Here is a 72089-nt window from a genome sequence, read left to right as displayed (position 1 = left end):
TTTGCCAATGGTAATTGCAACACCAAGCATTTGATTTATTTAGCCATGTGCTGTTCCTGTCCCTGTTATTATGTCGGGAAAACCGACAGGTTATTTAAAAGCAGAATTTACGATCACATTTACTGTATAGGGAAGAGGGACGAGAACAATGCCTTATTTAGGCACATTTCTAAAAGTAAAACATGTGACAAGTTTAAATTTGCAATTTTGGAAGTAGTTAGGAGAACCGAGGGTGGGGACATTAAGAGAACGGTGGGAGAGAAAGAAATAAAATGGCAGTTGAAATTAAATGCAGCGTGTCTTCCAGGTCTTAATGACACGATTCCCACAAAACCCTTGGTTAGGAACACATAACATCTTCATTTATTAATTATTACCTTTACTTAAAGAATTGTATTTAAAATCTAATAGAAGTATATAACTTGCAAAAATCTGGATACTGAATTTTATTGTCTTTACATCAATATTATATCATGGTATGTATTAGCAGTGTTTTAGTAATAGTTGAATTTTGTACCTACCAAATCCTGTCCTGTTAGGACAAATGTCAAGACTGATTTCTAACAAGTGACAATGTTTGACACTGCATCTTTGTGTTACTTTTAAATATGTACCACACAGTACAATGTAGTTGCCTTTGGCAAAGAGTTGGTTTTTAAGTGTATAAATTTACACATAATTTCATTTAGTGTTGTATTTTAGGTTTTATATGTATTATCAGTAAGAAAGTAAGTACTGTAGTTTTAAGAAATGGTGAGGGCGTAGCTCTTAAACAATTAACTTTTGGCGGTTTTTTAGGTATTTATAGAGAGCCTTAGGGCTTAGTAAGTGTTCTGATGAAGTGTATTTTATACATGAAAGCGCTCAACAACTGTTTTTTGGCTTGTTAAATAAAGAGCTTGTGCTTTTATTTAAATCAAGTGTGGATCGTGGAATTTACTGTGGTACTAGTGTACTTACATTTTCAGACAGGATAATGAACATCAAATAGTGTTATACTTGCCAGGAGCAAAAACGCAAGATTAAGTAGGACCTTAGAATGCCTTAATATGAGGATGTGTGGAACTGCTTTTATTCATGTTGCTTCAAATTATTTCATCTTCAATGACTTGATGACTGTTATTAGGGAACTTACAGCTCTGTTGCATAACACAAATTGTAAAGATGTTTGGGCATATTTTTCAAATATCAGTTATAGAAAGGAAGGTCAAGTCAATGTATGAAAATAAATTGAGGTGTAAATATCTTTATGAGAAAAAATGTCCCATTTTAAAAGATGGAATGTGTAGCATATCCAAGCCTAATATGAGGCTCACATGTATTTAGACAGGATAGAGTCCAATTGTCATGGCAAGGGAAGATAAACTTTGCAGCAGATATATTGCAGCATTTGACTAACATAAGATGGGATTTTGCCAGGTTAAAAATGTAACAGTCCACAGATAGCAAAATTAGATTTATCTGTGCTGGTCATTAATGCTAGGAGTATTAGTAATAACATTTTTATTGGAAAATTTGCTAAACTCACATAAGTTTGATGTTATTGTTTGCAAAACAATGTTAAAGAACAATGACTGGGAATCAGTTCTGTTATAGTATATACAAAAATCAAATGGAGGTGTTATGATAATGATTAAAGATTGTTATGAGACCTGTGATTGTTACGTTTGATGATAACACCAATACATGTTTAGCATTGTTCATCATTTCTAGAAATATTCCAGTCATGAATGTTTAGTAATCAAATAAACAATATTGAGTATCTAAACATTTTATTCCCCAAAAGGAGCTACTTTGATGGGATCTTTCTTTTGGGGGGGCTAGTACTGTTAAGACACTCATTCAAGCAATTCACCATATTTCCATATACCAAAAGCAAAAGTCATACTAATCAGAAACATAAAATCCATTTTGCAGTGTCAACAATATCATTATAAATAAAGGCTGTTGTTGGTAGGGGTCTCCTGTAGTTTACTAGACCTCTGCCTTTGGAATGTAAGTAAGGTATGCCTTTTTTTCTGCTCATATTCTCTGATGTTGCCCATGATTGTATCAGTAGCTATTCTAGATCCAGTCTGGGGGATGTAATAAACATGTTGCTGATTGAATCTGACAATACGGTTCTATAGTGGAAGTGAGCACAACACATTGTGTTTTTTCCTGTTATGTTGATCTCTACAGTCAAAATGCTGACCTGTATTTTATAGCACTTGTAATCAACTTGGTATCAGCAATGCATAAAGCATATTATTCCATTAAGTTTGCCAAATTCAGTGTTTGAACAAGGAAGGCAATATTTCCTCCTTACTAGACAAACAGGAATATACATCAAATCTGCATTACAAACTCTACCACCCTATACGATATCATTTTCAGTAATATAAATAGTAACTTCTGCTCTATGTACTAAAAAAGCATATCATAAAGAACAAAAAGTTTGCACTACAAATCTACTGTTGGCTTCATTATCAGTCTTATTCTGAAAAGTTGTTACTGTTACTGTTCCGCTCATTTTACTACAATGGGTCTGATTTTATCTTGTTAGTTGTTTATCAGAAATTTTAGGAAAATTTTCACAGCATACTGTCACCTGTAATAAAACAAAGAACAGTATCAGCTCATTCTGGGCATCCATTTGCATTGCTCAGTTTTGTCAGCTTTATCTCTGATTCTCCCAGGCCATTGACCACTACAACTCTTGCTCCCAAGGTCTTAATAATCTCCTAGAAACCTTCCTACTTAACTTCCATGCTCCAGTTTTCCAATCATTCTTTATCACAGTGGTATGTCAGTTTCAAACTCTGCCTTATAATCTAGTTGCATAGAAGGCTGCTCCTCTCCTATTCCCTTTCTTATGTTCATGACTACATATTTGTATTTTCAACATCCAATTGTTGAGCCAAATATCTTTATTAACAGTCTTGCGGCTGAAGCTAGGAAGCTGAAAGTCATTAGGGAACATTAATGGCATTTTACCTTCAATATCTTATATAAGGATATCCCTGAGGTAGGAGAGGGTGAAACTCTTATACTGATCGGCATCTGAGGTAAAACTGCGGCTTAGTTTTTTCTCCTCTCCATTAGTAATTTATTTCTGTCTTTCCTTGTTTGTCATATTCATTTGTTCAACAGTACTTGTTGCTTGTCTATAATGCAGGACAAGAAAACTTCTGCCACATCTCTAACATGTTACAAATTTCAAGTCAAGTTAAAGTCAAGTCAACATAAACTTTATTGTCATTCAAATGTACACCACAGTGTAGCTGAACGAATTTTTGTTGCTTCATTCCCAGTGCAAGGACATACATACAGAAAAATATTTTAGTAAAAAAGTAATTTGACATCACAAAAATGTAACATATAAATAGAAATAGATAAGAACAACATATAGATATTGCACAGTGTATATTGCACTCTCTTGAATTTCTTGTATAAGGGTACAGGTGAAGAACAGACAGTTAGAACTGCTCATTCAAATATGGACATTGACTGTCTATATTGTACTCATATGAACTGTGTAAAATTAGTAAAATTAGTAGAATGTGATGCACCTGTAATGTGTACTATTCCTGCTCAGACAGATATATACATGCCTAGGTGACTGAAGGGATGAAGGAGCTGACTATCTTCGACAGAGTTCAACAGTCTAATGGATAAGAGGAAAAAACTGTTGTTCAGCCTGGAAGTCTTGCAGTGCATGCTTGTTTATCTTCTACCTGAGGAGAATTGGGAGAACATGCCATTTGCAGGCTAGGTAATGGTTTTCTCCACTACCCTTACTACTCGCCTGACAGCCCTACGGTCAGAGACATGGCAGTTCCCATATCAGAGTATGATATTGTCAGTCAAGATGCTCTCGATGGTGCCCCTGTAGTATGCTGGGAAGATGGACTATAACGAGTTTGCTTTTCTCAGTTTTCTTAAGAAGTGTAACCATTGCTGTGCTTTCTTGACAGTGCCATAGGAGTGCTCTGTCCAGTACAAGTCTTCTGAGATGTGTATTCCCAGAAATTTTGTACTCTTAACCCTCTTCACTGACACTCTTTTTATCTCTAAAGGTTTATGTGCTTACTGAGACCTTCTGAAGTCCACAATCAGTTCTTTGGTTTTGCTGACACTCAGCGCTAAGTTGCTGCTATTGTACCAGCCTATCAGATGCTCTACCTTGCTTCTGTAGGCTGTTTCCTCTCCATTCTTGACCAGCCCTATAACTGTGGTGTTATCTGTGAATTTGATGATTTTATTGGACTCCTGTCTGGCAATGCAGTCAAGTGTCAGTGAGGAGAATAATAAAGGACTCAAGACACATCCCTGCAGTACCCCCATGTTTAGAGTTATGCTTTCAAAACTATTGTTGCCCACACAAACATTTTGAGGCCTTTCCATGAGGAAACTTAGGATCCAATTGCATAACTAGTTTCTTTACCTGATTGTGATGGATGACAGTGTTGAAGGTAGAACTGAAGTCTATGTATAGCATTCTGGCATAGCAGTTCTTACCTTCCAAATAGGTCAAGGTTTCATGAAATGATAGACAGATAGCATCTGCTGTGCAGCGGTTCAGCCTATATGCAAACTGCAGTGTGTCCAAAGTTTCTGATATGGTTGAGGTTATGTGGTTTTTAATCAACCTTTCAAAATACTTTATCACAGTCAAAGTCAGAGCAACTGGTCAGTACTCATTTAGACTTGGCTGTGGTTTCTTGGGTCAACTTCTTAAAGCACCTTGGTACACTGGCTAGTTTCAGCGAAGTGTTGAAAATGCCTATGAACACCGATGCCAATTCTGACACACAGTCTTTCAGTACCCTGCCCATAATGTTATCAGGGCCAGCTGCTTTTCCAGAGCTGACATGTCTCAAGGTTCTTAGGATATCTGTTATGTTTAAATGCAGCACTACTTCATCCTTACTGACGGGGAGTTTGTTTGCCACCATTTTGTTATCCATGTCAAACCTGCTGAAGAAGTTATTCACCTCATTCAAGAATTCAGTGCTGTCATCACAAGAGGCTGATGCATGTATGTAGTTGGTTATGGTTTGTATGCCCTTCCATAGATGTCTGGCATCATTTTGATCATTAAAGTGACCCTGGATCTTTCTGCCATAGGTTCTCTTTGCTTCTTTTATAGCTTGGGTCAGTTTGCCTTTGGCTACTTTTAGGGCTCCCTTGTCCTTGGATCTGAATGCTGCATTTTGTGCTTTTATGAGCTCTTACCCCTCACTGGTTAACCATGGTTTTTGATTTGCCCATATGGTGATACACTTGGTGGTAGTTATGTCATCTACACATTTTGAGATATAAGCTATAACTGACTCTATATATGCTTCCAGATCTGTTTGGTTGTCTAACAAGGCTGCTTCCTTAAACACTGACCAGTCTGTGTACTCAAAGCAGTCCTGCAGTTCTGAGACTGCTCCCTGAAGTCATACCCTTATTTTTTTCCTTGTTGGTTTGCCAGATTTTAGCAGTGGCTTATATGCAGGAACCAGCATGATGGCAAGATGATCGAGCTTCCAAAATGTGGATAAGGTGCTGCCTTATACGCCTGCTTTATGCTTGTGTATACATTATCTAGTGTATTCACTCCCCTCATGACAAAATTCACATGTTGATGGTAGTGAGGTAGTACCAACTTTAGGTTAGTCTGGTTAACATCACCTGTAATTAGCTGTGCAAACTCTGGGTTCCTGTTTTGGAGATCACTTATGGACTGATAAAGAGTAGACAAAAAATTAAAATAATAAAATTAAACAATTATTAGGGTATGTGAGTATATTTAAACTCACAGGAGGTTCCAGAGTTACTTGTCTGAAGAAGTGTATGTATCCCTGTACACGAAAACGTTTACAAGTAAAGGATCTTGGATTTTACTTTGTGGCTCTGTGGCTGTGTTCTGTTGGACTCACTTATTGTTTTCATAGTGTTTAGAACTTTTTGGAGTTTTGTTTGTGTTTTGATGGCTGAAAGCGGTGATCCTCAGCAGTCGCAGTCCATGTTCTCTCCAGATCCTGATACAAGCGGAGCTTCTACCCGAGACGCTGATCCAATCGGGAACCTAACAGCTCTTATCTTGCAGTTAACGCAGCGGGTTGACGATCTGGCCAGGAAAGTTAATGGTCAACCTATTGAAACTCCACAAGTTGTTAGACCAAAACCAGGCGTGAGTTTTCATCCAATACCAAGTTTTGCAGCAGCAGTAAATACGAATAATTCTGGGCTTCCAAACACCCAAGTAAATGGAACTATTCCTTTGGTGCAACAAATGCGGCAAGGTAGCCCAACGTTTAATACAAACCCAGTACCGGTAATAAACGATAATGGACAAGTGCATTTTTCAAATTTAGTAATACCAGCATTGCACGAGTTCATGAATACACCAAATAATTTCCTAGACGTTTTACATGGTAATGAGAACATCCACGACGGTCAACAGGAAATTACCGGTAACATTGTGTTTAATTTGAAACAGTTTGACATCTGCCTGTTAAAATATAAAAAATTGCAGTTGGAAATCTTATATTTTAAAGAGTGCATTAATTTGAAAATCGTCCCTAAAGGTCTCAGACAGTGGAAATATCCAACAGGTGTTATTAAACACTCGAATTTCCACAAACATCTTATTCAATTTTTTGACCAACAAGGGCTTAATTTACTGGGTTTATTGATTACGGAATACACCGAACAAATGCAAGCACTTAAGCAGCAATTAGACATTCTTGAAAACAACATCAAAAAGGACTGTAACTTTAATAGATACGAATTTGACTATGGTCGAATATATTCTAGCATTGATTCACTTCTCACTAAAATTAGTGAGACAAAGAAGCGAAAGCTTAATAGGGATAAAGCAGCGTACGCTGATAATAAAGCGTACCCAGATCCACCTGGTAACAATGCTTCCCTTGATTCACACTCTGTGAGGTTGAATGACATAGATCGGACTGACAATAATGTAGCACCGGGACTAGTAAATGGTTCCGATTCATTCAATGCACCGTCTTCCTCTGTAGCACTTCAGTCTAATCAAATTCGAAGGAGTGAGAGGGTCCAAAATCAACAAAACCGACGTGAACATGATTCGGTTAACCAAAATACTGATGGGCAAAATGTTAACCAGCAGGATTTTCAGCGAGTGGGACCCAACACCAAACGGAAGAACGGCAATTGGTCCTAGAAGACACAGAGCAAGAAGTTTTACAATTGGCGCAGAAGGTAGCATTAACATCTGAAAATGACTACCCAGAGATCATTTACAGTGATAGTAATGACTTTTGTATATATAATTACACCTCTTTTGTTGTCCCTCATAATTTTGTTGAGTTGTTAGCTAAGGGTTTCAATTTTGTACTACCACAGAAACCCGATGTAGCTAAAACATTGTGTGATTTTAAGCTATATGTTCGTAGATTGAATTTACGAATGCTTCTTGGTGATAATAATAGCATATTAAGTACAGAACGTGTGGCAAGCATATATAATCCCCCACTTGACAACAATTTGATGTTGTTTGAAAGAATAAGTGAAGTTCATTTGAGAGCATTAAATAATGAATTTTATAGGCATAGACATTTTGACTTGGAAAATCAAAATCTTATTGCGTCCGTAAAAGCTAATAACATAAGAACAATGAAACCTGATAAGGGGGGTGGGGCTGTCCTTATGTATGAAGACAAGTATGAGGCTATTATAAAAGAAATGCTGTCAACTAATAATTATAGACACGTTTCAAGGAATGAGTTAAATCAATCCTATAAGAAGATTAAAGATCTCTTGAGTGACTTATTTATAGAGGGCAGCATCAGTACAGAGTTATATCAGTATTTTACCATGCCAGCACCAATGATCCCTGTTATTTTCGGGATTCCTAAGTTACACAAGGACATTAAAACCCCTCCTTTTAGACCCATAATAGATGGGCGTCAATCCATCACTTATGCATGTGCTAAGTGGGTGGATAATAAACTTAAGGAAGTCCTTAAAAATGAATCCCAAATTTGTAAAGACTCCTGGTTTGTCCTTGACAGTCTTAACCATATTCCTTTTGATTCTAAGTTTAGTTTCTTAACGGCCGATGTCAAGGACCTTTATACAACCATCCCACAGGAGACAGGTATTAACTGGGTTAGGGACTACCTACTTAGTAAACATCTTCCAGGCGAAGAGATAGATTTGACTGTTGGGTTATTAGAACTAGTTTTGAATAACAATTTTTTTCTTTTTAAAAAAGAGTTGTACTTGCAAGTGACAGGAGTAGCAATGGGTTCCCCATGTGGTGGAACCTTTGCAAACTCCGTCATGGCTTATTGGGAGCACACATACTTATTTTTACATCAATTATACAGGGATATGGTCATTTGGTACACAAGGTACCAAGACGATATTCTGATGATAGTGAAGGGAAGTAAAGAAGAGGCTACACAATTGATTGAATTGATGAATTCCTTTGTTCCTTTTTTGAAATGTACTTTTAATTACAATGAGGTATCAATCAATTTTTTGGATATTTTGATAAAAAAGGATATGGAAAAAGGGAAGTTTATTACATGTATATATAGGAAACCTCATTATAGTAACTCCTTTTTGCACTTCTCTAGCTCCCACCCCTTGTTTCAAAAGAGAGGGGTTGTTAAAGGCCAAATTGTGCGTGCCTCTAGAATGTGTTCAGAAGATAACAGCTTTAGAGATGAATGTAGCCTTCTGGCGGGTATGTTTAAAAATAGAGGATACCCTAGTAGACTGGTTAATCGGGTTATTAATGAAGTAGAATTGAAAAGGAAAAATGGTCTATTGGGTCCCATTTTTAAGGCAAATAATGAAACGCCAGTGGTAGATATTATTAATGGATTAACTGTAGGTGATGATTCCACCTACATAGACAGGAGACAAGTTAATATTAATAGTAATGATAATAACATTAATATTAATTATAACATCAGTTTTCTTACTCAATATAATGAACTGGCAGTGGATACCCATCGTATATTGAATAATAACTGGGAATTTTTAACACAGAGCCTACATTTAAATAACAACTTAGGAAGGAAACCAGTGGTAGTATATAAAAAGGCGCCTTCATTAAAAACATTACTTGAATTCCCTCTTAGAACATATAGGGCCAATAAAGGCATGTTTAAATGTGGGCGTTGTGCCTATTGCAAGTACATCAAAACAGGAAATACTTTCTCCATTAGAGGAGTGAGATATTACATTAATCAAAGATGCGATTGTTTCACTCAGGGCGTAGTGTACCTTGCCACCTGTACACTATGCCCTGCCTTCTATTTTGGAAAAACTGAACGTCATTTGAAACAACGCATCTATGAACATATGTATGCAATCTCGAAAGGAATTATAACGAATGCACTAGCAAAACATATTATGGAAAACAACAATCATGGTTTCTTGTTCAATGTGGTTCAAAAAATAGATATTAACCCTAGGGGTGGGCCATGGCACCTTAAATTGGAAGAAAGTGAGTTGCTATGGCAACTCAAAACAAATGCCTATGCCCACCCAGGGATTAATGGGACGTGTTCTATCAAATGCCTTTTAAAGCAAAAAGCTCTTAATAGGTAAATTTATATTTTACCAATTTATTTATCTATTTATATTATCTAATATTCAAGTATGTATAAACTTGATACATGGGTGTATTTTTTCTTTCAACCTGCTGAATTTATTCTTTCTTATACTATTTATTTATTATTAACTAGTATGTGTCTATTGTTTGGTATAGTTATCAATGAATTTAATTTTAAAATGGAGTTTTTCACTAGAAGTATTTTTCCTAAGTGAATATTTTATATATTTTTGTAAAAACAAATTTTCTTGAGTAATATGTTTATATTTTTGTCAATACTTAATTTGTATGTAAATATTATTATTAGTTTAAATATATTTAATGTTGAAATAGCTGCGTTTTAAAAGGGCTGAATGAATGTGAATGTGAATGTATATGTTAATTGTTTGATTGATAGATTGTTTAGTAAATTAATTAAAATTAAACAATTATTAGGGTATGTGAGTATATTTAAACTCACAGGAGGTTCCAGAGTTACTTGTCTGAAGAAGTGTATGTATCCCTGTACACGAAAACGTTTACAAGTAAAGGATCTTGGATTTTACTTTGTGGCTCTGTGGCTGTGTTCTGTTGGACTCACTTATTGTTTTCATAGTGTTTAGAACTTTTCGGAGTTTTGTTTGTGTTTATATGCAGGAACCAGCATGATGGCAAGATGATCGAGCTTCCAAAATGTGGATAAGGTGCTGCCTTATACGCCTGCTTTATGCTTGTGTATACATTATCTAGTGTATTCACTCCCCTCATGACAAAATTCACATGTTGATGGTAGTGAGGTAGTACCAACTTTAGGTTAGTCTGGTTAACATCACCTGTAATTAGCTGTGCAAACTCTGGGTTCCTGTTTTGGAGATCACTTATGGACTGATAAAGAGTAGACAGTGCTTCACTGATGTTCGCACTGGGTCGGATGTAGACTGCCGTAATGCATACTCCATTAAACTCTCTAGGCAAATAGTATGGCCTGCATTTTACAGACAGAAATTTAATATTCTTTGAGCAGAAAGAGTTAATCACGTCACAAGTGCTACACCAGCTGATGTTCACATATATACATACTCCCCCTCAATGAGATTTCCCACAGAGTGATTGAATTCTATCAGCTCTAAATAAAGTGATTCCCTCTACATTTACCATGCTGTCATTGATATTGAGATTTAGCCACATTTCAGTAAACACAAATAAACAACTGTTTCACACCTTGTTTTGTGAAGAGAGTTCCAGCCTTAAGTAATCCATCTTACTTTCTAGTGAGTATACATTAGCAAGAGGTATGGAAGGCAGTGCAGGCCAATGAGGTTAAGCTTTTAATCTGGTTGTATTTCTAGCTCTGGTTCCTTGTTTCCTTGATCTTGCACATCTTTTCTTTTTTAAGTGTTTGCCAGGAATGGTACATATATGATTAGCCAGATGTTTACATATCTGGCCATATTCTAGCAAAATGCCCAGCTTTAGGAGTTCCTGTATTATGTTCGGCCTTACAGGCCTCACCGCTAGTAGCTCATCATACAGACAGCACAGTGAGATTGTAGATCCAATTTCTAGCAGATGCATTGCACATTAGTCTAGTATACCTTCATTTCCTGCCTCTGTAACTGATTTTCCGGAAGTTCCTTATGAAAAAAAAAAAAGACAGATAATGCACTTTTCTGATGGGGTGAGAAGCAGCTGCTGTCAGACACCATTTTTTTCATCTTTATCACTTTGCAATAGTGTGAGCTGTAGATTTGTTTGGCAGGAAATGCTTCTAACTATTTAAAATTATTACATCTACTAACACTAAGTCTCATGAGTACTTTTCATGTGGCACAGAGGAAAAGGTCCGTGTCTATATTATAACATCGAAATCTACAGAGATTGAATGTTATAATATAGAACCCTAAAAATCGAAATACGCAAACATCGAACAGTCAGAATAGCGATTTTTTCCCAGGGAAAAAAATTGCTATTCCGAGAAACATACACACAACACAAACACACACAAAAAACAGCAATCCACACACATACACTTAAAATCCTACACCTAAACCTAAACTAAATTTTACATACACTACTAGCTATCCACTTACCTTAACCCGACCCTAACCCTACGGTCTGTCACTATTGCACACTCACCTCACCCACGCCGTAATCCTAACTCACCTAACCGGCCCCCTAACCCTAATCTACACACAACCGCACACATACCTGACCCGCTCCCTAACCCTAACTCACCTAACCCGCCCCCTAACCCTAACCTACACACAATCGCACACTTACCTGAACCTGACCCATAATGCTCCAACATATCGAACGCTGAAAAGAGCAAAGCCACAGCAACAGCCCACCGAATTGTTTCCCTGTGAAAGTATTCGGTGTCCTGCATCTTCACTGTTTTCAGTGTTCGATAAAACTGGTTCGATATTATAAAATTCGAACTTTATACAATTCGATGTTATAATATAGACCCAAAAGGTCCCATATAGTCATACCTCCCAACTGTACTGAATTACTTGTTTTTACTGAGTTTTGGGGTCCAAATAATGGGGTGCTATGATTCCCGAGTGGCACCCCTTCATTTCCGATTTTTGAAAAATTTTTTTCTTTCACGCTTTTGAGCTGACGTCATCATGTGCACAATTATGTCAGCTCCATCAGCTTGTCAGACTTGAGCTCAAGAGCTCATGTGCAGGCATTTCCGACTGTTTGAAAGCTGCAGAGCTCTGCACGGACTTGTGAATGGAATTTATCTCTGAGTTTCAGTTTCTGCTTATTGAGTGACTTATTTTGAGCTTATTGAGTGCTTTGACTGGGACTTGAGCTTATATTATGCTTATTTTCCAACTGCAGCATGGCTGTTTCAGTTTGTTTATTTTCTGAGTGTTTGCTTATTTCACAGAGTTTCTGCTTGACGACTGGGGCTTGAGCTATGCTTATTTTCCAACTGCTGCTGTGCTGCACGGCTGAGTTTCAGTTTGTTTATTTTCTGAGTGCTTGCTTACTTTATGGAGTTTCTGCTTGACGACTGGGACTTGAGCTTAAGGTATGCTTATTTTCCAACTGCTGCATGGAGTTCCATGAATGGGACAGAGTTATTTATTTGTGTTGAACGATGGGGAGAGTTATTTCTTCGTGGTTTGAACAACTTATTTTCTGCTTATTAAGCCACTTTCCATGAACGGAGAGAGAGAAAGAGAGAGAGAAAGTGTGTGTGAAAATGCCCCCAAGTAAATATACTATTTTTTAACTGCTGCTGTGCTGCACAGTGAGTTTTAGTTTGTTTATTTTCTGAGTGCTTGCTTATTTCATGGAGTTTCTGCTTGCTGACTGGGACTTGAGCACAGAGTTCCATGAATGGGAGATGGGGAGAGAGATATTTCTTTTTAGTTTGAACAACTTATTTTCTGCTTAATAAGCCATTTTCTGTGAACAGAGAGGTGTGTGTGTGTGTGTGTGTGTGTGTGTGTGTGTGTGTGTGTGTGTGTGTGTGTGTGCGCGCAAATGCCCCCAAGTAAATACACCTGGTGGCTAGAGGTACTCAGGCTCAAACCTGTACCTTGGGTACAGGTAAAAAGAGCCTAAATTCCCTAGCCACCACCACTAGTGAATTTATACCTCATATTTTTGTTCTGTTCCTCATTAAATCTGTGTTTTTTCAGGATTATTGTGGAAAATCACTGAAGGATTGAATTCACTAAATAATGACAGGCATTTCAATTTCAGACTTAATATTCTTCAGAAAATAAATGGTAACACAAAACTTTTCTTCAAGCAATTTTGTAAATTTATAAGATCAGTATTTGAAATTTGTCCCTATTTTGGAGCTGCATTCCCCCATTATTGCTTTTCTCCAGGTTTTTTGTGCTAAGACATTGACAGCTATGGTGAGAAGTGAGAACTGAATTCTGTATTCCCCCATTACTGGCTTTGTCCAGGTTTTTTGTGCTAAGACGTTGAGAGCTATGGTGAGAAGTGATGAGATCTGAATTCACTAAATGATAGGCATTTAAGTTTCAGTCTTCCTGTCTTTCAATAAACTGCTGGTTTGGCTTAGTGGTATGTTGCTCTGACTGTAGTGCACAGGTTCCTGTGTCCAAGTCTTTGCAGTGAAATGCATGGTGGTAACACAACATTTTATTCAAACAACTTTCCAAAATTGTTCAAGCAATGTTTAAAATGTGTTTTTGGCCTTTTGTCTCCACCCCCTCCCCAAAAAAAAACAACCTGAAATTGAAAATAAATAAGTGCGAGAAGCTGTGCAAGATGCCTATGGCTTACACTACTGCCATTCTATATATTTATATATATATATATATATATATATATATATATATATATATATATATATATATATTGTGTGTGTGGAAGTAGACTTTTATGATGGAAAAGTTATGAAGTGGGCAGTTTTGTCATTATTGGTTCATGCATTTTTTTCATTGCCTACTGCTTCATGCATTTTGTTTCATTGCCTATTGGAAAAATGTTTAAACAATAAATTTAAAATGCACTCTAACTTAAGTCTAACAAGTGTGCTGTATTATACAAGGAATATAATTTAATAAAGTCAGGAAGGTGTATCAAAGAACGCATGTATGTTTCTTGTTTTGTGTGCAAGGGTCCTACGATTTGAAAACAGTCCAAAGGTAATCTTTATCCACCGCTGACCAGATGCATTTTCTTTGGACGTGGTGTGGGTTTCAATGCTGTTTCAATGAATGTGAGTTTCAAGGGCAGAGAAGTTTTAATGCCAAGTCTATTTTCATTGTGAGATAGTTCTGCTTTGTTTAGCAGATATCTATTAGTGTTTGTGCATTGTTGTGCTATAAAATGTAAAAATAAAATCCAAATAATCATTGTAGAAGTAAAGCAGTATGCACACATTAGTGTTTATAGTAAATGGGGTGAAATAGCCAGGTAACTGGACATTGGAATGGCTGCAGGGGGCTCTGGTGCCATATTTTGGTTGTCTGTTCTTCAGTTTGCATTTGAAAGGTGGCATCCCACAATTCCATTGTTGTGGGCAGGGTTATATAATTATGTATTCAAATTTTACGTTAAACAGCATACATATTTGTACCTATTTTCCATGGGCCTTGTCCAGATTTTTTATGTTTCCAGGTTGAGAGGTATGTATATAGTTAATCTGTATCTCTAGCCAGGGTTCGCCTGCAATAAGAATCCTACACAATATTGGCTTTCCCTTTCCCCTTGTCATTAGCTCGTAAACACAGACAGCATTCTTCTGTGGTGTCTTGACACATTTTCTATAGGCTTGAATTAAATATTTTTGCTAACAGTATTTTCTGTAGCTTCTGTGGTCCCTATGCTCTAGCATGTTTTGATTATAAATAAGTAGCTATTTGGCTGTACTCTTCGGTACATCTGGAACTCACAGTCTATTAACTGCATTGTAGTACAGGCACATTTTGTTTACTTCTTCCTTTTGCAGTCACTTTAATGCAGCCATTTCCTTTCTCTCAGCTTGCAAATCAGCAAGCTTGAGCAGTATTATCTGTATGAATTTTATCAGATAATAAATTACCTGTCCGGCAAACTAAATATGGATTAATGCTGAGGTAGATGAGTTTGGTATTAATGCCAACATGGGAGCTAGTGTCCCAGGCCTTAGCAAGCTCTAGGTAGTAAACACTGATTGTATGTACCTTATCTGCAGCCTGAGGAACCCTTTCAAGGAAGTGATCTAGTAGGATCTGCCTTTTACAAAGCTAGACCGTGTGTTTCCAGGGATATAAGGTCACCTATATCAGTGTTAATCATTTAGTTAGAATATGTTCCATAGTTCTAATATCAGTGAGACTATTAGTTCTGTAATTACCAGAGTCAGTAAATGGGCCTCCTTTAAGCAAAGGCCCCACAACAGCAATTATCCATAGCTTGGAGTGTAGCAAGACAGGAAACAAAGTCTGAAGACTTGATAGAGGGATTTTGCTAGAAGGGACTTAGCACTTCTCAGCAAATGTACAGGAATATTGCCAAGATCTGTGGAAGTTGTATTTTTCATCTTGGAAAATGTTCAAAACACATGGTCCAAAGTGGTTTCAGGAAGGGGAGTATAAGGAGGAGTGAGGGAAGAAACGAGAGAGGTGGGTGACGTTGGAAGAGAATTCAGCTGCAAGAATAGTAATGTCCTGAGTATCAGAGAAGGACATGTCAATAAAGAGAATTTCAGTGCAGAATTGATAGTTGCTTCTGTGCTTCCTATTGCAACAGAATATTACACTATGTTTGTCTTTTGAATTAGTTGCAACCCAAAGCTTATAGCTGGCCTTACATTTCCTAATAATTTCCAAATGGTAAGTTTTAAGGACTTACCAGTTTAAACCCCTTTTATAATGATGAGGTGAGCGTCTTTTAGAGATAACCAGGAGATTTTTATTTTTATTATACAGCTTGTTGATGTGACAGTTCCACTATGTGTATTAACATTTAAACCTGCCATTATACTTACATCCGACCATTAGAGATGCTATAATACATTACTGCCATGATGTGGATTAACATTTAAACCTCCTTTTATACTTACATCAGACTACTAGAGATGCCAGGGTACACTACTGTCACAATGTGGATTTATGTTTAAACCTGCCATTATACTTACATCAGACTACTAGAGATGCCACAGCACATTACAACCATGATGTGGAATAACGTTTAAACCAGCAATTATACTTACAGCAGACTGCTAGAGATGCCACAGTACATTACTGCCATGATGTAGATTAATGTTTAAACCTGCCACTATATTTACACCAGAGTACTACAGATGCCATATTACATTAACATTTAAATGTGCCATTATACTTACATCAGAGAGTTAGAGATACAATAGTACATTACTGCCATGATGCGGATTAACATGTAAACCTGTGATTATACTTACATCAGACTACGAGAGATACCAAAGTGCATTACTGCCATGATGTGGATTAATGTTTAAACCTGCCATTAGACTTACACCAGACTACTAGAGATACAATAGTACATTACTGCCTGATGTGGATTAACGTTAATACCTGCCATTATACTTATATTAGACTACTAGAGATGCCATAGTACATTACTGCCATGATGTGGATTAACATTTAAATGTGCCAATATACTTACATCAGACAGCTAGAGATGCCATCGTACATTACTGCCATGATGTGGATTAACATTTAAACCTACCATTATACTTATATTAGACTACTAGAGATGCCATAGGAAATTACTTCCATGATGTGGATTAACAATTAAATGTGCCATTATACTTACATCAGACTACCAGAGATGCCATAGCACATTACTGCCATGATGTGGATTAACGTTTAAACCTGCCATTATACTTATATTAGACTACTAGTGATGCTATAGTACATTACAAACATGATGTGGATTAACGTTTAAACCTGCCATTATACTTATATTAGACTACTAGTGATGCCGTAGTGTATTATTGCCATGATGTGGATTAATGTTTAAACCTGCCATATACTTACATAAGACTACTAGAGATGCCACAATACATTACTAGCATGGTGTGGATTAACGTTTAAACCTGGCATTATACTTACATTAGACTACTAGAGATGCCACAGCATAATACTGCCACGATGAGGACTAGCGTTTAAACCTGCCATTATACTTATATCAGACTACTAGAGATGCCATAGTACATTACTGCTATGATGAAGATTAATGTCTAAACCTGCCAATATATTTACATCAGACTACTAGAGATGCCATAGTACATTACTACCATGAAGTGGATTAACATTAAAACCTGCCATTATATTTACATGAGACTACTAGAGATGCCATAGTACATTACAGCCATGATGTTGATTAATGTTTAAACCTGACATTTAACTTACATCAGACTACTAGAGATGCCATAGTACATTACTGCCATGATGTGGATTAATGTTTAAACCTGCCATTATACTTACATCAGAGTACTAGAGGTGCCACAGTACATTACTGCCATTATGTGGATTAATGTTGAAATCTGCCATTATACTTACACCAGACTACTAGTGATGCCATAGTACATTACTGCCATGATTTGGATTAACATTTAAATGTGCCGTTATACCTATAATCAGACTACTATAGATACCATAGCACATTACTGTCATGATGTGGATTAATGTTTAAACCTGCCATTATACTTACAGCAGACTATTAGAGGAGGGCTAGTACATTACTGTCATTATGTGGATTAATGTTGAAACCTGACACTATACTTTCATCAGACTACAAGAGATCCCATAACACATTACTGCCATGATGTGGATTAACGTTTAAATCTGCCATGATACTTACATCAGACTACTAAAGATGCCACAGCATATTACTGCCACGATAAGGATTAACGTTTAAACCTGACATTATACTTATATCAGACTACTAAGATGCCACAGTACATTACTGCTATGATGTGGATTAATATTTAAACCTGCCATTATACTTACAGCAGACTATTAGAGGAAGGCTAGTACATTACTATCATTATGTGGATTAATGTTCAAACCTGCCATTATACTTTCATTAGACTACTAGAGATGCCATAGTACATTACTGCCATGATGTGGATTAATGTTTAAACCTGCCATTATACTTACATCAGAGTACTAGAGGTGCCACAGTACATTACTGCCATTATGTGGATTAATGTTGAAATCTGCCATTATACTTACACCAGACTGCTAGTGATGCCATAGTACATTCCTGCCATGATGTGGATTAACATTTAAACCTGCCATTATACTTATATTAGACAACTAGAGATGCCATAGTGCATTACTGCCATGATGCATATTAACCTTTAAATGTGCCATTATACTTACATCAGACTACTAGAAATGCCATAGTAAATTACAACCATAATGTGGATTAACCTTTAAACCTGCAATTATACTTATATTACACTACTAGTGATGCCATAGCACATTATTGACATGATGTGGATTAATATTTAAACCTCCTTTTATACTTACACCAGACTGCTAGTGATGTCACAGTACATTACTGCCATGATGTGGATTAACATTTAAATCTGTAATTGTACTTATATCAGACTACTAGAGATGCAACAGCATATTACTGCCACAATAAGGATTAACTTTTAAACCTGACATTATACTTATATCAGACTACTAGAGATGCCATAGTACATTACTGCCATGATGTGGATTAACGTTTAAACCTGCCAATATACTTACATAAGACTGCTCGAAATAGCATAATACATTACTACCATGATGTGGATTAATGTTCACACCTGTCACTAAACTTTCATCAGAGTATGAGAGATCCCATAGCACATTACTGACATGATGTGGATTAATGTTTAAACCTGCCATTATAGTTACATCAGAGTACTAGAGATGGCAAAGTACATTACTGCCATGATGGGGATTAACTTTCAAACCTGCCATTGTACTTACATCAGACTACTAGACATGGCATAGCACATTACTGACATGATGTTGATTAATGTTTAAACCTGACATTATACTTACACCAGACTGCTAGAGATGCCATAGTACATTACTGCTATGATGTGGATTAAAGTTTAAAACTGCCATTATACTTATGTTAGACTACTAGAGATGCCATAGTGCATTACAGCCATGATGCGTTTTAACATTTAAACGTGCTGTTATACCTACATCAGACTACTATAGATACCATAGCACATTACTGTCATGATGTGGATTAACATTTAAACTTGACATTATACTTACATCAGACTACTAGAGACACCATAGGACATTACTGCCATGATATGGATTAACATTTAAACCTGCCAGTATACTTATATTAGACTACTAGGGATGCCATAGTATATTACTGCCATGATGTGGACATTACACTTACATCAGACTACTAGAGATGGCATATTACATTACTGCCATTATGTGGATTAAAGTTCAAACCTGCCATTATAGTTTTATTAGACTACTAGAGATGGCATAGTACATTACTGCCATGATGTGGATTAAGGTTTAAACCTGCCTTTATACTTATATCAGACTACTAGAGATGGCATAGTTCATTACTGCCATTATGTGGATTAATGTTCAAATCTGCTATAATACTTTCATCAGACTACTAGAAATGGCATAGTACATTACTGCCATGATGTGGATTAACTTTCAAACCTGCCATTATACTTGCATCATACTACTAAAGATGTGAGAGTACATTACAACCGTGATGTGGATTAACGTTTAAACCTGCCATTATACTTATATTAGAGTACTAGTGATGCCATAGTACATTACTGCCATGATGTGGATTAATGTTTAAACCTGCCATTATACTTTACTAGAGATGCCTGAGTACATTACTGCCATGATGTGGATTAACATTTAAATGTGCAATTATACTTACATCAGACTGCTAGAGATACCATAGTACATTACTGCCATGAGGTGGATCGACATTTAAATGTGCCATTATACCTCCATCAGACTACTAGAGATGCCATAGTACATTAGTACCATGATGTGGATTAAGGTTTAAACCTGCCATTATACTTATATTAGACTAATGGAGATGCCATAGTACATTACTGCCATGATGTGGATTAGTGGTCAAACCTGCGATTATACTTACACCAGACCACTAGAGATGCCACAGTACATTACTGCCATGATGTGGATTAACATTTAAATGTACCATTATACTCACATCAGACAGCTAGAGATGCCATAGTACATTACTGCCATAATGTAGATTAACGTTTAAACCTGCGAATATACTTAGACCAGACTACTAGAGATGCTATTGTGCATTACTGCCATGATGTGGATTAACATTTAAACCTGCCATTATACTTACATGAGACTACTAGAGAAGCCATAGTACATTACTGCCATGATGTGGATTAATGTTTATACCTGCCATTATACTTACATCAGACTACTAGAGATGTTACAGTACATTACTGCCACGATGTGGATTAACGTTTAAGCCTGGCATTATACATACACCAGACTGCTAGAGATGCCACAGTACATTACTGCCATGATGAATATTAAAATTTAAACCTGCCATTATATTTACACGAGATCACTTGAGATGCTATTGTACATTACTGCCATGATGCGTATTAACATTTAATCCTGCCATTATACTTACACCAGACTGCTGGAGATGCCATAGTACAGTCCTGCCATTATGTGGATTAACATTTAAACCTGCAAGTGTACTTATATTACACTACTAGAGATGCCATAGTGAATTGCAGCCATGATGATTATTAACATCAAAACGTGCCGTTATATTTACATCAGCCTACTAGAGATGTCATCGCACATTACTGCCATGATATGGATTAATGTTAAAACCTGCCATTATACTTACATCAGACTACTAGAGATGCCATACTACTTTACAACCATCATGTGGATTAAGGTTTAAACCTGTCTTTATACTTACATCAGACTACTAGAGATGGCATAGTGCATTACTGCCGTGATATGGATTAATGTTTAAACCTGCCATAATACTTACATCAGACTACTAGAGATGGCATGGTACATTACTGCCATTATGTGGATTAACGTTCAAACCTACCATTATACTTACATCAGACTACTAGAGATGGCATAGTACATTACTGTCATATAGTGGATTAACTTTCCAACATGCCATTATACTTACATCAGACTACTAGAGTTACCATAGCACATTACTGCCATGATGTGGATTAACGTTTAAACCTGCCATTATACTTACATCAGACTACTAGAGATGGCATAGTACATTACTGCCATGATGTTAATTAACATTTAAACCTGCCATTATACTTACATCAGACTACTAGAGATGTCATTGTACATTACTGCCATGATGTGGATTAACGTTTAAACTTGCCATTGCACTTATATTAGACTACTAGAGATACCATACTATGTTACTGCCATGATGTTGATTAAGGTTTAAACCTACGTTTATACTTACATCAGACTACTAGAGATGGCATAGTTCATTACTGCTATGATGTGGATTAATGTTTAAACCTGCCATAATACTTATATCAGACTACTAGAGATGGCATAGCACATTACTGCCATTATGTGGATTAACATTCAAACCTGCCATTATACTTTCATCAGACTACTAGAGATGGCATAGAACATTAGTACCCCAATGTGGATTAATGTTTAAACCTGCCATAATACTTACATCAGACTACTAGAGATGACATAGTACATTACTGCCATGATCAGGATTAATGTTTAGACCTGCAGTTATACTTACACCAGACTACTAGAGATGCCATAGTACATTACTGCCATGTTGTGGATTAATGGTTAAACCTGCCATTATACTTAAATCACACTACTAGAAAGGCCACAGTACATTACTGCCATGATGTGGATTAATGTTTAAACCTGCCAGTATACTTACATCAGAGTACTAGAGATACTATAGTACATTACTGCCATGATGTGGATTAATGTCCAAACCTGGCATTATACTTACAGCACACTACTAGAGATGCCATAGCACATTCCTCCCATGATGTGGATTAGTGTTAAAACCTGTGATTATACTTACACCAGACCACTAGAGATGCCATAGTACATTACTGCCATGATGTGGATTACCATTTAATTGTGGCATTTTACTTACATCAGACTACTAGAGATGCCATAGTACATTACTACCATGATGTGGAATAACGTTTAAACCTGACAATGTACATATATTAGACTATTAGAGATGCCATAGCACGTTACTGCCATGATGTGGATTCATGTTTAAACCTGCCATTATACTTACATCAGACTACAAGAGATGTCATACTACATTACTGCCATGATGTAGATTAACATTTAAACCTACGATTACACTTACATCACACTTCTACAGATAACATAGTACATTACTACCGTGAAGTGGATTAACATTTAAACCTGTCATTATGCTTACATCAGACTACTAGAGATGCCATAGTACATTACTGCCATGATGTGGATTAACGTTTAAACCTTCGATTATACTTACACCAGACTACTAGAGATGCTATTGTTAATTACTACCATGATCTGGACTAATCTTTAAACCTGCCATTATACTTACACCAGACTAATAGAGATGTTATAGTACATTACTGCCATGATGTGGATTAACGTTACAGCCTGGTATTATACTTATAAAAAACTACTAGAGATGTCATAGTACATTACTGCCATGATGTGGATTAACGTTCAAACCTGTGATTATGCTTTCATCAGAGTACTAGAGATGCCATAGCAGATTACTGCCATGATGTGGATTAACGTTTAAACCTACCATTATACTTATACCAGACCACTAGAGATGCCATAGTACATTACTGCCAGGATGTAGATTAATGTATAAACCTGCCATTATACTTACATCAGACTACTAGAGATGCCACAGTACATTACAGCCATGATGTGGATAAACGTTTAAACCTGCCATTATACTTACATCAGACTACTAGAGATGCCATACTACTTTACAACCATCATGTTGATTAAGGTTTAAACCTGCCTTTATACTTACATCAGACTACTAGAGATGGCATAGTTCATTACTGCCATTATGTGGATTAACGTTCAAATCTGCCATAATACTTTCATCAGACTACTAGAGATGGCATAGTGCATTACTGCCGTGATATGGATTAATGTTTAAACCTGCCATAATACTTACATCAGACTACTAGAGATGGCATGGTACATTACTGCCATTATGTGGATTAACGTTCAAACCTACCATTATACTTACAGCAGACTGCTAGAGATGCCATAGTACATTACTGCCATGATGTGGATTAACATTTAAACCTGCCATTATACTTGCATCAGTCTACTACAGATACCATAGTACATTACAGCCATGATGTGGATTAATGTTTAAACCTGCCTTTATATGTACATCAGACTACTAGAGATGGCATAGCACATTACTGCCATGATGTTAATTAACATTTAAACCTGCCATTATACTTACATCAGACTACTAGAGATGGCATAGTACATTACTGTCATATAGTGGATTAACTTTCCAACATGCCATTATACTTACATCAGACTACTAGAGTTACCATAGCACATTACTGCCATGATGTGGATTAACGTTTAAACCTGCCATTATACTTACATCAGACTACTAGAAATGGCATAGTACATTACTGCCATGATGTTAATTAACATTTAAACCTGCCATTATACTTACATCAGACTACTAGAGATGTCATTGTACATTACTGCCATGATGTGGATTAACGTTTAAACTTGCCATTGCACTTATATTAGACTACTAGAGATACCATGCTACGTTACTGCCATGATGTTGATTAAGGTTTAAACCTACGTTTATACTTACATCAGACTACTAGAGATGGCATAGTTAATTACTGCTATGATGTGGACTAATGTTTAAACCTGCCATAATACTTATATCAGACTACTAGAGATGGCATAGCACATTACTGCCATTATGTGGATTAACATTCAAACCTGCCATTATACTTTCATCAGACTACTAGAGATGGCATAGAACATTAGTACCCCAATGTGGATTACCATTTAATTTTGGCATTTTACTTACATCAGACTACTAGAGATGCCATAGTACATTACTACCATGATGTGGAATAACGTTTAAACCTGACAATGTACATATATTAGACTATTAGAGATGCCATAGTACGTTACTGCCATGATGTGGATCCATGTTTAAACCTGCCATTATACTTACATAAGACTACAAGAGATGTCATACTACATTACTGCGATGATGTAGATTAACATTTAAACCTATGATTACACTTACATCCCACTTCTACAGATAACATAGTACATTACTACCGTGAAGTGGATTAACATTTAAACCTGTCATTATGCTTACATCAGACTACTAGAGATGCCATAGTACATTACTGCCATGATGTGGATTAACATTTAAACCTGCGATTATACTTACACCAGACTACTAGAGATGCTATTGTTAATTACTACCATGATCTGGACTAATCTTTAAACCTGCCATTATACTTACACCAGACTAATAGAGATGTTATAGTACATTACTGCCATGATGTGGATTAACGTTACAGCCTGGTATTATACTTATAAAAAACTACTAGAGATGTCATAGTACATCACTGCCATGATGTGGATTAACGTTCAAACCTGTGATTATGCTTACATCAGAGTACTAGAGATGCCATAGCAGATTACTGCCATGATGTGGATTAACATTTAAACCTACGATTACACTTACATCACACTTCTACAGATAACATAGTACATTACTACCGTGAAGTGGATTAACATTTAAACCTGTCATTATGCTTACATCAGAGTACTAGAGATGCCATAGCAGATTACTGCCATGATGTGGATTAACATTTAAACCTACCATTATACTTATACCAGACCACTAGAGATGCCATAGTACATTACTGCCAGGATGTGGATTAATGTATAAACCTGCCATTATACTTACAACAGACTACTAGAGATGCCACAGTACATTACAGCCATGATGTGGATAAACGTTTAAACCTGCCATTATACTTACATCAGAGTACTAGAGATGCCATAGCAGATTACTGCCATGATGTGGATTAACATTTAAACCTACCATTATACTTATACTAGACCACTAGAGATGCCATAGTACATTACTGCCAGGATGTGGATTAATGTATAAACCTGCCATTATACTTACAACAGACTACTAGAGATGCCACAGTACATTACAGCCATGATGTGGATAAACGTTTAAACCTGCCATTATACTTACATCAGAGTACTAGAGATGCCATAGCAGATTACTGCCATGATGTGGATTAACATTTAAACCTACCATTATACTTATACCAGACCACTAGAGATGCCATAGTACATTACTGCCAGGATGTGGATTAATGTATAAACCTGCCATTATACTTACAACAGACTACTAGAGATGCCACAGTACATTACAGCCATGATGTGGATAAACGTTTAAACCTGCCATTATACTTACATTAGAGTACTAGAAATGCCACCGTACATAACTGCCATGATGTGGATTAACATTTAAACCTGCCAATATACTTACACCAGACTGCTAGAAAATGCATAATACATTACTGCCATGATGTGGATTAATGTTCACACCTGTCACTAAACTTTCATCAGACTATGAAAGATCCCATAGCACATTACTGCCATGATGTGGATTAATGTTTAAACCTGCCATTATACTTACACCAGACTGCTAAAAATGCCACAGTACATTACTGCCATGATGTGGATTACCATTTAATTGTGGCATTTTACTTACATCAGACTACTAGAGATGCCATAGTACATTACTACCATGATGTGGAATAATATTTAAACCTGACAATGTACTTATATTAGACTACTAGAGATGCCATAGTACGTTACTGCCATGATGTGGATTCATGTTTAAACCTGCCATTATACTTACATCATACTACAAGAGATGGCATACTATATTACTGTGATGATGTAGATTAACATTTAAACCTACAATTACACTTACATCAAACTTCTACAGATGCCATAGTACATTACTAGCATGATGTTGAATAATGTTTCAACCTGCCATTATACTTACATCAGACTTCTAGAGATTCCCCAGTACATTACTGCCATGATGTGGATTAACATTTAAATGTACCATTATACTCACATCAGACAGCTAGAGATGCCATAGTACATTACTGCCATGATGAAGATTAATGTCTAAACCTGTCAATATATTTACATCAGACTACTAGAGATGCCATAGTACATTACTGCCATGATGTGGATTAGCTTACATCAGACTACTAGAGATGCCATAGTACATTATAGTCATGATGTGGATTAACATTTAAACCTGCCATTTTACTTTCACCGACTACTAGAGATGCCGCAGTACATTACTGCCTTGATGTGGATTAACGTTACAACCTGAAAGTTTACTTATATTAGACTACTAGAGATGCCAAAGTACATTATTGCCATGATGTGGATAAATGATTAAACCTGCCATTATACTTACATCAGACTACTAGAGATGCCATAGTACATTACTGACACAATGCGGATTAATGTTTAAATGTGCCATTATAATTACATCAGACTACTAGTGATGCCACAGTACATTACTGCCATGATGTGATTTAATGTTTAAACCTGACATTATACTTACATCAGACTACTAGAGATGCCACAGTACATTACTGCCATGATGTGGATTAACGTTCAAACCTGCCGTTATAGTTACATCAGACTAGTAGAGATGCCACAGTACATTACTGCCATGATGTGGATTAACATTTAAATGTACCATTATACTCACATCAGACAGCTAGAGATGCCATAGTACATTACTGCCATGATGTGGTTTAACGTTTACACCTGCCAATGTACTTATACCAGACTGCTAGAAATGGCATAGTACATTACTGCCATGATGTGGATTAACGTTACAGCCTCGTATTATACTTATAAAAAACTACTAGAGATGTTATAGTACATTACTGCCATGATGCGGATTAACTTTTATACCTGCCATTATACTTACATCAGACTACTAGAGATGCCACAGTACATTAATGTCATGATGTGGATTAATATTTAAACCTGGCATTATAATTACACCAGACTGCTAGAGATGCCATAGCACATTACTACCATGATGTGGATTAATGTTACAACCTGCTATTATACTTATAAAAAACTACTAGAGATGTTATAGTACATTACTGCCATGATGCGGATTAACTTTTATACCTGCCATTATACTTACATCAGACTACTAGAGATGCCATAGTACATTACTGCCATGATATGGATTAACATTTAAATGTGCCAATATACTTACATCAGACAGCTAGATATGCCATAGTACATTACTGCTATGATGTGGATTAACGTTTAAATTTGCCATTATTCTTACAACAGACTACTAGATATGCCATAGTATATTACTGCCATGATGTGGATTAACATTTAAACCTGCCATTATACTTATATTAGACTACTAGTGATGCCATAGTACATTATTGCCATGATGTGGATTAATGTTTAAACCTGCCATTATACTTACATCAGAGTAGAAGAGATGGCATAGTATATTACTGCCACAATGTCAAATAATGTTTAAATGTGCCATTATACTTACATCAGGCTACTAAAGATGCCACAGTACATTACTGCCATGATGTGGATTAACATTTAACCCTGCCATTATTTTTACACCAGACTGCTAGAGATGCCACAGTACATTACTGCAATGATGTGGATTAACGTTTAAACCTGCCATTATACTTACAACTGACTACTAGACATGCCATAGTATATTATTGCCATGATGTGGATTATCGTTTCATCCTGCTGTTATACATACATCAGACAGCTAGAGATGCCACAGTACATTACTGCCATGATATGGATTAATGTTTAAACCTCCCATTATACTTACATTAGACTACAAGTAATGCCATAGTACATTACTGCCAAGATGTGGATTAACGTTTAAACCTGCCATTATACTTAAACTAGACTACTAGAGATGCCAAAGTACATTACTGCCATGCGTAGGATGCTATATGATGAAAATGTATATGTTATTTTGCATAAGTTCCAGGTGAATGGTATCATAAGTAGACTCAATTTTTATCTATATGACCTACTAATGAAGGATCAGATTAACTATCCACTATATGTTTATTTCACTGTTGAACACCCCACCATACCTTTTATATATGGCCTGCCCAATGTCCATAAAGACCTCTCAGATCCACCTCTTCGACCGATTGTGTCCGGAAGAGGTTGGATTACTGAGCCGATGTCCATATATGTGGAGAAACAACTTAAACAGGTACTGAGTACTGCATCAGCAGTCTTGATAGACAGTAAACAGTTTTTGGAACACTTATTTACTTGGGCTGACTCTAGATCCGTATTTGACATTAGGAATGCTTTCTTTGTGACATTGGATGTGAACTCTCTGTTCACTGTCATACTGAATGATGATGGTATTGAGAATACAAGACAATTTTTATTTAAAGAAAGCAATTTTTCCAACAACTAGGTCAACATGATCTGTGCCCTACTGGACCTAATTTTGGAAAATAATGTATTTCTTTTTGAAAAAGAATTTTTTCTACAGAAATTTGGGGTCGCGATGGGCAGAGCTTGTGCCAATACTTATGCAAACATTGTCTTAGCCCAATGGGAGAAAGAGAAGGTATTCTGCTCACCCATGTTTGTAAAATATGTCACCTTTTACAAATGGTTTGTGGATGATATTTTTCTTGTTTGGCATGGCAATGAGACCCAGCTATAATCCTGTGTCAACTATTTAGGTAGTGCTACCACCTACTTATCTTTTACTTCACAACATTCTAAATTTCAAATCGTCTTTTTGAACATAAATGTTAATAAGAACGTGTTTGGTAGTATTACCACCAAGATGCATAGAAAAAGTAGAAAGAACAAGATTTTACATTGTTCTAACATGCATCCCGGCCATGTCACTAGAAACATCATTAAGAATAAAGTTATGCGATGTAAAAGACTGTATACAGACAAGGGAGATCTGCAGGAGGCAGTCAACGGCCTCTATGTAGGTCTTGAGAAACTAGATTATAAAGTAAATGAGATTGACAAGGTTGTGGAAGAGATTAAGTCTCTTGATGAATATAACATCAAGCCATGTTTCTCAAGTGGGATTCCAACGGAAGCACCAGATATAAAGGGAAAATGTGATCAGGTTGTTAATAGGATGTGTTTAACATTCTCTAGTGATGTCAATAAAACTTGCGAAATAGTTAAAAAGAACGGGCCTATTTTACTTACAGACCCAGATATTAGTAGGGTCTTAGGTCTTACTCCTAATTTTAGTTTTAACAATAATAAAAATCTTAAACAAAGATTATGTTATAGACATAATAATATTAGAGCTAAATCTGTTTTGGAACGTCGGGGAACTTATGCGTGTAGAGCATGCAAAATTTGCAGTAATATTTGGTCAACTACTACGATTATGCATCCAGTGCACTTAAAACCAATCGAATTTCAATTCTATGCTGATTGTTGTACCAAAAATATAGTGTACTTTGCTAAGTGCAGCCTATGCAATGCTTACTACACAGGTAAGACTAATCATATGTTAAAAGAAAAAATAATGGAACATCTTAATGATATAAGGAATAATAAAGTAACTAATGCCTTAGCTAAACACTGTTCAGATTTTGGTTTGCAACATACTTTTAAATTCCTGGTGTTACAGATAATTAATGAAAGTTTAAGAGAAGGTGATATATGCAGTGAAACAGAGTATATAGAACTAAGATGGATTGTTGATTTCAAAGCTCATGTATCACCTGGTCTTAACAATGCTGTTTCTTTAAAACCTCTCTTGAGAAAGAGAGGCTTGCAGCATTGATTTATTTTAAGTGTTTTATTGGTTGTTGACTTGTATTTAAATTGTTTTAACATTTATGTTTTTATCAAGGTCTGAAGAAGAGGGCAACCTCAAAAGCGCTTACCTTTGTTACTACTTTTGTATTAAAAGTTTATTTTCCAGTCTACACACCATTTATTTTTACATTACTGCCATGTTGTGGATTAACGTTTAAACCTGCCATTATACATACATCAGACTACTAGTGATGCCATAGTACATTACTGCCATGATGTAGATTAACATTTAAACCTGCCATTATACTTACATCAGACTACTAGAGATGCCACAGTACATTACTGAAACAATGTGGATTAATGTTTAAATGTGCCATTATAATTACATCAGACTACTAGAGATGCCACAGTACATTACTGCCATGATGTGATTTAATGTTTAAACCTGACATTATACTTACATCAGACTACTAGAGATGCCACAGTACATTACTGCCATGATGTGGATTAACGTTCAAACCTGCCATTATAGTTACATCAGACTACTAGAGATGCCGTAGTACATTATAGCCATGATGTGGATTAACATTTAAACCAGCCACTGTACTTTCACCAGACTACTAGAGATGCCCCAGTACATTACTGCCTTGATGTGGATTAACGTTACAACCTGCCAGTTTACTTATATTAGACTACTAGAGATGCCACAGTACATTACTGCCATGATGTGGATTAATGTTTAAACCTGCCTTTATACTTACATCAGACTACTAGAGATGCCACAGTACTTTACTGCCATGATGTGGATTAACGTTCAAACCTGCCACTATACTTACGTTAGACGACTAGAGATGCCATAGCACAATACACTGCCATGATGTGGATTAGCTTACATCAGACTACTAGAGATGCCATAGTACATTATAGCCATGATGTGGATTAACATTTAAACCTGCCATTGTACTTTAACCGACTACTAGAGATGCCACAGTACATTACTGCCTTGATGTGGATTAACGTTACAACCTGAAAGTTTACTTATATTAGACTACTAGAGATGCCATAGTACATTATTGCCATTATGTGGATAAATTATTAAACCTGCCATTATACTTACATCAGACTACTAGAGATGCCATAGTACATTACTGACACAATGCGGATTAATGTTTAAATGTGCCATTATAATTACATCAGACTACTAGAGATGCCACAGTACATTACTGCCATGATGTGATTTAATGTTTAAACCTGACATTATACTTACATCAGACTACTAGAGATGCCACAGTACATTACTGCCGTGATGTGGATTAACGTTCAAACCTGCCGTTATAGTTACATCAGACTAGTAGAGATGCCATAGTACATTATAGCCATGATGTGGATTAATATTTAAACCTGCCATTGTACTTTCACCAGACGACTAGAGATGCTACAGTACATTACTGTCATGATGTGGATTCATGTTTAAACCTGCCTTTATACTTACATCAGACTACTAGAGATGCCACAGTACATTACTGCCATGATGTGGATTAACGTTCAAACTTGTCACTATACTTATATTAGACTACTAGAGATGCCATAGCCCAATACTGCCATGATGTGGATAAATGTTTAAACCTGCCATTATAGTTACATCAGACTACTAGAGATGCCATAGTTTATTACTGCCATGATGTGGATTAATGTCTAAACCTGCCATTATACTTACATCAGACTACTAGAGGTGCCATAGTACATTACTGCCATGATGTGGATTAACGTCTAAACCTGCTATTATACTTATATCAGACTACTAGAGATGCAACAGTACATTACTGCCATGATATGGATTAGCGTCTAAACCTGCCATTATGCTTACATCAGACTACTAGAGATACCATAGTACATTACTGCTAAGATGTGGATTAACATTTAAACCTGATATTATAGTTACATAAGACTACTATAGATGCCATAGTACATTACTGCCATGATGTGGATTAATGTTCAAACCTGCCATTATGCTCAGTGTTATGTTAGTTACTTATAAAAGTAATACATTACTATTACTAGTTACTTTTAAGTGAAAGTAATATGTTACTTTTACTTATTACTTTTCTAAACAAAAATATATTACTATTACTAGCTACTAACTAATGTAACTAGTTACTGTTGAGTTACTTTTATATAAGTATAGTTTATCAATTCTCATATTCAGATTTACTCACAAATTACTTGTGTGTGAGGAATACATACTTACTGCACATGAATATGACTGTATTAAAGTTGTATGCACAGTGTTACAATAATGATGAATAGCATTTTACAGTTTACAAAGTCCTACAGACTAATGTTTATAGTCAGTTACAATTTAATACTTAAACCAATGCACGCACAGCCAGCAATGCAAGACCCATAACAAGTTACAACCCATCAAATTTTCAACAATGTACATTAGGCTAATCTGCTAAAACTAATGCTGAGGATGCAAAAATGCTTACAGAAAAATGTCATATAGGTTTAACAAGACTGTTAACACAACAATGTCAACCAAAATATCACTTTATATAATTATTCATAATGATTACACAATGACTGTGCATTTCTGTTGGCTCAAAGAAGGAGCAAGTTTTCAAAGTGTTCATTGGTGAGTCTGTTTCTTCTTGCAGTCAGTACTTCTCCACCAAGACTGAACAGGCATTCAACAGGTGCACTAGCTGGCAGAGTTGTATTAGTGTTCAGAAATATTTTCTTGACTATAGGGTAACTGTTGAGAGAAGATATTTGTCTGGAAGGGTCAGCCAGATACATGCCCATCTGGGAAGATATGCTGATAATTGGCTGGCATTGACTGAAGCTGAAGAAGCTGTCTTCAGCAGTTAATGCAGAAGCTTCAGATGACCCATGTGCAGGTTCATCCAGTTTCTGCATGGCATCAAGGAGCAGAGCCTTGCTTCTGAGTTTCTGCTCTTCATTGTCCATCCATCACAAATGGAACTGTGGATGCTCTATGCTAGCTAGAATGAGTTCTTCACACTCCAGAAGGTGAGTTATTTATAGCACTTTTATTTTACTCACTGTGTGTGAGGTATTAAGTAGAATTTTCTACAATTGTTAAGCATCTGGTTGGGTTTGTTTGTTATACTTGGTGGCTTTGCAGTTGCCCGCCCCTACTGTAAATTTGCTCTGGGGCACTCCTCCCAGTCTAGTGTCATTAGCTCATTCTACCTCTTCCAGAGAGAATATTTGAGAAGGCTACCCCAATTAGCTTCTGCTCCTCCTTTTCCCTTTACAAAAAAAAAAAAAATTCTAAGCTTGTTTCCTGCCTTTCCTATAAGTTGTCTAGTCCAGATACAAATTTGCTGTATCCAGGACTGTTTGTAAGCTTCTGAGCCCCCAAGCCTTTCTGTGTTGGAGGGAAGCATTCTAGTTAATTTTGTTTCTTAGAACTAGCCAGTTTTCTAGTTTCAGCACTCAAATCTGTTTCCTTGCGCTCAGCACTTGCTCAGAACTCATTGTAAGCACTAAATAAGCTTCAAATTACTACAGCACTCAACTTTCCTCACTTGTCTAGAAGAAAACAGTTTTTAGTACTTAATAAATAAGCACCTATCCAGGCATATATAAGGGTCAGCTCCCGGTGTTTTCACCTGTCTACCTGATGAATCTGGGCATCTTGGGGCAATGCAGCAATTGCCTCATGTACACAGACAACCCTCTCCTCCTACCCCCCAACACTACAACCTGTGAGAGATGTACTTATATAACCAAACTGGAAGCAAAGCTCTCTTCACCCAAGACTGGAGTAGACAGTCAAGAGGAGAAGGTAAACACTTGCACCACACCACACTCATCACATAGTCCCTCAAAACCTACACCACCAAAACACACACATAGAAACACAAAACACATACCTACATTCATGGAGGCTCTCAAAAAAATCTACCCAAGCAACAGGGACCTCCAAACAGAAACGCAAGCAACCTCCACCCGCAACATAACCCAAATGACACATAGCCCACAAACTCAGTATGCCACTCAACCACAGTCCATAAAGCATAACAACGTACCTAACACTCTAGTCATAAGTGACTCTATAGTCAGGCACACTGATGTTCCACTCACCAGGCTAAACAAGGAGAAAGTCACTGTCAGCTGCCTGTCAGGTGCCAGGAGATGCCACATAATGCATGCACTCAGGTCACTCCACAGCAAGTATGAATATGACTCTGTCATTGTCCATGTTGGTGTGAATGACCTGAGATGTACCTCCCTGGACTACATGAAAAGAGACATGGAAGAGCTTTCTGATCTTGTAGCCCAGGCAGGTATGACCCCAGCCCTGAGCAGCATTCTGCCATCACCCAGAATTATACCACAGTACAAGGACAAAATGATTGACTTCAACAATTGGCTAAGCTTCTGGTGTCATTCTAAGGGGATCCAGTATCTGTCTGCCTGGGATGACATGATCGACAAACCACGATGCTTTTCCAGAGATGGCCTGCACCTGTCGTCCTTGGGATTCTGGATACTGGCTAAGGCTCTTGCCACCCCTATAGTGCCTTTTTTAGGCAAGATTCAAATGACAAATTCACCACCATAACAGGTACAAGCAAGCAAAATCTGAGGGTAATGCTAGTCAATGCTAGAAGTCTAAACCTCAAAATGCACTCACTCGAGGCACTCCTTAAAATGGAGAATATCGACATCTGTGCAGTGACAGAGACCTGGTTCAAGGCTCCAGAGAGCACCCTTGTATTACCAGGCTATAATTCATACCACACCTTTCGGCCACCTAACTTGGACTGAAGCACTAAAGGCAGAGGCGTGTCCATATTCATTAAGGATATCCACACCTCCAGACTAGTTGCTCAGCATAATGCATCTGAGATTATCCAAGTGCAACTAACTCTGGGCAAGACAGCAATGCAAATTGTAGCTTGCTACAGATCCCCATCATGCCCCAGGATTCCCACTCCTCATTTCTTGATACACTGGAAAATATTGGGGAACAACCTAACACCCTAATAATGGGTGATTTCAACTACTCCACCATTAACTGGGAAAACTACTCATGTACCAACTCTTGTGCTCAACGTTTTCTGGAATTCATAAATGCCAATGCCTAGGATCAACTTATCCACACCCCCACCAGGGGCAGCAATATCCTAGACCTGGTCATTACCAACATGGGCAACCGGTGTTCCACACCAGAAGTCAATTCCTTGTTGGTCAGATCCGACCATAAGCAACTCACCCTAGACATCCACATCCCAGCCCCACCCCCGCATTAGGGAAACCACCATAAAAAATTTCTCCAAAGCCAACTTCACACTTCTTAAGACAGAAGTGGCAAACTTCACGACACCCATGCTGACACACAATAGAGATACGACTACTGAATCCTATACAATTACACTTTATAAGCTCTTACACGAGTGCATGGATCGTGCAATCCCTAACAGAACCAAGATGCTATCCTCCAAAAAAAGGAAGCCAATCTGGTGGTCCCCTGCTATAAACAAACTCTATAACAGAAGAAAGAAACTGTTGCAAAAAAGAGTAAAATCCCATGATTGGAGGAACTCCATGGTCAGCTTCAGTAAGAAGCTGAGATCCCTCATAAAATCCTCCAAAGCTAGTTATGAAAACAAAATCACCACTGATTCTAAAGACAACCACAAAGCATTCTATAGCTATGTCAAGAATCTCAATGGCAACACTCAGATCTGCTCTGAGTTACAGCACAATGGCACTAAATATACAGAACCAACTGATATTTTCAACATCCTGGCAGATAGGTTCAGTGCTAACATTACCCCTCTCTCATCCCCTAAACGGCCCATCTCTATACCAGAAGAATGCAAAGTACCTGTAATCACGGCTGCACAGGTAAAAAACACACTCTCCAAAGTCAAGAACACAGCATCCATGGGACTTGACAACATCCCAGGCTGCGTTCTACATGAACTACAGAATTAACTGGCACCCCACCTAAGTACCATGTTCAATCATAGCTTCACCTCAGGCTTTGTGCCCACTGAATGGCACACAGCAATGGTTATCCCAGTCCACAAAGGGGGAGCCACCACAGACCCCGGGAACTACCACCCCATTAGCCTGATGAGCCTGGTCTGCAAGGCTATGGAGCGTATCATCATGGAACTTATCAACAATGACACTGGTAATCTCCAAACTCTGGACCCCACCCAGTTCGGGTTTGTAAAAGGCAGATCATGTCTCCTAAAACCTGGTAGACGTCTTTGAAGCGGTCACCAAAGCTGTAGATGAGGGTAAGGTGGTACACACAGCCTATCTAGATCTCGAAAAGGCTTTTGACACCATTCCCCACTCTGGAATTATAGACAAACTCACTAAACTAGGTATAAATCCCTATGTCACAAGATGGGTTGCCAACTGGCTCACTGACTGAACCCACACTGTGAAAGTAGCAGACTATAAATCCAACTTCAGACCAGTGACAAGTGGAGTACCACAGGGTTCAGTCCTAGGTTCTCTCCTGTTTGGTATCTACTTCTCTGAAGTACAGGCTAACACAGAAGGTCTTTGGCTAACAAAGTTTGCAGATAACTGCAAACTAGGAGCCATAATCAAATCTCCTAACGATGTGATATCCTACAAAAGGGCGTCACTGAGACAGATGCCTGGTGTCAAAGCCATGGCCTCAAGCTCAATGCCAAAAAGTGCATTGTCATCCCTTTTGGTAAAAACTCTGTACCCATGAACTACCACATAGGCGGTAGTCTACTAAACACTGAAAGTGTGATAAGAGACCTTGGGACATAGGTGGACAGTAGTCTCTCCTTTGATAATCACATGGCCACAGTAGTCAGGAAATCCTTCTACATGGCACACCTCATCACAAAAGGTTTCTCATCCAGGAAAAAAGAGGTCATTGCTCTCCTCTACTCGTCACTCATTAGACCCATTATAGAGTACAACGCCCCTTTTGGTATGTACCTCACAAGACATCTACAACAACTGGAAAGGCTACACGCTCTAGGGACATAATCCTTGTCACCACAATAAACAGAACATGCTGGAGGGATAGATTCCTGTCTCAGAGACTTCCCAAACTCTGGAACAAACTACCTATCTATATCAAACAAACCTCCTCATTAGCACTCTTCAAGAAAAATCGTGATGATTGGATGGGAGATAGGAAATTCACCCCGGGCATCACTTTTGTGGCTCTGCTTGACAGGGGCACAGGAAAATAATTTTCTTGGGTGGCAAAAGCCAGGGTACCGTTTGGCTTGGCTTATATAGGCCCCAGGGCCGATAGCCTCATACCTACCTATGAACCTATGAACCAAGCCCCAATGCCTTTAAGAAGAGAATCAACTAGTGGCATAACAAGCTGCACAGACTGTCTGGCATTGGACAACTTGTTTTTCAGGCATGTAATGGAGGGGATCAAGATTCCCATGAAGTTTTTCAGCTCTGACTGCAGGATGTTCAGAGCCATTGCCAGGGGCTGCATTGCATGCACAAACTCAGCAACAAAGGTCATTTCTGCAGGCCTGAAGATGACAATTCCAATCTGTTCACATATCTCATTCAGCAAGCTTTCACCCTGAGCTGCAGTGAAGCAAATTCTCTCCATAATGTAGAAAGTGGAATTCCATTGTGTCGCATTGGGAATAATCAATGCTAGATCACACTTATTTCAAACCACCTCAGCAGCTTGGGTGCTGTGACTAGCTTTGTTCCAAGCAGCATAGCATTTGGCAATGGTGCTTCGTATGAGCTTTTTATACTGTGCATCATTACAAGCAGCCTCAGCATCTTGCACAGCAGATAGATTCAATGTGTGTGGTGCACATCTCGGATGGGGAGGCAGTGAACAGGTGTTCGCACTTTGCCTTGACTGACTCAGCACAGCTGTCATGCTGTTGTAAATCCCTTCACCATCCTCATCCTCATTGTGGAACAGAATGCTTGTAGCCTCAGATCTCTCACATTCTGAGAAGACAGTGAAAGCCTTTATAAAATTGTTGCCATTGGCAGTAATTGTTGCACACACCTTTTGATCTATCTTGTACTTGATGGGAACGCTTTCAAGAGTTGATGCTATGAGATCATATGTATGTCTCAGCCTGTAGTCTGCAGCATGATAAAGCAGCTGACTTTCTTTGAAGTGTGTCACAGTCGATCCAGTGGGCGATGATACCAAAGAAACTAAGATTCTGATGGGTCCAAATGTTAGCCTTAGTGTGCTGCATACTATCAACATTCATGCTGGAAGAAGCTGCAGGCATGTTCTTCTCATTCGTAAGCATATTCATGCACTTTTCTATAAGATCATATATCTGCCAAATCTCTGTGGTTTTGCTTAAAGTTAAGTCACTGTCTCAAAACAAAATCTTTCTCACTGTATCATTATTAACACCACACACAAGCTTGTCTTTTATCAACTCATCTCTCCGATCATCAAATCTGCATGTTTTTAACTTGTTTCTCAGGTCAGTTATATATGCTGAAAACATTTACCAGGCTTTTTTGATCTTTTGTGTAAAATAGTGCCTTTCCACTGTAATATTTATTTGAAGGTTGTACATTTCTCTAAATTTACATTTTAAGCAGTCAGAGTCTTCTCGCATTTCGGTCTGTACCACAATGTCTCCCACCCCCATCTCTGTATAAACAGCAGGAGCATACACAAATTAATGTTCTCTCTCAATGGCTTCTGACCCAGCTAAATTGAGCAGAATAAATGCTTTTGTATGTGCGTCTTCATCAGGAAAATCAGCCTGTATGAAAATATCATATTCTTGCTCAAACACTCTCCAGTTTTCAGCAAAATTATTATCAAACACAAGAGGATCAGGTCTGTGAAATCCTTCTGCCATGCCAAAGAAGTGTGAAACACACACCAGGTACTTGTAATTATATTCAGCTGTGCAACAGTCTCTTTGAAATAACTGTACTCTTTGAAAAGACTGTACTGTAATACTGCACACACTGCCAACACGTTGCACACTTTAGATACTTTGAATAGCTTTAGTTAATGCAAAAAAGTAGTACATTGTGAAAAAAATACAGTAGTTTTCTCTTTTTTGAACATTTTATATGATTTGGATATTGTTTCAAATGTTTTCATAATTATTTCAAGTATTTTTTTAATATGTTGCAATTTTGAATATTTTGTTATTCAGTAATTGGTTTTAAATGCTTTGCATTGCATTCATTGAGGGAAAAATCATTTAAATGAGTTTAAGAACCTGGAAATATTTTCTAACCTGTTTGCGAGTTTGAGCCACTCTTGTATATTCCTCCATTTCTGACTGTGTGCCTCATGGCTTTAAGAAGTTTTGACTCCAGATCCTATTCTGACAACGTCACTCTTCTTATATATTCAAATAAGATGATGAGGCTTGGGTGTTCATTTAAGATATTTATTACACACAAACACATCAGGATGGATGACTGGAACATAAAACTTAAACTAGATAAGTGACTGCTACACACATATATGCTTTCACTCCAGCTGCTTACACAAAATGGCACTCTGTTTGCACGTGCTCAGTACTTTCTATGCATGTGCCCATGAACTACAGTGGCTTTAAAAGTACAACACACACACTATGATCTGCACTCCCTGTGTTCGAGTGGGTTTCCTCAGGGTGTTCTGGTTTCCTGCCACTTTCCCAAGACATGCTGCAGGTGGATTAGACATTCTAAATTGGCTTTAGGTGTGAGTGTGTGCATGCGTGTGCCTTCTGAAAAAGGTTAAGTGCTGGGCTGGCAACTCAATAATGTAAAACTCCACTGCCACTTGTTCTGCAGACTGATGATCCACCGTGGTGATCCCTAACGGTCACAGCCGAAAGGAGAAGATGATGATTAGTCTTTATAGCTAGAGAGTCACAGATAATAATTAAACCAAACCATATGCAGCCTGCAGCACATGACCTATAAAAACCTATCACATTTTGTCTATTTCCAGCAACTAAAAATCGCAACCTGAAAAGAATTTTAAATAGAACATAACAAAATATTGTCAAGACAAAAGCTGGTTGATCATAGATCCACTTGAAGAGTCCTGCTTGGTGCAGTGGTTTGGGGCATCAGGTGCTCAACTGATGAGTGATGAGTTTGATTGCAACTGATGATAGTATGAAGAACCAATGCCATTTATTATACTGCAAGGTAAGGATATGATCTCTAACAAGCTAGAATTGTCCCAGTGTTAGGGGATGTTTTAGTGGGTGAAAGTCCCACAGTACCAGGGCAGGGCTGGAATCTGGTTATCATTAACTTTCACCTCCTTGCAGTGCTAAAAAAAAAAATGAAGTCAATTTTGCTCCAGACTAATTCTAATGATCTATTATGAATGCTACATGCTATGAGTTGTGCCAACATTATGTTGTAATTTTGTATCCAAATTGCCACTTCAAAGTGTCTATTACCTCCTAACATCTGATTACTATCCATATTATATAGGGACCCCAGAAGTTACATCACTCTTTAAGAGGCTATATCACCCACATTGAGAATCACTGGCTTAAACAAAAGTAACTCAAAAGTAACTCACGTTTAAGTTACTAGTTACTAAAAAAGTAGTATATTACGATTAATAGTATTCTCGGCTTGGCTTGGGAGTGCCTTCCGTGTGGAGTCTGCATGTCCTCCCCGTGGTTGGGTAGCATTCAAAAGACATGCATGCGTAAATGGGCGTGCCTTTGTTGAAGGTTGGGCATCGAGCTGGCACCTCGGTGTTTCGTAAAAATCTACTGCCAATCATTAGCGGACCGGAGTTCCGCTGTGGCGACCCCTTACCGGGAAAAAGCCGAAAGACAACCATTTTGCAAAAGTAACGAGTTATATTACTAATTACTAAAAATTGTAATATATTATAGTAATATATTACTTATTGTAATACATTACTCCCATCACTGATTATGCTTACATCAGACTACTGGAGATGCACAAGCACATTACTGCCATGATGTAGATAAACGTTTAAACCTGCCATTATACTTATAGCAGACCACTAAGGATGCCATAGTACATTACTGCAATGAAGTGGATTAACGTTTAAACCTGCCATTATACTTACATCAGACTACTAGAGATGCCACAGTACATTACTGCCATTATGTGGATTAATGTTTAAACCTGCCATTATATTTGCACCAGACTGCAAGAGATGCCACAGTACATTACTGCAGTGATGTGGATTAATGTTTAAACCTGCCATTATGCTTACATCAGACTACTAGAGATGTCACAGTACATTACTACCATGATGAGGATTAACGTTTAAACCTGCCATTATACTTACAACAGACTACTAGAGATGCCATAGTAGATTACTGCCATGATGTGGATTAACATTTAAACCTGACATTATACTTATATTAGACTACTAGAGATGCCATAATACATTACTGCCATGATGCGGGCTAATGTGTAAACCTGTGATTATACTTACATCAGACTACTAGAGATACCATAGTACAGTACTGCCATGATGTGGATTAATGTTCAAACCTGCCATAATACTTACATCAGACTACTAGAGATGACACAGCACATTACTGCCATGATGTGGATTAATGTTCAAACCTGCCATAATACTTACATCAGACTACCAGAGATGACACAGCACATTACTGCCATGATGTGGATTAATGTTCAAACCTGCCATAATACTTACATCAGACTACCAGAGATGACACAGCACATTACTGCCATGATGTGGATTAACATTTAAACCTGCCATTATACTCACATCAGACAGCTAGAGATGTCATAGTACATTATTGCTATGATGTGAATTAACATTTAAACCTGCCACTATACTTACACCAGACTACTAGAGATGCCATAGTAGATTACTGCCATGATGTGGATTAATGTATAAACCTGCCATTATACTTAACATCAGACTACTAGAGATACCATAGTACATTACTGCCATGATGTGGATTAATGTTCAAACCTGCCGTTATACTTACATCAGAGTACTAGAGATGCCATAGCACAATACTGCCATGATGTGGATTAACGTTTAAAAAACAGCTTTTATACTTACACCAGACTGCTAGAGTTGCCACAGCACATTACTGTAATGATGTGGATTAACATTTAAACCTGCATTTATGCTTACATCACACTACTAGAGATATCATAGTACATTACTGCCATGATGTGGATTAACGTTTAAACATACCATTATACTTACACCAGACTACTAGAGATGCCATAGTACATTACTACCATGATGTGGATTAACGTTTAAACCTGACATTATACTTACATCAGACAGCTAGAGATGCCTTAGTAAATTACTGCCATGATGTGGATTAACATTTAATTGTGCCATTATACTTACATCAGACTACTAGAGATGCCATAGTACATTACTACCATGATGTGGATTAACGTTTAAACCTGACATTATACTTATATTAGACCTTTTGAGATGCCATAGTACATTACAGTCATGATGTGGAATAATTTTTAAACCTGCCATTATAGTTACATCAGACTACTAGAGATGCCATAGTACATTACTGCCATGATGTGGATTAACGTTTAAACTTGCCATTATACTTACACCAGACTGCTAGGGATGCCACAGTACATTACTGTAACAATGTGGATTAACGTTTAAACCTCCATTTATGCTTACATCAGACTACTAGAGATGTCATTGTACATTACTGCCATGATGTGGATTAACATTTAAACCTGTCATTATAATTATATTAGACTACTAGAGATACCATAGTGCATTACTGCCACAATGTGAATTAATGTTTAAATGTGCCATTATACTTACATAAGGCTACTAGACATGCCATAGTACATTACTGCCATGATGTGGAGTATTGTTTAAACCTGACATTATACTTATATTAGACTTTTTGAGATGCCATAGTACATTACTGCCATGATGTGGATTAACATTACAACCTGCCATTATACTTACATCAGACTACTAGAAATGCCGCAGTGCATTACTGCCATGATGTGGATAAACATCTAAACCTGACATTATATTTATATCAGACTACTATCGATGCCATAGCACATTACTTCCATGATGTGGAGTATTGTTTAAACCTGACATTATACTTATATTAGACTGCTAGAGATGCCATAGTGCATTACTGCCATTATGCGGATTAACGTTTATACCTGCCATTATACTTACATCAGAATACTAGAGATGCCATAGCACATTACTGCCATGATGTGGATTAATTTTATTTATTTATTTATTTTATTTTATATTTGTTGACCGGGCTAGTCTAGCTGGATACATATCCTTTTTCAGTAGAGGCCCGGGGAGAAAAGCTCTGAGTATGATAAGATTACTACATACAATAGTTAGAATAAAAAACAAGCTTAAAAATGCATTTTGAAGCACAAAATGATTGTAAAGAGAGTACAAGCAATTTGAGTGATCAAAGTTACAAAATAAAATAGATAAAATAAATAAAATAAACATTCAAACCTGCCATTATACTTGTATCAGATTACTAGAGATGCCATAGTTTATTACTGCCACAATGTGGATTAATTTTTAAACGTGGCATTATACTTACATCAGACTACTAGAGATGCCACAGTACATTACTGCCATGATGTGGAATAACATTTAAACCAGCAATTATACTTACAGCAGACTGCTAGAGATGCCACAGTACATTACTGCAATGATGTGTATTAACGTTTAAACCTGCCATTATGCTTACATCAGACTGCTAATGATGCCGCAGTAAATTACTGCCATGATGTGGATTAACATTTAACTGTGGCATTATACTCACATCAGACAGCTAGAGATGCCATAGTACATTACTGCCATGATGTGGATTAACGTTTAAACCTGCCAGTATACTTAAACCAGAGTGCTTGAAATGCCATAGTGCATTACTGTCATGATGTGGATTAATGTTTAAACCTGCCATTATAGTTACATCAGACTTCTAGAGGTGCTACAGTACATTATTACCATGATGTGGATTAACATTACAACCTGCCATTATACTTAGACTGCGGTGGTGGTGCTGCGGTAGCGTTGTCGCCTCACAGTAATATGTTGTCTTGTTCGATTCTCAGCTAAAGCGTCTTCTGTGTGGAGACATGCATGAATGGGCATACCTTCATTGAAGGTTGTGCGTCAGGGCTGGCAACTCATAACGTAAAAATCTACTGCCAATCATTAGCAGACCGGAGTTCCGCTGTGGCGACCCCTTACCGGAAAAAAGCCGAAAGACAACCAGTTGATGTACCAACTGTACTTATTTCCTTGTTTCACTTGAAAGAAAGTTACTGTTTGTCGTTTTTGCATTTAAGTTACCTGTAACACATTGCATTTAAGTTACCTGGCACTTGCTCACTAAAGCAATTATATAAGTCAGCTCTAAAAAATTAAAAGCACTACACCCTCACAAACTCCCCTTGAGTACCTTGTTCCCCATTGGCCCTTTTTTTCAATTATAAAGGAATTCCCAATACTATTCTAGCATGTCCAAAGGTCAGTTGTCAATCTCCTCTCCGGTCCAGCTGGTGAATCTGGGAATCTTGAGGCAATGTTACAACAGCCTCATGTACACAGACAACCCTCTCCTCCTCCCAACAAATTCCAACACATGTGAGAGATGCAACCATATAGCCAAACTGGAGGCTAAGCTCTCTCAACTCAGTACTGGCGTAACCAGTCAGGAGGAGAAGGAAACCGTACTCACTACAATTCCAGTCTCACATAGACCTACCATGACAACAAACCAAACACATAAACACAAAAAAACATACTAGGAGGCTCTAAATAAAAATCTGCCTAAGCAGCAGAGACGTCCAAAGCAGACACCCAAGCAACCGCTACCCCAAAACAAAACACGTGCAACACATAGCTCACAAAGCCAGTGTGCCAAACAGTCACAGCCCTTAAGGCTAAACAACACACCTGATACAATTGTAATAGGTGACTCTATCGTCAGGCACACTGACGTCCCGCTCACCAGGCTGAACAAGGAGAAGGTCACGGTGAGCTGCCTGTCGGGCGCTAGGATCCGCCACATAACACAAGCACTCAGGTCACTCCAAGGCAAGTACAAATATGACTCAGTCATTGTCCATGCTGGTGTGAATGACCTGAGACGTACCTCCCTGGACTACATGAAAAGAGACATTGAGGAGCTCTCTGAGCATGTAGCCCAGGCCGGTATGACCCTGACCTTGAGTAGCATCTTACCCTCACCAAGAATGATGCCACAATATGAAGATAAGATGATCAATTTCAACAACTGGCTTAAGTATTGGTGTCATTCAAAGGGGATCCAATGCCTGTCAGCCTGGGATGACATGCTCGACAAGCCATGATGCTTCGCTAGGGACGGCTTGCACCTGTCACCCCTGGGCTTTCGGATATTGGCAAAGGCTCTTGCTACCCCATAGTGCCTTTTTAGGCAAGGCTCAAAGACAAACCCACCTCCATAGGTATCACAAGGGATAAGAAACTAAGAGTAATGCTACTCAATGCCAGAAGTCTAAACCTCAAGATGTACGCACTCGAAACTCTCCTTAGCATGGAGAACATCGATATCTGTGCAGTAACAGAAACCTGGTTCAAGGCTCCCGAGAGCACCCCAGCACTACCAGGTTATACCTCATACCATGCTTTTCGGCCCCAAAACTTGGACTGAACCAGAAAAGGAGGGGGAGTATCAATATTCGTCAAAGATACCCACACCTCCAGGTTGGTGGCACAGCACGAAGCATCAGAGTCTATCCATGTGCAACTAACAGTGGGTAAAACTGCCTTCCAGTTTATAGCCTGCTACAGACCACCCTCCCAAACACAGGAACCCCACTCAGCCTTCCTGAGAATACTGGAAAATATGAAGGTCTCTCCAAACACCATTATATTGGGCGACTTCAACTACCCAAACATAGACTGGGAGCATTACTCTAGCTCCAACACCCTAGCCCAAAGGTTCCTAGAATTTATAAACTCAAATGCTATGGAACAACTTGTTACCACTCCCACAAGAGGGGAAAACATACTGGACCTGATCATCACCAACATGGGGACACTATGCTCCAGACCAGAAGTGTATCCCTCACTGGTAAGATCAGACCATAAACTAATCTCACTGGATATTCACATCCCGACCCCACTCCCTGCCCAGAAAATCACAGTGAAAAACTTCTCTAAAGCAAATTTCACACGCCTCAAAACCGAGGCGGAATCCTTCAAAGCCCCCGGGCCTGTGGAAAATACGGCCCAGACCGCAGAGTCCTTTATAAACGCATTCTATGAACACCTTCAGGAATGCATGGATCATGCAATCCCAAATAAAACCAAGACCTCCAAAGGCAGATGTCCTGTCTGGTGGACCCCAGCCATAAACAAACTATACAATAGAAGGAGGAAGCTACTACATGATAGAGCAAAATCCCAAAAAAGAAGGCATCTCTGATCAGTATTAGCAAAAAACTACGGGCACTCATAAAATCGTCTAAGGCCAGCTTCGAGAGAAAAATTGCACAGGACACTAAGCATAATCACAAGGCTTTCTTTAGTTATGTTAGGAACCTGGGTGGGAATTCCCAGATATGCTCAGAATTAGTCCAAAATGACAAAAAATACACCGAGCCCAGAGACATTGCCAACATCCTAGCTGACAGGTTCAGTGCAAACCCCCCCCTCCCCACCAAAAGGGCAAATATCTATCCCAACAGAGTGCTGCCCCCCTGACATCTCAGATGCTCAGGTAAGAGCCGCCCTCTCCAAAGCAAAAAAACACAGCATCAATGGGACCAGATGGTGTCCCGGGCTGCATCCTACATGAACTCCAAGAAGAGCTAAACCCAAACATAAAACTACTGTTCAATCTTAGCCTTACTACAGGATATGTACCCAAAGAGTGGCGTACAGCAACAGTGGTCCCTCTCCACAAAGGTGGTGCCTCAATGGATCCTGAAAACTATCGCCCCATAAGCCTGACTAGCTTGGTCTGCAAAGCTATGGAAAGGATCATCATGGACCTCATAAATAAAGATATTGGGGACCTACAGACACTGGATCCTACCCAGTTTGGCTTTGTTAAGGGCAGATCCTGCCTCTTAAACCTGGTCGATTTCTTTGAAACAGTCTCCAAGGCCATTGATGAGGGGAAGGTGGTCCACACAGCCTACCTGGACCTCGGAAAAGCCTTCGATACAATACCCCACTCGGGCATTATAGATAAGCTCACCAGCTTAAATATAAACCCCTATGTCACTAGATGGGTTGCAAACTGGCTCAAGGACAGAACCCACATGGTTAGAATTGCTGGAGCCATGTCAGACTCCAAACCAGTTACAAGTGGCGTCTCACAAAGCTCAGTCCTGGGACCTCTCTTGTTCGGTATATATTTCTCGGCGGTACAGGCCAACACGGAAGGACTGTGGCTGACCAAGTATGCAGATGACTGCAAACTGGGTGCCATAATCAACTCTCCAGCCGACACAAGCATCCTCCAAAAGGGCCTCATAGAAACAGACAACTGGTGCCAGAGCCATGGCCTCAAGCTAAACACCAAAAAGTGTATAGTCATCCCCTTTGGCAAAAACAAAGTGCCCACAAATTACCACATAGGTGGTAATCCATTAAGTACAGAAGAAGTCATTAGGGACCTGGGTACCCAAGTTGATAGCAGTCTCTCATTTGACAACCACGTGGCCAAAGTGGTTAGAAAAACATTTTATATAGCCCACCTTATCATGAAGGGATTCACATCTAGATCAGGGGAGGTCATCGTGCCTCTTTACTCATCCCTCATCAGGCCCATAATTGAGTACAATGCCCCTTTTGGGATGTACCTTACCAGACACCTGCAGCAACTGGAAAGACCCCAAAAGTACCTCACCAAGAGGATCAAAGGGCTCAAACAGATGTCATATGCTGCCCGGTTAAAGAAACTCCAGCTCTACTCAGTGGCATACTGCCTGCTCAGAGGCGATCTGTGCCTGATGTATAAAGCCATGTCCAACCCGGAATTAATGGACATGCTGCACCTCAGAAAATCCAAATCCCATCGAGCTACGCGCTCAAGAGACTTGAACCTCAGCACTGAAATAAATAGGACATGCTGGAGGGACAGATTCATAACCCAGAGGCTCCCTTCACTGTGGAATAAAATCCCAGTCCAGGTTAGGCAGAATCCCACATTGACTCTCTTCAAGAGGAATCTTGATGAGTGGATGGGAGATCGTAGGTTTACCCCAGCTATCACTTCTGTGTCACTGTTAGACAGAGGCACAGTATACTAACCTCAAAAAAAGGCATAGCAAAATTAATTTAAAATGGGTGGCGAAAGCCAAACACACTCTGGCTAGGCTTATAAATGCCCTAGGGCAGATAGCCTAGTATGAACCTATGAACCTATTTTGCAAAAGTAACTAGTTATATTACTAATTACTAAAAATTGTAATATATTATAGTAATATATTACTTATTGTAATACATTACTCCCATCACTGATTATGCTTACATCAGACTACTGGAGATGCACAAGCACATTACTGCCATGATGTAGATAAACGTTTAAACCTGCCATTATACTTATAGCAGACCACTAAGGATGCCATAGTACATTACTGCAATGAAGTGGATTAACGTTTAAACCTGCCATTATACTTACATCAGACTACTAGAGATGCCACAGTACATTACTGCCATTATGTGGATTAATGTTTAAACCTGCCATTATATTTGCACCAGACTGCAAGAGATGCCACAGTACATTACTGCAGTGATGTGGATTAATGTTTAAACCTGCCATTATGCTTACATCAGACTACTAGAGATGTCACAGTACATTACTACCATGATGAGGATTAACGTTTAAACCTGCCATTATACTTACAACAGACTACTAGAGATGCCATAGTAGATTACTGCCATGATGTGGATTAACATTTAAACCTGACATTATACTTATATTAGACTACTAGAGATGCCATAATACATTACTGCCATGATGCGGGCTAATGTGTAAACCTGTGATTATACTTACATCAGACTACTAGAGATCCTATAGTACATTACTGCCATTATGTGGATTAATGTTCAAACCTGCCATAATACTTACATCAGACTACCAGAGATGACACAGCACATTACTGCCATGATGTGGATTAACATTTAAACCTGCCATTATACTTATATTAGACTACTAGAGATGCCATAATACATTACTGCCATGATGCGGGCTAATGTGTAAACCTGTGATTATACTTACATCAGACTACTAGAGATACCATAGTACAGTACTGCCATGATGTGGATTAACGTTTAAACCTGCCATTATACTTAAATCAGACTACTAGAGATGCCATAGTACATTACTGCCATGATGTGGATTAATGTTTAAACCTGCCATTATACTCACATCAGACAGCTAGAGATGTCATAGTACATTATTGCTATGATGTGAATTAACATTTAAACCTGCCACTATACTTACACCAGACTACTAGAGATGCCATAGTACATTACTGCCATGATGTGGATTAATGTATAAACCTGCCATTATACTTAACATCAGACTACTAGAGATACCATAGTACGTTACTGCCATGATGTGGATTAATGTTCAAACCTGCCGTTATACTTATATCAGAGTACTAGAGATGCCATAGCACAATACTGCCATGATGTGGATTAACGTTTAAAAAACAGCTTTTATACTTACACCAGACTGGTAGAGTTGCCACAGTACATTACTGTAATGATGTGGATTAACATTTAAACCTGCATTTATGCTTACATCACACTACTAGAGATATCATAGTACATTACTGCCATGATGTGGATTAACGTTTAAACATACCATTATACTTACACCAGACTACTAGAGATGCCATAGTACATTACTACCATGATGTGGATTAACGTTTAAACCTGACATTATACTTACATCAGACAGCTAGAGATGCCTTAGTAAATTACTGCCATGATGTGGATTAACATTTAATTGTGCCATTATACTTACATCAGACTACTAGAGATGCCATAGTACATTACTACCATGATGTGGATTAACATTTAAACCTGACATTATACTTATATTAGACCTTTTGAGATGCCATAGTACATTACAGCCATGATGTGGAAAAATTTTTAAACCTGCCATTATAGTTACATCAGACTACTAGAGATGCCATAGTACATTACTACCATGATGTGGATTAACGTTTAAACCTGACATTATACTTATATTAGACCTTTTGAGATGCCATAGTACATTACAGCCATGATGTGGAAAAATTTTTAAACCTGCCATTATAGTTACATCAGACTACTAGAGATGCCATAGTACATTACTGCCATGATGTGGATTAACATTTAAACTTGCCATTATACTTACACCAGACTGCTAGGGATGCCACAGTACATTACTGTAACAATGTGGATTAACGTTTAAACCTGCATTTATGCTTACATCAGACTACTAGAGATACCATAGTGCATTACTGACACAATGTGAATTAATGATTAAATGTGCCATTATACTTACATCAGGCTACTAGACATGACATAGTACATTACTGCCATGATGTGGATTAACATTATAACCTGCCATTATACTTACATCAGACTACTAGAAATGCCGCAGTGCATTACTGCCATGATGTGGATAAACGTCTAAACCTGCCATTATATTTACATCAGAGTACTATCGATACCATAGCACATTACTTCCATGATGTGGAGTATTGTTTAAACCTGACATTATACTTATATTAGACTACTAGAGATGCTATAGTGCATTACTGCCATTATGCGGATTAACGTTTATACCTGCCATTATACTTACATCAGAATACTAGAGATACCATAGTATATTAATGCCATGATGTGGATTAATGTTCAAACCTACCATTATACTTACATCAGACTATTAGAGATGCCATAGCACATTACTGCCATGATGTGGATTAATGTTTAAATCTGTGATTATACTTACACCAGACCACTAGAGATGGCATAGTACATTACAGCCATGATGTTGATTAATGTTTAAACCTGACATTATACTTACACCAGACCACTAGAGATGCCATAGTACATTACTGCCATGATGTGGATTAACGTTTAAAGCTGCCAGTATAATTACATCAGACTACTAGAGATGCCATAGTACATTACTGCCATGATGAGGATAAACATTCAAACCTGCCATTATACTTGTATCAGATTACTAGAGATGCCATAGTTTATTACTGCCACAATGTGGATTAATGTTTAAATGTGGCATTATACTTACATCAGACTACTAGAGAATGCATGAATGGGCGTACCTTCATTGAAGGTTGTGCGTCAGGGCTGGCAACTCGGTACATAAAAATCTACTGACAATCATTTGCGGATCGGAGTTCCGCTGTGGCGACCCCTAACCAGGAAAAGCCGAAAGATACAACAAGACTACTAGACATGACATAGTGCATTACTGCCATGATAAGGATTAATGTTTAATCCTGCCATTATACTTGCATCAGACTTCTAGAGATACAATAGTACATTACTGCCATGATGTGGATTAAAATTTAAACCTGCCATTATACTTATATTAGACTACTAGAGATGTCATGGTTCATTACTGCCATGATGCAGATTAATGTTTAAACCTGCCCATATACTTACATCAGGACTACTAGACCTGGTATTGTACATTTCTGCCATGATCTGGATAACGTTCAAACCTGCCATTATTCTAAAATCAGACTACTAGAGATGCCATAGCACATTACTACCATGATGTGGTTTAACGTTCAAGTACTTTACTGCCACAATGTCGATTAACGTTTAAACCAGCCATTATACTTATATTAAACTACTAGAGATGCCAAAGTACTTTACTGCCATGAGGTGGATTAACGTTTAAACCTGCCATTATACTTATATTAAACTACTAGAGATGCCAAAGTACTTTACTGCCATGATGCAGATTAACGTTTAAACCAGCCATTATACTTACATCAGACTACTAGAGATGCCACAGTACATTACTGGCATGATGTGGATTAACGTTTAAACCTGCATTTATACTTACACTAGACTGCTAGAGATGACATAGTACATTACTGCCATGACGGGGATTAATGGTTAAACCTGCCATTATACTTACATCAGGCTATTAAAGATGCCATAGTAGATTACTGCCATGATGTGGATTAACGTTTAAACCTGCCATTATACTTATATTAAACTACTAGAGATGCCAAATTACTTTACTGCCATGATGCGGATTAACGCTTAAACCTGCCATTATACTTACATCAGAGTACTAGAGATGCCATAGTACATTACTGCCATGATGTAGATTAACATTTAAATGTAAACCAAACAAGAGAAAGAGCTACACCCATTTGAAACCAATAATAAGTCCAAAGGTGTATCAGAATAGCTCAAAATCTAAATTTCAGGTCGACTGCTTTATTGAAAATTTTCATTAAAATGGTTTACTTGAAGTTTTGGTTTTGGGCTTCTCTGATACATCTTTGGACTTAGTATTAATATTTAAATGTGCCATTTTACTTACATCAGACTACTAGAGATGCCATAGTACATTACTGCCACGATGTGGATTTACATTTAAACATGCCATTATACTTGCATAACAATACTAGAGATGCCACAGTACATTACTGCAGAAGGGAATAAAGGTCAGAGCAGTAGGCAGTAGCCTCAGGTACAGGGTTTACTGCAAGGTATACCCTTTGTAATCATCAATAAGAACAATAAATAGTAAGCAATTAGTCTTGGAGTAATATCTGAATGTAGGAGTTATTAGGGACTGCAATCCAGGTTTTCAAGGAGAAAGTCACAGTGACAGGGTCAGGTTTTTGTCTAGCAAGGGGGTAAAAATTAGGTTAGTGCAATTAGGGGAAACGTTTGTGAGGAAGAGACCAAGAAGATTGACATCCTGGTTAGACAGGGGAACACTTTGGTTAGTGTATTTGCATTTATGAATTCCAGAAATTTTGTTGTTGGTAGTATATCTTTACCAGTTTATGTATGGACAGTTGAAGTCACCCATAGGAAAGGCATTTGGTTCAATGGTAAACTATCCTGAGTAAAGTATTTAGCATAGGCGGAAGGGGTCAGAAATGGAATTCTGCAATTGGCTATAATGCGATAATTCTCTTTAATGCATGTAACTATAGGTTTAACCAGTTCCAGATTTGTATCGTATGAAATCTGTTGAGAGGCAATGGGGAAATTGGAATCATACCCAAGCCTTTTAATAACAATTTAAATGACAACATGAGGTCCATAAAGATTAAGTAAATTCCTTAGTGCTTCACTGTGCATTCCCATAGTAAAAGCTTTTATAACTATCATAGTTCCTTAAAATAGTATGCGTCCTACATCTGCAATGAGCCATACTACCAACTAATACCTTCTGCTTAGCCCCCATCTCTACATTTTGTTACTGCGTCTTATTTTCTTTACACTTCACCCTGCATTTATTAATTGTTTGTCTTTCAACAAACAAGAAGCCCAACATTATTCACGGTTATGAATTAGTTAGCACTACTGTTTGTATAACACAAAGTTCTTATAAAAGTACTGAAATGTGATTTAGAAATATTACTTTTAACTTTAAGTATCTAATTGCGGTGGCGGTGCTGCGTTAGCGTTATCGCCTCACAGTAAGACGTTGTCCTGTTCGATTCTCAGCTAGAGCGTCTTCTGTGTGGAGACATGCGTGAATGGGCGTACCTTCAAGGTTGTGCGTCAGGGCCGGCAACTTGGCAAACAAAAATCTACTGCCAATCCTTAGCGGACCGGAGTTCCGCTATGGCGACCCCTAACCGGGAAAAGCCGGAAGACACAATTACTTTAAGTATCATTCCATTTACATACTTACAATGTGTCTCAGTCACAGCTCATTAACTTAAAACTAATTTACCATGCTAATAATATTTTACAGCAGGCATGTTTAAATTGAATTGCTACCATGTACTCTAATGTATAATCTGTCAAAGTACTACATGCATGCTATAAACTACATTCTATAGCCTGCTAATAGCAGTCGTTCAGTTAAATGCCACTAGATGGCAATAAAACGTATATAATAATTTGATAATAATAAAAGAGCCCTGTGATGTCAAGATGATGTCCTCAAAGGTTACATCGAGTTAACAATGCAGCTTCAGTGAGGGGATAGAATTTTGGAAAAAATAACTAAATGCAGTTTATAGTCAGCAGTCAAGAAAATAATGCATTTAAATAACAGCATCGACTCTTTTTTCAGTAGTCATCACACTGGATGAGCACTGTCAATGCAGTTATTTGCTGCCATCAAAACCCTGTGTTGTGAAATCATTCAAAGCTTTTATGTGTCATGGTTATTATAGCATAAGCATGCCATAAGCAGACAGAAGCACAAACAGGACCTCTCTGTGTTGTGGAATTTTACTGGAATGTTGCCTATTTCACAAAATGGACTATTTGTCACCATTGTATGATGGTGAGATGGATGTTCTATTGCACATATATCTTGTACATCAATAACAGCCCTAATGCATCTTACTGTGTCTATCTGCCCATGTTAAGTTGGAATTACTCATATCATACCACTGAATGTACTGTCACTGTAACAATAATACAATTGTCTTCATTACTGATGATTACTGACAAATTCTGTGTGGAATATTATTCCCCTTTTTTGGTTTCCTTATAGATTGTATCCCACATCTTATCCAGCCTGCAGTCCCACTATAGCCAGCAAACAATACTCATCATATGCAGTTACAAAATCTGGGCAAACAGAAGTTGGAAACCTGATTAAGACCTGCCACTTAAAATAAGATGGTGAGTGCTGTGTGGACACATCCTAGAATGGCATATGGTGGGGGAGATTTGCACCGCTGTCTGGTCTGCTAGGCCAGTGTCAGCAGGGGAGTGTACTGTGAAGCAGCAGCTGTGGGTACAGGATGTCATTAATTCTGTTTGATTTCTCAAGATGTCAATGTTCGATAAAGGTATCATGGCTTGTTTCACTTTGTTTTACTAAGAATTGGAACTAAACTTCAGAGTCTTGTACTTTTCATTATATAAACATGTGATTTTGTTGTTTCCAATGAAGTCAAGAGCCCCTTTGGTTGACTTTACACCTGCTTGACTGCAGCAGTTTGAGACTGTACTGTAATGCAGATTGAGACTATACCCATTTCACGCTGTTGTATGATCTCAAAAAGTTGATATATATAAGTAGCAGGGGATGTGAGAGTGCAGGGGTGAAGGGCGGGATGGTGGTGGTGGTGGTTGTTCTTCTGAAGAAAAAAATGTTTTTATTGGTTTCTACTCCAGAATATATATGGAAGCTTGCATTGCTGAATTGATCGTTGATCATTTTTTATCTTTGGTGATGTGCTGAATTAGGTGCTGATTTACTTATTAAGTAAGTGTGTGTGTGGGGGTGCATGTGTGTGCGTGTGTGTGTGTGTGTGTGTGTGTGTGTGTGTGTGTGTGTGTGTGTGTGTGTGTGTGTGTGTGAGGGTGCGTGTGTGTGCGTGTGCGCGCACATGCGTGCATGTGTGTGTGCGTGTGTGCGTGTGTGTGTGTGTGTGTGTGTGTGTGTGTGTGTGTGTGTGTGTGTGTGTGTGTGTAAAGGAAGGAGATGGATTCTTTGTTGTCTCTGTTTTATACATTGTGTGTTTTGTATATAGTTTTTACATTGGAGTTCTTATACTTTTGATAGCTTTTACCTTGTTTTACAGTTGTTATATCGTTTTGATGAGTAGTCAGTGTTAAGCAGTTTGCCACTAAATATGTACAGAGGCAAATGGTAGGAATTGACTTTTAGATTGTTTATATTTAATTGTATTATCAATCATAATAAAGATAATGGAATTAATTAAAATGTATATTCAATACTGAATGCTTGTTTTTATGATATTTTGGTTGAATAAAGTTGCTGTTATACAAAACAAAAAAAGTGAAAAACAGCAAAATATTATTAAGCCAAACATAGAGAACCTTCTCACCCAAGCAGCCACCATCCTGAAAACATTACTTAACAGGGACAAACTACTAAATATAGAAATAACTCCACACAAAAGCAAAATAATAAATAAATCACCAAAAATAAGATATAAAAGCACCACCAGCTCAGATTAATTACACTTCTAAATCCACATAAAATTAAATGAGAAACATAAAATTAATTAGAAATCTGAACTGTGACACAGCATACTTTATAGCAGTAACGGAACATTAAAACTCAAACATTAAGTACATTTCCTGATCTGAAACTGTAAATCCATCCATCACCCCTTTTTCTCATGGGGTCAAGATGTCACTTCATCAAGTGATAAAGATCTAGAGCCAATATGCACACCACAGGTGACTAGCCTTGTTGCAGTTATTCTTCCATGTCACACACACACACACACACACACACACACACACACACACACACACACACACACACACACACACTCACACACACACACACACACTCTCATACCTATGGCCAATGTAGAGTGTCCAGTTCACCTAATTTATGTCTTTGAAAAGTGGGGGGAAACAGGAGCATCCAGATAAAACCCACGCGAGCACATGAAAGACATGCAGACTCTGCACAGAGGGCATCCCAGTTGAGAAATGAGCTAGAAAACCTTGCTACAAGGGGACTATCCACTGTACACTATGTCACCCAGAAAATGCCATCAAAAATGTAAAAATAAAATACTAAATAAATAAGTAAATACATACATACATAAATAAATAACATCCAGATGAAACTGAAAGCAAGACAGAACTCCAATATCAGGAAGTGAAGCACTCTAAGCAGAATTATGAAGAGAATAAAGTAAAACAGTAAAATGCTAATAATAAAAATGAACTTAGATGCTGAGAGCCATAAAACCACTCCTTAAAGCGTAATATATGTATACACATGCAGAAAGGACTAACAGTTCCCACAGCAACAGAAAAAAACGTCATTTTAAGACACGATTTTTAAAGGTTCACTGTACGCAAATAAAACACTACATTACTACAAATGCTTATTAAAATAACTGTAAGAACTTAAGCATAACGTCAGCCAAACTTATCGGAAATGATGGGGGAATAGTATTGCTTCCATAAATGTATTTTGTTTCTTGGAGTTGTTACCTTACTGATTCCCCATGTGAACATTTTTAGGCTGTGTTACCTGGAAAACTGTTATACGTGTTTGTGAAGCACTGTACTGCTGATATTCAAATCGCCTGACTTGCATCCATTCACAGCTGCTAGCACTTGGTTAATGAGATGTCAAATGTCTGTTTGCTGCTTAGCTGGATAGCAGCTGTCTGTACTTTTGAGTCTCTGTAAATTTAAATGTGAGCAAAAATCTTTTAAGTGGAACGAGTGAAGCAGCTTTTTGCCTTACTTGTTTAGCATAAATGATTTTCTAACATTTAAAACGAAAGGAAACAACACATAAAAGTTAAGCATATTAATTAAATAAATAAAATATAGCAATAAATAAACAAATAATGCAAATAAAATTATAACAGAACTTTTAAAGGAATATTTCTTTTTCAGGCATAACCAAAAAGAGAAGAAAAATCAACTGTTAGTAAATCAGTAAAGTTAAACCTTATAATAAAGCGATATCAATCTCCCATTCACTGCCCTGGGGAAACCATAAACTGAACAAAGAAAGAGCAACAAAACAACTTACCACGTCACACATAAATCAGACTGTAAGCATATATTTTTCAAATGAAAACTAAAACAATAAGAAAAAAAATAGCAAAAATAATGCCTAAAAATCAAGCTGTCAGAATGCAGGGAAATGGAAGTATGGCTTTAAAATAGTAAAATAAAATTACAAAATGGAAACAGAATAAAATACTACAACAACAAAATAATCAGTAGGAGGGGTACTGTCTTATGCAGCCATTGTACACTGACCCCAGGATTCAATAAAGTATTTGTAGGCTCTGTGTAGAGCCTACACAGAATGTATCCATGTATGCAACCATTGTTCTCCCTCAGCATCATGCCATACATATTAATTATGGTGCTTGCCTAAGGGAGGTTGCAGCAACATGGATATTGAATCCGTGTAAGACTTGCAGCACAGCCACACATCTTTCTGTCTGTCCACCATGGCTGAAAGGTGTACAAGACATTTTATGTTATTAAATTGCATTTGAAATTTTTTTATATATTTATGTGCTTGTTTGTGCTGTTTGTTGCTTAGTTATGCTTAGTTTTGTGCAAATATATATCAGACATCCAATAGACATCTTAAATAGAAACCAGATGCATTCAATGTTAATAATTTTTAATTTTTACTTTTTTTTATTTTTTTTTTCATGTGCTTGTTTATGAGGTGCAGCACATCACTAAGCTAGGCAAAGCACAATGTACTTAACCAGCAGACATCCACTAGACATCTAAAAATAAAAACTGGATGCATTCAATATCAATTTTCTTTTACATGTGCTTGTTTACGCTATGTGGTGCGTTGCTTAGCTAGGCTTAGCAAGATGTGCTTAACCAGTACACATCTGCTAGACAGCTAAAAATTGAAACTGGATGTATTCAGTTGTTGTAAGTCTGCCGTGCTTAGCAATGTGCAAACCCTCTCAGTGAAACTGCGCTACACATACAGGCACCTTCTCAGTATTCAATGCAATGCAATTGCAGATATTCCAGTTCTCTTCACTATCCCAGTGGCTGGATAGGTTGAGTCATGACCTACAGTGTAGTAGGCCCCAGGTTCAAGTCCTGGGTAGTAATGCTTTTCACATATAGTAATGTGAAACTGTGTCAGTTGACTGAAATATCAGTTGACTTTAAATTAAATAATTGTTACATTTAGAAATAGTTAGAAAAGCTGTGCATTGCTAAGCTTCACTTAAACATGAATTTGCAGGTTTGAGTGATGCTAAGTGACACAGTGCTTTTTGGAAAGTTATAGCATGACATGCAAGGGTGGGAATTCAATCTATATAAAGGCCAATAGGTGGGAATTTAACATAATTCCTTGGAGCCTGACCTTGACTGTGGGTATGGCTGCTAGAGTCAGAGAGGGATTGCGTTTTAGGGCACAAAAGTGGGGTTTGCAGGAGTCCAAAGTTTTTATTGGACTCCTGGTAGAGAGATACGGACCCTGGCTGCTGCAGGGTGAGTACAAGGGCTCAGAGTACAAGTCTGAGGCTGGGATCATTTGGCCAGGGACCTAACCAGTGCTATTGGTATCCCACACTGGTGAGCAGTGTCATCATCACTATGATGACCTGAAACATAGGAAGAGGGGAACATTGGGCACTTGGGTCCAAGATGCTAGAGATGGGCACACCCCACATATATGTAAGTATGTTTTCCAGTAATTTATAAATATACAAGCCGAATCTGTGCAAAACTGGTATGCAAAATGGTTTGCTTCTCTTACCACAGCTGCAGAAGAGAGGTCTCGCAATGTACAGTCCCGTGGTGGGCATCTGACCAGGATGAGGCAACGGTGTGGTAAGTAAGAAAATCATCAAAGTAATAACTTAATGCATAATTTTATAGTTCAGTGAAGTAAATACAGATTTTACAGTCCTAACAGTCAGGTATGAAATATCTGGGACATCCTACATCTTTATTAATGTGTCAGTATATATTTGAAATTGTAAAGCAAGTAAGTAGGAAATACTGTGTAGCATAGCTTCCAACCATCAGTTAATGTTGTGGTCAACCCCGATTAAGAGTCACTGTTCTGGTCTGCTCATTGTCTGAAATATGCTGTAGGTTGCACTCAATAAATGAACAGGGTATATGCGTAACTTAACAGAAGTACTAGACAGCTATCCACAGTCTAAATGCCAGAGTTGAAGCAACATTAATCAGTACATTTTAAAAGGTTCTGGTGGTTTCATAAGTAATGTTTTCAAATAAAGTGTTCACTATGCTTGAATTCACTGCTTGTGTGTTCTGATCTGACACCAGTCAACTGTTACATGTGAATGAATAAATAATGCACCAACAAATGTCAGAAATAAATGTAGTGCAATACCCAGATTAAGGTTCAAGCCTGTGTTTTGCTCATTTTGTCTGAAATATGCTGTAGATTGCACTCAGTAAATGAACAGGATATATAGGTAAGTTAATAGAAGTCCTGGACAGCCATCCATGTGTCTAAATGCCAGATTTGAAGCAGCATTAACAATAAAGTTGAAAAGGAGATGGTGCTTTGATAAGTAATGTTTTCAAATGAAGTGTTCATTATTCCTGTATTCACTGCATGTGTGTTCTAATCTGACACCAGTCAACTGTTACATATGAACTACTAAATAATGCAACAACAAATGTTAGAATTAAATGGAGTGTAATACCCAGACTCAGGGTTAGGCTTGTGTGCTGATAATGTTTTCTGAAATATGCTGTAGATAGCACTCAGTGAATGGACAGGGTATACAGGTAAGTTAAAAAAAGTCCTAGACAGCCATACATGTGTGTAAATGCCAGATCTGAAGTAACATTAAGCAATAAAGTGTAAAAGAAGATGGAGCTTTCATAAGTAATGTTTTCAAATAAAGTGCTCATTATCCTTGTGGTCACTGCTTGTGGGTTCCAGTCCGATACCAGACACAGCTATGCATGTGTGTAAATGTAAGATTTCACACAACATGTCTCAATACAAGTTTTAAAGGAGATGATGCTTTGATAATTCATTATATTCAAATAAAGTGCACATTATTCCTGTAGTCACTGCTTGTGGGTTCTAATCCCATGGCAGCCAACTGAGAAATGGCCAACTGTCTGGTGTAATTAGTGTACATGAACGTACCTCTCAACTGTCTAGATTTTTGGAGAATGTAACGACTACTGACCCATATGTCTGGTCCTTTAATTTTGCAAATATATTACATTAATTGGTGTGATGCCCCTTCACTGGCCCAGTAATCAAAGACCCTCAATCCTCACCACTGGCAACAGTGGAGGATGTATACACTGGGAGGATGACAAGTACACACACACAGTAAAGTGCAATTTCCCTTAAGAGCACACAGAGATCATCGTCAGTCTGGGGATGGTTTCTCCCTCTTTCTCCAGATCCCCAATAAGACTCTTCACTAGCACAGCTGTAGAGTTGAGTCCTTAGCCAGGGTTCCAAGCCAAGTCTTCCCAACACTCTCTCTGTCCAACCAGTGCTTTGTGTCCCTGCCCAAGTAGCTGACACACACACACACACACACACACTCACACACACACACTTTGAGATTTGATTTATACACAACCACACACCTGGGAAAGGCTGGCACAGGTTTACTAGCTATGCCTCCTTCTGCCCAGACTATAAGGTAGTTATCACTGCCACCAGAGCCCCTTATCAACTACTTTTAAGGCCCTTAACAAAGGGTGTCCAATCCTACTGTGTATTAATCTAAATGGTAGTCTGACCAAGCCAGGCTATTAGGAGTGGCCCGTACAGTGTCACCAAATAGATATGCAAGTACTCTAAGAGCTTAAATATGCCTCAGAAATATCAGCCACAAAGATAGGTTTAAATATATTTAATAATAAATAATAAAAGAACAAGGCAATACTCAGTAAATCAACACAGTAACTTCAAAGTTCAAACTCACAGGAAATATTTAAAACAACAATGCAGGACAGTCTCAAATAAATACAGAAAACATCTAAGCTAATCTTTACTATATTCATATCTATATCTAAAAGAGTTACTAAGGCCTAGAAACCTACTTCCAGCAAAGCAAGTGCAGATGGTGATGATGAGTGGATGTTCTTGCTAGGTCCAAGACAAAATGCAAAATGCACAGTCTCTCTGTAACAGAGTTCTTAAGTTAATATCAAATATTACTGCTGGGTTTGCTTGGATGACATCACTTTTTGTCACCTGTCTTCAGTTCCCAGGCTAAACTCCCAGTGTCCAACATGTAACATCTCTGTGTGAAAAATACATAGCCTTTAGATGTTTGCTCACAGATGTGCAGCTGCTAGGAATTCATAAAGCAATAAAACATTTCTGCATCTTAAACCTAGTAATTATGTCTCCTTCAAGACAATACAAAAAAACTTCTAGCTCTAGGCATTGTATCTGCTTCTACATTGAAACTGAGAGATAACATTTCTTGTTTATGGACCAGCTATAAAGTAACTTAACCTCAACTATTCTTAAGTTTTGCAAGTTAATCTCCTATGTTCCAGCAGGGTACACTGGGTCACATCTCTGAAGTTCATCACTGTACAAACTCTGTTCAACACATACTTTTGTATCAGCAGTTTAATATACATGTAAAATACATATCTAATGCATATAATTATTTATAAAATTCCAGATAGCTGTGCTGGCAGTATTTCCTTCTGTCACACTTCTATATAAATCACATCACTATTCACAAATGACATAGAATTATTTACAAAATTCCAGATAGCTGGGCTGGCAGTGTGACACTTGGAATGCAATTTAATGGCAAATCTGTTATCAAAACACCTTGCTACTAATGTATGAGCACACTATGTAAAAATTTTCCCTGTAGTTGTGCCTTTGTACCATCATCTGGCATGGCTTGGCCCATAATGTCCCATGTTAACAGATTGAGAGCTATGTATGTACAACATCATCAATACAATATAAGTATGTAGTAGTATTCTGTGTAGTTATATTATCTGCGAAGTTACTAATATTCTTTTTTTCTCTCTCATGCCACCCCTTCTCTTCTTTAATTTATTAATTATATTTATTATTATGATTTGACATTAATATATTATTTGTAATTACCTCTTATGTTGGCCTAATGTATAATTTAATATAGCTTTGCTGTTAAAATACTTTCATTTATGTTATTTATTGTTGTGTTCCTCATTATATTCTTTTCTATTTCTTTCTGTTACTCATTATTTTTTTTCTGTTATGTCATTAATTACATTTGTTTGGTTATGTTTATTTTTACCTTATGTTTATACTTAATTTACCACAGCATGACAAGGTAGGCCATTTCCAGGTGATCCACCTACCTTGGCTCCCCCAGCTGTGGCACCAGGGCCCAACATGTTTGGGCCGCAGCCTGGTGGCACCCCCCTCTGCTGGGGCAATAGAAAAATAGTAGTGTTACTGGGACTCTAGTAGAGACATACATTACTACAAAGCCATACACACAAGAACAGATGAAAGTGAGGTATCTAACAGCAGGGAACTGTGCAGTTATATCTACAACATGCAACAATACACCTGCTACACGAGTAATGGAAAAATAAGAGCGTAACTGTGTCTCTGATATGGAAATACAGGTCTATATCACGAAATAGAACTTCCAAAATGTCGAACACCATAAGTTTGAATTTGGAAGATCGAATTCGGATAACATCAACACTTCAAAACAGCGAACTTTTTCCCAGGGAAAAAATTTGCTGTTCCGAAAAACACACACATAACACAATCACACCAAACACCTTCAAAACCTACACTAAACTTAACATACACCACTATCTATGCACTATTCTTAACCCAGCCCTAACCCTAAAGGCTGTCACTACCGCACACTTACCTGACCTGCACCCTAACCCTAAAGGCCGTCACTATTGCACACTTACCTGACCTGCACCCTAACCCTAAAGTCCGTCACTACCCGTTCGTACACTTACCTTGACCCGGTCCAAAAATGCCAAAGCCGCAGAAACGGCCAACTTAATTCTTTCCCTGGAAAAGAATTTGGGTTTCCGTGGCTTCGACATTCTCAACTTTCGAACTACCAAATTTGGCCTTCCAATATTCAGTGTTCACAACATTCGATTTTGTGATATAGACCAGAGAAATACATTATTGTAAAGCCATACACATAATAATAACTGCTAGTGAGGTATGTAACAGCAGGCAAGTGTGCAATTATATGTACAACAATTAAAAATACACCTGCTATAACAGTAGCTCAATCTGTTAAATGCTGTGAAAACATTATTTTTTGGTCCATAGCCGTGTCTAGCATTTAAAACACATGTTATGTGTACATCACCAGTATAAATTCTGATATGTATGACTGTCTTATCACCTATTTATCCACCCAAAGCAGTACAGTTTGAATGCCTGCTTCTAAATAATGTCAGTCAAAGGTCTATAGATAGGACCACATTTAAACTATTCCTATTATAACACAAGAATGTGCATAGAATGTTAGGTCATGCATCAGTATGAATTCCCAGAGGATTTTGAAGTATGTAATTCAAATGAGGCCCAGTCATAGCAGACTGCAGCCCACAATGATTTGCTAGTGATATTACATAGAACCACAGCAGCACAAGTTACATATAGATGGAGCTCGTGCTAGAAGCAATGGTTATCAGCACACGTTACCCTACCTTGTTCTAGGATACAACAAGCATGTTTGCCTTCACTCTGTTAATGATACCTTTGGCTAACATACTTACCTTAAACACATACCTTACTTTCCAGTAGGATGAGTTCCCTCTATCAGACTTTGGCTGTACATCAAGACTGCCACAGCTCACACAGTGTTGTTGCCCTGCACATTCAGTAGTCTCTCTAACTATGCCTATTGCCTGCAGCAGCATCAGCAGCAGCTTCAGCCTGTAGCACACACATCTGCATGTAACAGGTAGCTTCTACAAACATTCACTCTGTGCTGACATAATCCCTAACCCAGTAATTTCAAACCCAAATGTGAGAAAGGGGATGTAATCTACATTGAGGCCTTATATATTGTTGAATAGTCGCATGGGATTGTCTGATTATACTGTAAATCAGCTGTGTATGCTGAATGTAGCATTTCTGAACCACAGCTTGGTTCAGTGGTAATCACCTGCTAATGAGACTTATCTTAAAAAGGCAGACACCTAGCTAGGGGAACCATTGTGTATGAGAGTTAGTTTGTTTGCTTAACTCATTCACACAGTACTCATATAGCTGTATCTTTCAACAGAGGAGTTTTGTACTCCATCAGTATGTAACAATTTTGTTTTCAACATGATGCATATGTTTGAATATACTTAGGGGGAATGGGGATCAGATAAATAAGCCTTTCTTACAAATGTAATGATGACATGCCAGTGATCTGCAGTTGTGTTACTCCTACAGAGCATGTACAGTACAGCAAGGGTTTAATGCTCTGTATTAACTAGGTACACAGTCTCCTGGATACTTCCTTTGTTAGCAGTTGTATTAGTACCATGCTGTTTGGTTTGCACTGTTTTTATACATATGTTATGGATGGGGGTTTCCCCTGCTATGGGGCACACTACAATGGACTCCTGTGTTTGTTGTGTGATCATACTTGACTATATGTCATGTCACAAACAGCAGTGCTACTATCCTACTTGCTTCCACCACCTTTGTATGTTTGTCACACTGTTGATTAGGAGATATGTAATCAAGCGGGGAATACCAATAGGCTTCCTTTATTTCTGTATCTCTACATGCTGTTCCCAGATGTATGTGATCCTGATGTGTGTTCTCATTTATTTGTATTTCAGGAGATATCATGCATGCCAGACACTGTCCACCTTTCACTGAGGTAGAAAACAACCTCATTATTGAGACCTTGAGACAGCACCACCAAGCACTGCTGTGCAGAGGGAGGACAAAGGGGCAAGAGTGTATAATCTTGTGGGACAAACTGGTGCACAACATTAAAGCCTTGGGTCATCAGAATCACACATATGAGTAGGTGCGACACCATATGACAGACATGATCAAATTGGCACGCAGATGTGCAGCAGACATAGCCATAGATTGTCAGATCACTGGTAATAGGCCTGCAGCAGAATACCTCTGTCAGCCACTGAGGAATTCCTGGCAAATCTTGCAACACAGGATAGCTCCCAGGCATCCATCACCCCATATGTCGTGGGTGTAGGTGTAACCGTTTCCACTCAAGGGGAGCATCCAGGTATGCTTAGTTGGATCAGCTTTGGAATACTACAGCATTCAGCGTGTCAGGGTGCACATAATTTTACATGGGTGTCAGGTGTTTTGGGGAGAAGGTTAGCTGCAGTTTTAAGCTCATGCACAGTTTATGACCCACATACCTGTTAACATAGCAGCTAATGTAAATGTAAGATATTTTTAAGTATTAGCCCTGTTATACTATCAAATGCGCTGCTGTGTACATTACCTCTCCCTCATATAGCCCTGTTATACTGTCACATGGGCTGCTGTGTACATTGCCTCTCCCTCATATAGCCCTGTTATACTGTCACATGCACTGCTGTGTACATTATGTCTCCCTCACATAGCCCTGTTATACTGTCACAGGCACTGCTGTGTACATTACCTCTCACTCGCATAGCCCTGTTATACTGTCAGATGCACTGCTGTGTACATTACCTCTTCCTCACATTGCCCTGTTATACTGTCACATGGCTGCTGTGTACATTACCTCTCCCTCACATAGCCCTGTTATACTGTCACATGGCTGCTGTGTACATTACCTCTCCCTCACATAACCTTGTTATACTGTCGCATGCAGTGCTGTGTACATTACCTCTCCCTCACATAGCCCTGATATACTGTCACATGCACTGCTGTGTACATTTCTTCTCCCTCACATAGCCCTGTTACACTGTCACATGCGCTGTTGTGTACATTACCTCTCCCTCACATTTTTCAAGGACCATCAGGAATAAGAAGAGGCTGTGCTCCTGCTGCTGGTAAGCACAAAATTGTTTTGTCAGAGATGTGGATTTAGTTCACTGTATTTGCTCAAGTGTCATCACAGGCCTGCTGGCTGGATTGATGTACTGTCTGGAAGACTTCAAAATGTACAGACATTTTCTGACAGTACACAGTTTAGACTCACACCTATGCCTTATAGGTGTGACCACAGTGATTGATTTGACAGTATTGTCAGTATATTACAGATTGCCATAACTGTCAACTCTGCAGAGTTTTGCAAAATGTTAGCAGTGTACATCATTTATATCTTGCTCATGAGATTCCTGTTTAAAGAGTATTTATTTCAAAATGATTACAGATATTGGTTATAAAATAATGTCCTCATGGCCTACTGTATGAAGTTGTGGGTTATACAAGTGTGTAATAGTGACAGTAGTAGTATACAGCTTAACATATATTGCAGTATAGTACTGCAGAGCATAGTAGTGCAGGTAATATTGTAATGCTTTTCCATTTTTAAAACAAGTGAACAGGGAGGTTGGTCTTGTCCCCTTCACAACCTGATGTCAGTGTCTCTTCAGACTCTGATAATGATGGTGGGCAAAGTGAGGCACAGCTGGGGGGGTGCAGGGGCTGAATTTGACACAGTGGTTAACATTCCTCATCCACACTCATTATCACCGTACACAGCCAATAGGCTTATGCATACCCAGTCCCCTGTGGCCACAGATATTAGACAGTTGGAGGGTGGGGACATTAAACAGGGAAGTGTGACTACTGTGGTTCCAGTGGCTGTTGACACTGGCCATAACCAAACAGTTGGTGAGGTTCCATACAGGCAGATTGATAGGGGTGCTCATAGGAGGCCTACTGTCTATCCACCACCTGTTGCAGGTGTCTCATCTCGTGTCACTCGGCATATGTTTTGGACCATCATGGAGGCACAGGCATGTTCAGAAAGGAACTCCAGATAAATGCTCAAGGTTATGGATGCAGCAGAGTCTGTCATCCGTGACTGTCTCCACCGGATTGCTGAAACCCTGGTTCAGTTTACTGATGCAGTGGAAAGATGTTGGTCTGAGAGAAATTGCACACTATCTGTCTTGGAACACATGTTGTCTGTGATGGAATGTTTATTTGGAGTTGAGCTTTGGCCTTGTGGACATAGGTCAGCAACTACATCTGCTGAGAGTCAACATGCTGTGCACAAACACACTCCCGTAGTGGCAATAAATCCAGTGCTCCAGAGGGGAGTGTGCTGTCCACACCAAGACATGGCAGGCCATGGGCTTATGGTCCTGGGTGGTCCCGTGGAGAACACATTCCCAGCAGAGAGCAGTTACCCTCAGGTAGTAGCACAGCATCTGACCTTGGGAGTAGAGGTGCCAGTGCAACTCCTGGCAGAGCCAGTTCACATGTTTGGGGGGCGGAGATGAACTGTCAGCTCTACCATGCACGGCTCACAGCTGTCCAACATACAGACACATAGGACTAGCACTGAGCTTGGCTGTGTACACTCAGACACTCACACACCAATGTCACATTCAGGTCACCTACAGACACACACTCTACATTTCCATGGTCCATTCTGCCTGCATCCCTTCCTGACTCACACACAAGCTTGCCAACCTATTGGATCATCCTTGGCCTCTTGCACCCCCACACAATATTCTGTGCAATTGATGATCCCTGTACCACATCCCTCTCATCTCTTTCATGGATGCAGGGAAATAAAAGTATGTATCTGATGCACAGGGTGACTATCTACATTAATATGAATTTGTTTCATCCAGTGTTGTTATTGACATGCTACTTGTACTGCTCATTTTCAGAATTTGTACGTTGCCATTTATAATGACTATACCATAATAGTGTGTGTACATTACGGTGGATGCTGTTGTAATGGCTGTGTAGTCACACAATGACAAGTGTCACATGGAAATGTTTATGTCTTACTTTCAGGATTGTGTAGGACACATCTATGAGTACATATCTACAATCAACCCATCAACATCAGAGTACAGAATTGAATGTCAGCACACAAGACAACTGTCAGCAGAAAGATAACACAGTACATGTTCAGCGGATCATAGGTTCATATATGTTTCATATGCTAATGAACACAAGGGCTCCTTTAAGCCTTGCCATGCATCCCTAAACACTGTCAAGGTATGATACCATTGATACATGTAAGCAGAGTTTTGGCAGCTGAAACATCTACAAGCTGGGGTGTAGGTGTGAACCATCCACAGTTTCCCTGTGTGTATTGTAGACACATTGGTCCACAAAAAGGTATGATTGTCCTATTCCCCATTCAGTTGTGTAACTGATTTGTTTTAGGGCAGAAATGTGCTTCACATGGATGTGGAGCCTGTTCTATATAGGGTGTAGTCTCTGGGTTACATACCTGTCTCTCCAGCATGTCTTATATATATCACTGTCAAGGTGTAGGTGTGTAGAATAAGTAATTCTGGTGCTACCTGTTTCTAGGATATTCGAGAGGTCCACAGTGGAGTCTGACACCACCCTGTATGGCAGGCATACACCACCCCTCCAAAGCCCGTAGGAGACAGACTACACAGATAGGGCCTTTACATGGTCTGCATAGGACAGGTTATGTACACCATGTAGTGCTTTACTGAGGAAACTCTGCAGATGATACAGTTGTCAGATATGCCTGGCTAGTTACATACCAAACATGGCTTTGTACCAATGATAGGTCTGTTGAATGCCGACTACAGTGGAACAATGGCTTCCTTGGATTTACATGCCATACCTTTGTTTATAGTTTGCGCAACAGAAAATGATGTCCACAGTATTACAGACATGTGACAGGCAAAGGATAGATCACTATCTGTGTCCATAAGTCACTGACTACTCAATCAGCTGTTTGAGGTGTGCTGGCAATACGATAGTTACTAGGGGTGGATGACTTCCCATAGGATAGTATTGTGCATTTCTTGGTATTTAGTGTTAGCCCATGGCTCTGACGACAGCTGTATGTCTGTGTCAGCCACTCCTGGAGAATGTTTGTGTCACTGTGAGATTAAATGACAGCTCCTCATTTACATGTAGTCAGGGATGACTAGAATGTTGGACTGTGTGTTGGCTTGACTTATGGACTTATAGGTTGTTCCTCCATGATATGTTGCTCTATGTGTTGATATGTGTGTTGTTTTCATAGAGTGCATTTGGGGATGCTGAAGGTATTTGTTATCTGGACTTTCTCTATGAGGTTTTTGAGACTTATGTAGGTTACATGTCAGTGCCTCAGCTCATGTCTGCTTTGGATTTTGTGTGATGGCTGTGGTGTGTGTACCACTGACTACCTTATTGACATTAGGAGTACTTTTATGTGAGAGCTTTTCCTCCAGCGACATTGTATACATACATTTCTAACATACCATATCAGTTTGTTTGATAATGAAGTGGTTGTCAGTAAATAGGTGTCTGGTCCTGCACAGAACACTGCCAAACACTGGAGGGGAAATTCATACGTACACCCTGTAAAATTAAGGATAGCATATTTAGGCAGTTATTCTGAAGTTAAACATTAATCAAGTAGTGCATACTGGAAGAACATATACCTTATTCTGAATGCTGAAAAGAGGGGAGTCACCTGAATTGCTGCTGCCTGGCTACTACTACTACTGGCCTCAAAATGGCCTCACTGTGGTCTTTCAGCAGAAGCAAAATGTTAGTACCAATATCAATTTATGAAGTGGGCCACAGCCTGTTTGTTAATCCACACACTTGTCACACATGATGCAAGTCTCTGTAGGCTTGTTGTAGCCTTTTTCAGGTAGATGCATTAATTAGCAACCAGACCAATCATTTCACGTTTGCATGTATTATGCCTTGGGTTCCAAGGCTCGTAACATTTCATCAGGGTGCCAACCTGATGGTGATTAGGAGCACAGCTGCTGCATCACAATATAAGGTTAAGTCTCAGGTGACATAGATGTCCAAGGTTGCTCCATCAAGCTCCACAGCAGCAGTGATCCATGTTAGGTGACAGTTTAATAGCAATTCATGCAGCCTGGCCTTCCAAAGCGTAATGATGATGATCTGCATGACATGGATGTGAAGCCTACTGCAGACAGCTTGCCACCTTTGGGCAATGCCTCTGTCCCTCCCACATGTCCTATGTATGTCATACTGTACATTTATGTTCCCAGAACACTAAACTGTGTTCCCACATCATTTCACACAACATACACTGGCTGTCTGGTTGTTTGACAGACATTGTAGACTTGCAAAGCTAATGTAATGACAGCAAAGTTGGACAAGTTGTCTGTGTATGCATGGACATGAACATCTTCACTGCAAACGGTGCCTACAGAGAGTGTGTTTGAGGCTGTGAAACCCAAGGGTGTAGCAACATGACCCTAACTTTGCTGGAGTTGTAAATTGTCACATTTGTAAGTATGCTTTTCTGACCATGCCTAATAAGAGGATTATGGTTCATTCAAGTACCACAAGCCTGGCAAAGTAGTGTACTCAATTTACCATGCTATCCCACACTGCCAGGTAGTGTTTTCACTTAGGATGACACCATAAATGTAATAACATGTTACATGTAAGTATCTGTCAGGCCACTGACTAACCATGGGCTGTTGTGACGTATACACAAGCAATAATCTATTGCTAATGGCATTATCCCTGACTGTTGCAGAGATGTGGACAGTGTCCCCAAACCTCTACTCCTACTCCACACAAACACAATGTGTGTGTGAGATGCATCTACATTAAAAACCTTGAATCCATGCTTTCTCACACACCTGACAGTACATATGATAATGAGCGGGGAGCCAACATGCCCACTTCACCTCCTACTCCACGCAAACCCACATCACACATACCTACATATGCAGAGGTCCATACCAGAAACATACCTAATCACCAGACACTTCACAGACAGAAAGGCAAGAAAGCTACACATAATAGTACCTCTGTAGAACACAGTACACATAATAGCTAATGCGCTACTATCCCACTGGTCAAACCCTTACCGCAAAACACAACTTCAAACATATCAGTCATAGGTGATTACATTGTGAGTCACATTGATGTCCCCTCACCAGGCTAGATAAGGTAAAGGTCATGGTCAACTGTCTGTGAGGTGCCAAGATATGGCATATCTCACATACAGTTAAATCTGTCAACAACAGGTACTGTTATGACTACATCATACTTCCTGTTGTTGTGTAAGACTTGACATGTTCATCTCCAGACTGTGTGATGACAGACATGACTGAGCTCTCGCACTAGGTGTCTCAGGCAGGTATGCCCTTGACCATCAGCTGCATTTAACTTTCAGCTAGGATGATGCCTCAATACAAACAGAACATGACTGACTTCAATAATAGGCTTAGCATCTGGTGTCAATCAAATGGGATCCACTGTCTGTCAGCCTGGGATGACATGCTTAACAGACCCCAATGCTTTGTCACAGATGGTCTTCATCTGTCACCCCTGAGATTTCAGATACTGGCCAAGGCTATT

This window comes from Protopterus annectens, chromosome 3.part0 (assembly GCF_019279795.1).
Source record: "Protopterus annectens isolate FY-2018-M chromosome 3.part0, PAN1.0, whole genome shotgun sequence".
NCBI classification, from domain to species: domain Eukaryota; kingdom Metazoa; phylum Chordata; order Ceratodontiformes; family Protopteridae; genus Protopterus; species Protopterus annectens.
Note: the sequence above shows the minus strand (reverse complement) of the source record.